This window comes from Vidua macroura, chromosome 1, assembly GCF_024509145.1.
Source record: "Vidua macroura isolate BioBank_ID:100142 chromosome 1, ASM2450914v1, whole genome shotgun sequence".
In the NCBI taxonomy this organism is placed as follows: domain Eukaryota; kingdom Metazoa; phylum Chordata; class Aves; order Passeriformes; family Viduidae; genus Vidua; species Vidua macroura.
In genome coordinates, this window is record NC_071571.1 from 57,360,689 (window position 1) to 57,429,022 (window position 68,334).

Genomic DNA, 68,334 nt, shown 5'->3' on the forward strand with positions numbered 1-68,334 from the left:
ACGAAGCCGCGAAGAAGCCAGCTTGTGTGCGAAGCTCGCAGACAGCTGAAGGACGGCGGCTGCCGCTCTCCTGCCTCTTGAATTCACTTTTGGCATGCCAATGGAAGGTGTTCCAGGACAATTTTCCTGGGTTTTGACATAGTCGTCATGCATCCCACCTTGGAAATTCTTGTTGCTCCCCAGAGGCTCCGAGATGCAGAGAACACGGTGGCAGCTGCTGAAAAGAAGGGCAACTGTGAGTTGGTCAAAAACCAAGAACCCAGGCAGCTGCCTGTGCTTGGCAAGGAGCAGCTGCTGGATTCTTGCAATTGCCTTCAGTGCGCACAGAAGCCCGCTGCTCTGCTGCTTGGTTTTTCGCCTTCAGTCAATTACACACTGCTGAAGCTGAGGCAGGCAGTTCAGCTTTGCTGCTTTTCAGCATCTCAGCTGCCCTTCTGCTCTTATACAGCTCTCCAGGTTTCTTGCCTTCGCCAGGCTGCAACGTGCCCGCTAGTAGCAAGAACTGGGCAGGAGTGGGCAGAGAGCACGGCCATCTGCCAGCAGGTTGCAGCTTGCCCAGGAAAATGCAGTGTCCTTGGAATGTGCAGCAAATCTTATTTCCTGGCAAGGTCGGGCTAAGTGAGCACTGCTGGTACACTTTCTCCTTGAGAACTGGAGCGGAAAAGCTTTTCGCTAAGATGTAGGCGAGCAGAGAGGCAGAATACGCAGGTCCGCAGCTGGCCGAAAGCAAGAGCCGCTTCCCGGCGTCTTTCGGCAAAAGCGGCGCTCCGGAGCTCACCGCTACCGCTCCACTGAGCTGTGCGCGAAGTAGCCGCTTCTTGGCCTCCGGCAGCCGGAGATCGCGGTAGCTTGCAAGAGGCGAAGAACGAAGCCGCGAAGAAGCCGGCTAGTGCGCGAAGCTCGCACACAGCTGCAGGACGGTGGCTGCCGCTCTCCTGCCTCTTGAATTCACCCTTGGCATGCCAATGGAAGGTGTTCCAGGACAACCTTCCTGAGTTTTTATTTTAGTTTTCATGCATCCCACCTTGGAAATTCTCGTTGCTCCCCAGAGGCTCCGAGATGCAGAGAACACGGTGGCAGCTGCTGAAAAGAAGGGCAACTGTGAGTTGGTCAAAAACCAAGAACCCAGGCAGCTGCCTGTGCTTGGCAAGGAGCAGCTGCTGGATTCTTGCAATTGCCTTCAGTGCGCACAGAAGCCCGCTGCTCTGCTGCTTGGTTTTTCGCCTTCAGTCAATTACACACTGCTGAAGCTGAGGCAGGCAGTTCAGCTTTGCTGCTTTTCAGCATCTCAGCTGCCCTTCTGCTCTGTGACAGCTCTCCAGGTTTCTTGCCTTCGCCAGGCTGCAACGTGCCCGCTAGTAGCAAGAACTGGGCAGGAGTGGGCAGAGAGCACGGCCATCTGCCAGCAGGTTGCAGCTTGCCCAGGAAAATGCAGTGTCCTTGGAATGTGCAGCAAATCTTATTTCCTGGCAAGGTCGGGCTAAGTGAGCACTGCTGGTACAGTTTCTCCTTGAGAACTGGAGCCGAAAAGCTTTTCGCTAAGATGTAGGCGAGCAGAGAGGCAGAATACGCAGCTCCGCAGCTGGTCGAAAGCAAGTGCCGCTTCCCGGCGTCTTTCGGCAGAAGCGGCGCTCCGGAGCTCACCGCTACCGCTCCACTGATCTGTGCGCGAAGTAGCCGCTTCTTGGCCTCCGGCAGCCGGAGATCGCGGTAGCTTGCAAGAGACGAAGAACGAAGCCGCGAAGAAGCCGGCTTGTGTGCGAAGCTCGCAGACAGCTGCAGGACGGTGGCTGCCGCTCTCCTGCCTCTTGAATTCACCCTTGGCATGCCAATGGAAGGTGTTCCAGGACAACTTTCCTGAGTTTTTATTTTAGTTTTCATGCATCCCACCTTGGAAATTCTCGTTGCTCCCCAGAGGCTCCGAGATGCAGAGAACACGGTGGCAGCTGCTGAAAAGAAGGGCAACTGTGAGTTGGTCAAAAACCAAGAACCCAGGCAGCTGCCTGTGCTTGGCAAGGAGCAGCTGCTGGATTCTTGCAATTGCCTTCAGTGCGCACAGAAGCCCGCTGCCCTGCTGCTTGGTTTTTCGCCTTCAGTCAATTACACACTGCTGAAGCTGAGGCAGGCAGTTCAGCTTTGCTGCTTTTCAGCATCTCAGCTGCCCTTCTGCTCTGTGACAGCTCTCCAGGTTTCTTGCCTTCGCCAGGCTGCAACGTGCCCGCTAGTAGCAAGAACTGGGCAGGAGTGGGCAGAGAGCACGGCCATCTGCCAGCAGGTTGCAGCTTGCCCAGGAAAATGCAGTGTCCTTGGAATGTGCAGCAAATCTTATTTCCTGGCAAGGTCGGGCTAAGTGAGCACTGCTGGTACACTTTCTCCTTGAGAACTGGAGCGGAAAAGCTTTTCGCTAAGATGTAGGCGAGCAGAGAGGCAGAATACGCAGCTCCGCAGCTGGCCGAAAGCAAGTGCCGCTTCCCGGCGTCTTTCGGCAAAAGCGGCGCTCCGGAGCTCACCGCTACCGCTCCACTGATCTGTGCGCGAAGTAGCCGCTTCTTGGCCTCCGGCAGCCGGAGATCGCGGTAGCTTGCAAGAGGCGAAGAACGAAGCCGCGAAGAAGCCGGCTTGTGTGCGAAGCTCGCACACAGCTGCAGGACGGTGGCTGCCGCTCTCCTGCCTCTTGAATTCACCCTTGGCATGCCAATGGAAGGTGTTCCAGGACAACTTTCCTGAGTTTTTATTTTAGTTTTCATGCATCCCACCTTGGAAATTCTCGTTGCTCCCCAGAGGCTCCGAGATGCAGAGAACACGGTGGCAGCTGCTGAAAAGAAGGGCAACTGTGAGTTGGTCAAGAAGCAAGAACCCAGGCAGCTGCCTGTGCTTGGCAAGGAGCAGCTGCTGGATTCTTGCAATTGCCTTCAGTGCGCACAGAAGCCCGCTGCTCTGCTGCTTGGTTTTTCGCCTTCAGTCAATTACACACTGCTGAAGCTGAGGCAGGCAGTTCAGCTTTGCTGCTTTTCAGCATCTCAGCTGCCCTTCTGCTCTGTGACAGCTCTCCAGGTTTCTTGCCTTCGCCAGGCTGCAACGTGCCCGCTAGTACCAAGAACTGGGCAGGAGTGGGCAGAGAGCAGGGCCATCTGCCAGCAGGTTGCAGCTTGCCCAGGAAAATGCAGTGTCCTTGGAATGTGCAGCAAACCTTATTTCCTGGCAAGGTCGGGCTAAGTGAGCACTGCTGGTACACTTTCTCCTTGAGAACTGGAGCGGAAAAGCTTTTCGCTAAGATGTAGGCGAGCAGAGAGGCAGAATACGCAGCTCCGCAGCTGGCCGAAAGCAAGTGCCGCTTCCCGGCGTCTTTCGGCAGAAGCGGCTCTCCGGAGCTCACCGCTGCCGCTCCAGTGATCTGTGCGCGAAGTAGCCACTTCTTGGCCTCCGGCAGCCGGAGATCGCGGTAGCTTGCAAGAGGCGAAGAACGAAGCCGCGAAGAAGCCGGCTTGTGTGCGAAGCTCGCAGACAGCTGAAGGACGGCGGCTGCTGCTCTCCTGCCTCTTGAATTCACTTTTGGCATGCCAATGGAAGGTGTTCCAGGACAACTTTCCTGGGTTTTGACAAGGTCGTCATGCATCCCACCTTGGAAATTCTTGTTGCTCCCCAGAGGCTCCGAGATGCAGAGAACACGGTGGCAGCTGCTGAAAAGAAGGGCAACTGTGAGTTGGTCAAAAACCAAGAACCCAGGCAGCTGCCTGTGCTTGGCAAGGAGCAGCTGCTGGATTCTTGCAATTGCCTTCAGTGCGCACAGAAGCCCGCTGCCCTGCTGCTTGGTTTTTCGCCTTCAGTCAATTACACACTGCTGAAGCTGAGGCAGGCAGTTCAGCTTTGCTGCTTTTCAGCATCTCAGCTGCCCTTCTGCTCTGTGACAGCTCTCCAGGTTTCTTGCCTTCGCCAGGCTGCAACGTGCCCGCTAGTAGCAAGAACTGGGCAGGAGTGGGCAGAGAGCAGGGCCATCTGCCAGCAGGTTGCAGCTTGCCCAGGAAAATGCAGTGTCCTTGGAATGTGCAGCAAATCTTATTTCCTGGCAAGGTCGGGCTAAGTGAGCACTGCTGGTACACTTTCTCCTTGAGAACTGGAGCGGAAAAGCTTTTCGCTAAGATGTAGGCGAGCAGAGAGGCAGAATACGGAGCTCCGCAGCTGGCCGAAAGCAAGTGCCGCTTCCCGGCGTCTTTCGGCAAAAGCGGCGCTCCGGAGCTCACCGCTACCGCTCCACTGATCTGTGCGCGAAGTAGCCGCTTCTTCGCCTCCGGCAGCCGGAGATCGCGGTAGCTTGCAAGAGGCGAAGAACGAAGCCGCGAAGAAGCCGGCTTGTGTGCGAAGCTCGCAGACAGCTGCAGGACGGTGGCTGCCGCTCTCCTGCCTCTTGAATTCACCCTTGGCATGCCAATGGAAGGTGTTCCAGGACAACCTTCCTGAGTTTTTATTTTAGTTTTCATGCATCCCACCTTGGAAATTCTCGTTGCTCCCCAGAGGCTCCGAGATGCAGAGAACACGGTGGCAGCTGCTGAAAAGAAGGGCAACTGTGAGTTGGTCAAAAACCAAGAACCCAGGCAGCTGCCTGTGCTTGGCAAGGAGCAGCTGCTGGATTCTTGCAATTGCCTTCAGTGCGCACAGAAGCCCGCTGCCCTGCTGCTTGGTTTTTCGCCTTCAGTCAATTACACACTGCTGAAGCTGAGGCAGGCAGTTCAGCTTTGCTGCTTTTCAGCATCTCAGCTGCCCTTCTGCTCTGTGACAGCTCTCCAGGTTTCTTGCCTTCGCCAGGCTGCAACGTGCCCGCTAGTAGCAAGAACTGGGCAGGAGTGGGCAGAGAGCACGGCCATCTGCCAGCAGGTTGCAGCTTGCCCAGGAAAATGCAGTGTCCTTGGAATGTGCAGCAAATCTTATTTCCTGGCAAGGTCGGGCTAAGTGAGCACTGCTGGTACACTTTCTCCTTGAGAACTGGAGCGGAAAAGCTTTTCGCTAAGATGTAGGCGAGCAGAGAGGCAGAATACGCAGCTCCGGAGCTGGCCGAAAGCAAGTGCCGCTTCCCGGCGTCTTTCGGCAAAAGCGGCGCTCCGGAGCTCACCGCTACCGCTCCACTGATCTGTGCGCGAAGTAGCCGCTTCTTGGCCTCCGGCAGCCGGAGATCGCGGTAGCTTGCAAGAGGCGAAGAACGAAGCCGCGAAGAAGCCGGCTAGTGCGCGAAGCTCGCACACAGCTGCAGGACGGTGGCTGCCGCTCTCCTGCCTCTTGAATTCACCCTTGGCATGCCAATGGAAGGTGTTCCAGGACAACCTTCCTGAGTTTTTATTTTAGTTTTCATGCATCCCACCTTGGAAATTCTCGTTGCTCCCCAGAGGCTCCGAGATGCAGAGAACACGGTGGCAGCTGCTGAAAAGAAGGGCAACTGTGAGTTGGTCAAGAAGCAAGAACCTAGGCAGTTGACTGTGCTTGGCGAGGAGCAGCTGCTGGATTCTTGCAATTGCCTTCAGTGCGCACAGAAGCCCGCTGCTCTGCTGCTTGGTTTTTCGCCTTCAGTCAATTACACACTGCTGAAGCTGAGGCAGGCTGTTCAGCTTTGCTGCTTTTCAGCATCTCAGCTGCCCTTCTGCTCTGTGACAGCTCTCCAGGTTTCTTGCCTTCGCCAGGCTGCAACGTGCCCGCTAGTAGCAAGAACTGGGCAGGAGTGGGCAGAGAGCACGGCCATCTGCCAGCAGGTTGCAGCTTGCCCAGGAAAATGCAGTGTCCTTGGAATGTGCAGCAAATCTTATTTCCTGGCAAGGTCGGGCTAAGTGAGCACTGCTGGTACACTTTCTCCTTGAGAACTGGAGCGGAAAAGCTTTTCGCTAAGATGTAGGCGAGCAGAGAGGCAGAATACGCAGCTCCGGAGCTGGCCGAAAGCAAGTGCCGCTTCCCGGCGTCTTTCGGCAGAAGCCCTGCTCCGGAGCGCACCGCTGCCGCTCCAGTGATCTGTGCGCGAAGTAGCCGCTTCTTGGCCTCCGGCAGCCGGAGATCGCGGTAGCTTGCAAGAGGCGAAGAACGAAGCCGCGAAGAAGCCAGCTTGTGTGCGAAGCTCGCAGACAGCTGAAGGACGGCGGCTGCTGGTCTCCTGCCTCTTGAATTCACCCTTGGCATGCCAATGGAAGGTGTTCCAGGACAACTTTCCTGGGTTTTGACATAGTCGTCATGCATCCCACCTTGGAAATTCTCGTTGCTCCCCAGAGGCTCCGAGATGCAGAGAACACGGTGGCAGCTGCTGAAAAGAAGGGCAACTGTGAGTTGGTCAAAAACCAAGAACCCAGGCAGCTGCCTGTGCTTGGCAAGGAGCAGCTGCTGGATTCTTGCAATTGCCTTCAGTGCGCACAGAAGCCCGCTGCCCTGCTGCTTGGTTTTTCGCCTTCAGTCAATTACACACTGCTGAAGCTGAGGCAGGCAGTTCAGCTTTGCTGCTTTTCAGCATCTCAGCTGCCCTTCTGCTCTGTGACAGCTCTCCAGGTTTCTTGCCTTCGCCAGGCTGCAACGTGCCCGCTAGTAGCAAGAACTGGGCAGGAGTGGGCAGAGAGCAGGGCCATCTGCCAGCAGGTTGCAGCTTGCCCAGGAAAATGCAGTGTCCTTGGAATGTGCAGCAAATCTTATTTCCTGGCAAGGTCGGGCTAAGTGAGCACTGCTGGTACACTTTCTCCTTGAGAACTGGAGCCGAAAAGCTTTTCGCTAAGATGTAGGCGAGCAGAGAGGCAGAATACGGAGCTCCGCAGCTGGCCGAAAGCAAGTGCCGCTTGCCGGCGTCTTTCGGCAAAAGCGGCGCTCCGGAGCTCACCGCTACCGCTCCACTGATCTGTGCGCGAAGTAGCCGCTTCTTCGCCTCCGGCAGCCGGAGATCGCGGTAGCTTGCAAGAGGCGAAGAACGAAGCCGCGAAGAAGCCGGCTTGTGTGCGAAGCTCGCAGACAGCTGCAGGACGGTGGCTGCCGCTCTCCTGCCTCTTGAATTCACCCTTGGCATGCCAATGGAAGGTGTTCCAGGACAACCTTCCTGAGTTTTTATTTTAGTTTTCATGCATCCCACCTTGGAAATTCTCGTTGCTCCCCAGAGGCTCCGAGATGCAGAGAACACGGTGGCAGCTGCTGAAAAGAAGGGCAACTGTGAGTTGGTCAAAAACCAAGAACCCAGGCAGCTGCCTGTGCTTGGCAAGGAGCAGCTGCTGGATTCTTGCAATTGCCTTCAGTGCGCACAGAAGCCCGCTGCCCTGCTGCTTGGTTTTTCGCCTTCAGTCAATTACACACTGCTGAAGCTGAGGCAGGCAGTTCAGCTTTGCTGCTTTTCAGCATCTCAGCTGCCCTTCTGCTCTGTGACAGCTCTCCAGGTTTCTTGCCTTCGCCAGGCTGCAACGTGCCCGCTAGTAGCAAGAACTGGGCAGGAGTGGGCAGAGAGCACGGCCATCTGCCAGCAGGTTGCAGCTTGCCCAGGAAAATGCAGTGTCCTTGGAATGTGCAGCAAATCTTATTTCCTGGCAAGGTCGGGCTAAGTGAGCACTGCTGGTACACTTTCTCCTTGAGAACTGGAGCGGAAAAGCTTTTCGCTAAGATGTAGGCGAGCAGAGAGGCAGAATACGGAGCTCCGCAGCTGGCCGAAAGCAAGTGCCGCTTCCCGGCGTCTTTCGGCAAAAGCGGCGCTCCGGAGCTCACCGCTACCGCTCCACTGAGCTGTGCGCGAAGTAGCCGCTTCTTCGCCTCCGGCAGCCGGAGATCGCGGTAGCTTGCAAGAGGCGAAGAACGAAGCCGCGAAGAAGCCGGCTTGTGTGCGAAGCTCGCAGACAGCTGCAGGACGGTGGCTGCCGCTCTCCTGCCTCTTGAATTCACCCTTGGCATGCCAATGGAAGGTGTTCCAGGACAACCTTCCTGAGTTTTTATTTTAGTTTTCATGCATCCCACCTTGGAAATTCTCGTTGCTCCCCAGAGGCTCCGAGATGCAGAGAACACGGTGGCAGCTGCTGAAAAGAAGGGCAACTGTGAGTTGGTCAAAAACCAAGAACCCAGGCAGCTGCCTGTGCTTGGCAAGGAGCAGCTGCTGGATTCTTGCAATTGCCTTCAGTGCGCACAGAAGCCCGCTGCTCTGCTGCTTGGTTTTTCGCCTTCAGTCAATTACACACTGCTGAAGCTGAGGCAGGCAGTTCAGCTTTGCTGCTTTTCAGCATCTCAGCTGCCCTTCTGCTCTGTGACAGCTCTCCAGGTTTCTTGCCTTCGCCAGGCTGCAACGTGCCCGCTAGTACCAAGAACTGGGCAGGAGTGGGCAGAGAGCACGGCCATCTGCCAGCAGGTTGCAGCTTGCCCAGGAAAATGCAGTGTCCTTGGAATGTGCAGCAAATCTTATTTCCTGGCAAGGTCGGGCTAAGTGAGCACTGCTGGTACACTTTCTCCTTGAGAACTGGAGCGGAAAAGCTTTTCGCTAAGATGTAGGCGAGCAGAGAGGCAGAATACGGAGCTCCGCAGCTGGCCGAAAGCAAGTGCCGCTTGCCGGCGTCTTTCGGCAAAAGCGGCGCTCCGGAGCTCACCGCTACCGCTCCACTGATCTGTGCGCGAAGTAGCCGCTTCTTGGCCTCCGGCAGCCGGAGATCGCGGTAGCTTGCAAGAGGCGAAGAACGAAGCCGCGAAGAAGCCGGATAGTGCGCGAAGCTCGCACACAGCTGCAGGACGGTGGCTGCCGCTCTCCTGCCTCTTGAATTCACCCTTGGCATGCCAATGGAAGGTGTTCCAGGACAACCTTCCTGAGTTTTTATTTTAGTTTTCATGCATCCCACCTTGGAAATTCTCGTTGCTCCCCAGAGGCTCCGAGATGCAGAGAACACGGTGGCAGCTGCTGAAAAGAAGGGCAACTGTGAGTTGGTCAAGAAGCAAGAACCTAGGCAGTTGACTGTGCTTGGCGAGGAGCAGCTGCTGGATTCTTGCAATTGCCTTCAGTGCGCACAGAAGCCCGCTGCTCTGCTGCTTGGTTTTTCGCCTTCAGTCAATTACACACTGCTGAAGCTGAGGCAGGCTGTTCAGCTTTGCTGCTTTTCAGCATCTCAGCTGCCCTTCTGCTCTGTGACAGCTCTCGAGGTTTCTTGCCTTCGCCAGGCTGCAACGTGCCCGCTAGTACCAAGAACTGGGCAGGAGTGGGCAGAGAGCACGGCCATCTGCCAGCAGGTTGCAGCTTGCCCAGGAAAATGCAGTGTCCTTGGAATGTGCAGCAAATCTTATTTCCTGGCAAGGTCGGGCTAAGTGAGCACTGCTGGTACACTTTCTCCTTGAGAACTGGAGCCGAAAAGCTTTTCGCTAAGATGTAGGCGAGCAGAGAGGCAGAATACGCAGCTCCGGATCTGGCCGAAAGCAAGTGCCGCTTCCCGGCGTCTTTCGGCAGAAGCCCTGCTCCGGAGCGCACCGCTGCCGCTCCAGTGATCTGTGCGCGAAGTAGCCGCTTCTTGGCCTCCGGCAGCCGGAGATCGCGGTAGCTTGCAAGAGGCGAAGAACGAAGCCGCGAAGAAGCCAGCTTGTGTGCGAAGCTCGCAGAGAGCTGAAGGACGGCGGCTGCTGGTCTCCTGCCTCTTGAATTCACCCTTGGCATGCCAATGGAAGGTGTTCCAGGACAACTTTCCTGGGTTTTGACATAGTCGTCATGCATCCCACCTTGGAAATTCTCGTTGCTCCCCAGAGGCTCCGAGATGCAGAGAACACGGTGGCAGCTGCTGAAAAGAAGGGCAACTGTGAGTTGGTCAAAAACCAAGAACCCAGGCAGCTGCCTGTGCTTGGCAAGGAGCAGCTGCTGGATTCTTGCAATTGCCTTCAGTGCGCACAGAAGCCCGCTGCCCTGCTGCTTGGTTTTTCGCCTTCAGTCAATTACACACTGCTGAAGCTGAGGCAGGCAGTTCAGCTTTGCTGCTTTTCAGCATCTCAGCTGCCCTTCTGCTCTGTGACAGCTCTCCAGGTTTCTTGCCTTCACCAGGCTGCAACGTGCCCGCTAGTAGCAAGAACTGGGCAGGAGTGGGCAGAGAGCAGGGCCATCTGCCAGCAGGTTGCAGCTTGCCCAGGAAAATGCAGTGTCCTTGGAATGTGCAGCAAATCTTATTTCCTGGCAAGGTCGGGCTAAGTGAGCACTGCTGGTACACTTTCTCCTTGAGAACTGGAGCGGAAAAGCTTTTCGCTAAGATGTAGGCGAGCAGAGAGGCAGAATACGCAGCTCCGCAGCTGGCCGAAAGCAAGTGCCGCTTCCCGGCGTCTTTCGGCAAAAGCGGCGCTCCGGAGCTCACCGCTACCGCTCCACTGAGCTGTGCGCGAAGTAGCCGCTTCTTCGCCTCCGGCAGCCGGAGATCGCGGTAGCTTGCAAGAGGCGAAGAACGAAGCCGCGAAGAAGCCGGCTTGTGTGCGAAGCTCGCAGACAGCTGCAGGACGGTGGCTGCCGCTCTCCTGCCTCTTGAATTCACCCTTGGCATGCCAATGGAAGGTGTTCCAGGACAACCTTCCTGAGTTTTTATTTTAGTTTTCATGCATCCCACCTTGGAAATTCTCGTTGCTCCCCAGAGGCTCCGAGATGCAGAGAACACGGTGGCAGCTGCTGAAAAGAAGGGCAACTGTGAGTTGGTCAAAAACCAAGAACCCAGGCAGCTGCCTGTGCTTGGCAAGGAGCAGCTGCTGGATTCTTGCAATTGCCTTCAGTGCGCACAGAAGCCCGCTGCTCTGCTGCTTGGTTTTTCGCCTTCAGTCAATTACACACTGCTGAAGCTGAGGCAGGCTGTTCAGCTTTGCTGCTTTTCAGCATCTCAGCTGCCCTTCTGCTCTGTGACAGCTCTCCAGGTTTCTTGCCTTCGCCAGGCTGCAACGTGCCCGCTAGTACCAAGAACTGGGCAGGAGTGGGCAGAGAGCACGGCCATCTGCCAGCAGGTTGCAGCTTGCCCAGGAAAATGCAGTGTCCTTGGAATGTGCAGCAAATCTTATTTCCTGGCAAGGTCGGGCTAAGTGAGCACTGCTGGTACACTTTCTCCTTGAGAACTGGAGCGGAAAAGCTTTTCGCTAAGATGTAGGCGAGCAGAGAGGCAGAATACGGAGCTCCGCAGCTGGCCGAAAGCAAGTGCCGCTTGCCGGCGTCTTTCGGCAAAAGCGGCGCTCCGGAGCTCACCGCTACCGCTCCACTGATCTGTGCGCGAAGTAGCCGCTTCTTGGCCTCCGGCAGCCGGAGATCGCGGTAGCTTGCAAGAGGCGAAGAACGAAGCCGCGAAGAAGCCGGATAGTGCGCGAAGCTCGCACACAGCTGCAGGACGGTGGCTGCCGCTCTCCTGCCTCTTGAATTCACCCTTGGCATGCCAATGGAAGGTGTTCCAGGACAACCTTCCTGAGTTTTTATTTTAGTTTTCATGCATCCCACCTTGGAAATTCTCGTTGCTCCCCAGAGGCTCCGAGATGCAGAGAACACGGTGGCAGCTGCTGAAAAGAAGGGCAACTGTGAGTTGGTCAAGAAGCAAGAACCTAGGCAGTTGACTGTGCTTGGCGAGGAGCAGCTGCTGGATTCTTGCAATTGCCTTCAGTGCGCACAGAAGCCCGCTGCTCTGCTGCTTGGTTTTTCGCCTTCAGTCAATTACACACTGCTGAAGCTGAGGCAGGCAGTTCAGCTTTGCTGCTTTTCAGCATCTCAGCTGCCCTTCTGCTCTGTGACAGCTCTCCAGGTTTCTTGCCTTCGCCAGGCTGCAACGTGCCCGCTAGTACCAAGAACTGGGCAGGAGTGGGCAGAGAGCACGGCCATCTGCCAGCAGGTTGCAGCTTGCCCAGGAAAATGCAGTGTCCTTGGAATGTGCAGCAAATCTTATTTCCTGGCAAGGTCGGGCTAAGTGAGCACTGCTGGTACACTTTCTCCTTGAGAACTGGAGCCGAAAAGCTTTTCGCTAAGATGTAGGCGAGCAGAGAGGCAGAATACGCAGCTCCGGAGCTGGCCGAAAGCAAGTGCCGCTTCCCGGCGTCTTTCGGCAGAAGCCCTGCTCCGGAGCGCACCGCTGCCGCTCCAGTGATCTGTGCGCGAAGTAGCCGCTTCTTGGCCTCCGGCAGCCGGAGATCGCGGTAGCTTGCAAGAGGCGAAGAACGAAGCCGCGAAGAAGCCAGCTTGTGTGCGAAGCTCGCAGACAGCTGAAGGACGGCGGCTGCTGGTCTCCTGCCTCTTGAATTCACCCTTGGCATGCCAATGGAAGGTGTTCCAGGACAACTTTCCTGGGTTTTGACATAGTCGTCCTGCATCCCACCTTGGAAATTCTCGTTGCTCCCCAGAGGCTCCGAGATGCAGAGAACACGGTGGCAGCTGCTGAAAAGAAGGGCAACTGTGAGTTGGTCAAAAACCAAGAACCCAGGCAGCTGCCTGTGCTTGGCAAGGAGCAGCTGCTGGATTCTTGCAATTGCCTTCAGTGCGCACAGAAGCCCGCTGCCCTGCTGCTTGGTTTTTCGCCTTCAGTCAATTACACACTGCTGAAGCTGAGGCAGGCAGTTCAGCTTTGCTGCTTTTCAGCATCTCAGCTGCCCTTCTGCTCTGTGACAGCTCTCCAGGTTTCTTGCCTTCACCAGGCTGCAACGTGCCCGCTAGTAGCAAGAACTGGGCAGGAGTGGGCAGAGAGCACGGCCATCTGCCAGCAGGTTGCAGCTTGCCCAGGAAAATGCAGTGTCCTTGGAATGTGCAGCAAATCTTATTTCCTGGCAAGGTCGGGCTAAGTGAGCACTGCTGGTACACTTTCTCCTTGAGAACTGGAGCGGAAAAGCTTTTCGCTAAGATGTAGGCGAGCAGAGAGGCAGAATACGCAGCTCCGGAGCTGGCCGAAAGCAAGTGCCGCTTCCCGGCGTCTTTCGGCAAAAGCGGAGCTCCGGAGCTCACCGCTACCGCTCCACTGATCTGTGCGCGAAGTAGCCGCTTCTTGGCCTCCGGCAGCCGGAGATCTCGGTAGCTTGCAAGAGGCGAAGAACGAAGCCGCGAAGAAGCCGGCTAGTGTGCGAAGCTCGCAGACAGCTGCAGGACGGTGGCTGCCGCTCTCCTGCCTCTTGAATTCACCCTTGGCATGCCAATGGAAGGTGTTCCAGGACAACCTTCCTGAGTTTTTATTTTAGTTTTCATGCATCCCACCTTGGAAATTCTTGTTGCTCCCCAGAGGCTCCGAGATGCAGAGAACACGGTGGCAGCTGCTGAAAAGAAGGGCAACTGTGAGTTGGTCAAAAACCAAGAACCCAGGCAGCTGCCTGTGCTTGGCAAGGAGCAGCTGCTGGATTCTTGCAATTGCCTTCAGTGCGCACAGAAGCCCGCTGCCCTGCTGCTTGGTTTTTCGCCTTCAGTCAATTACACACTGCTGAAGCTGAGGCAGGCAGTTCAGCTTTGCTGCTTTTCAGCATCTCAGCTGCCCTTCTGCTCTGTGACAGCTCTCCAGGTTTCTTGCCTTCGCCAGGCTGCAACGTGCCCGCTAGTACCAAGAACTGGGCAGGAGTGGGCAGAGAGCACGGCCATCTGCCAGCAGGTTGCAGCTTGCCCAGGAAAATGCAGTGTCCTTGGAATGTGCAGCAAATCTTATTTCCTGGCAAGGTCGGGCTAAGTGAGCACTGCTGGTACACTTTCTCCTTGAGAACTGAGCCGAAAAGCTTTTCGCTAAGATGTAGGCGAGCAGAGAGGCAGAATACGCAGCTCCGCAGCTAGTCGAAAGCAAGTGCCGCTTCCCGGCGTCTTTCGGCAGAAGCGGCGCTCCGGAGCTCACCGCTACCGCTCCACTGATCTGTGCGCGAAGTAGCGGCTTCTTGGCCTCCGGCAGCCGGAGATCGCGGTAGCTTGCAAGAGACGAAGAACGAAGCCGCGAAGAAGCCGGCTTGTGTGCGAAGCTCGCAGACAGCTGCAGGACGGTGGCTGCCGCTCTCCTGCCTCTTGAATTCACCCTTGGCATGCCAATGGAAGGTGTTCCAGGACAACTTTCCTGAGTTTTTATTTTAGTTTTCATGCATCCCACCTTGGAAATTCTCGTTGCTCCCCAGAGGCTCCGAGATGCAGAGAACACGGTGGCAGCTGCTGAAAAGAAGGGCAACTGTGAGTTGGTCAAAAACCAAGAACCCAGGCAGCTGCCTGTGCTTGGCAAGGAGCAGCTGCTGGATTCTTGCAATTGCCTTCAGTGCGCACAGAAGCCCGCTGCCCTGCTGCTTGGTTTTTCGCCTTCAGTCAATTACACACTGCTGAAGCTGAGGCAGGCAGTTCAGCTTTGCTGCTTTTCAGCATCTCAGCTGCCCTTCTGCTCTGTGACAGCTCTCCAGGTTTCTTGCCTTCGCCAGGCTGCAACGTGCCCGCTAGTAGCAAGAACTGGGCAGGAGTGGGCAGAGAGCACGGCCATCTGCCAGCAGGTTGCAGCTTGCCCAGGAAAATGCAGTGTCCTTGGAATGTGCAGCAAATCTTATTTCCTGGCAAGGTCGGGCTAAGTGAGCACTGCTGGTACACTTTCTCCTTGAGAACTGGAGCGGAAAAGCTTTTCGCTAAGATGTAGGCGAGCAGAGAGGCAGAATACGCAGCTCCGCAGCTGGCCGAAAGCAAGTGCCGCTTCCCGGCGTCTTTCGGCAAAAGCGGCGCTCCGGAGCTCACCGCTACCGCTCCACTGATCTGTGCGCGAAGTAGCCGCTTCTTGGCCTCCGGCAGCCGGAGATCGCGGTAGCTTGCAAGAGGCGAAGAACGAAGCCGCGAAGAAGCCGGCTTGTGTGCGAAGCTCGCACACAGCTGCAGGACGGTGGCTGCCGCTCTCCTGCCTCTTGAATTCACCCTTGGCATGCCAATGGAAGGTGTTCCAGGACAACTTTCCTGAGTTTTTATTTTAGTTTTCATGCATCCCACCTTGGAAATTCTCGTTGCTCCCCAGAGGCTCCGAGATGCAGAGAACACGGTGGCAGCTGCTGAAAAGAAGGGCAACTGTGAGTTGGTCAAAAACCAAGAACCCAGGCAGCTGCCTGTGCTTGGCAAGGAGCAGCTGCTGGATTCTTGCAATTGCCTTCAGTGCGCACAGAAGCCCGCTGCTCTGCTGCTTGGTTTTTCGCCTTCAGTCAATTACACACTGCTGAAGCTGAGGCAGGCAGTTCAGCTTTGCTGCTTTTCAGCATCTCAGCTGCCCTTCTGCTCTGTGACAGCTCTCCAGGTTTCTTGCCTTCGCCAGGCTGCAACGTGCCCGCTAGTACCAAGAACTGGGCAGGAGTGGGCAGAGAGCAGGGCCATCTGCCAGCAGGTTGCAGCTTGCCCAGGAAAATGCAGTGTCCTTGGAATGTGCAGCAAACCTTATTTCCTGGCAAGGTCGGGCTAAGTGAGCACTGCTGGTACACTTTCTCCTTGAGAACTGGAGCGGAAAAGCTTTTCGCTAAGATGTAGGCGAGCAGAGAGGCAGAATACGGAGCTCCGCAGCTGGCCGAAAGCAAGTGCCGCTTGCCGGCGTCTTTCGGCAGAAGCGGCTCTCCGGAGCTCACCGCTGCCGCTCCAGTGATCTGTGCGCGAAGTAGCCGCTTCTTGGCCTCCGGCAGCCGGAGATCGCGGTAGCTTGCAAGAGGCGAAGAACGAAGCCGCGAAGAAGCCAGCTTGTGTGCGAAGCTCGCAGACAGCTGAAGGACGGCGGCTGCTGCTCTCCTGCCTCTTGAATTCACTTTTGGCATGCCAATGGAAGGTGTTCCAGGACAACTTTCCTGGGTTTTGACAAGGTCGTCATGCATCCCACCTTGGAAATTCTTGTTGCTCCCCAGAGGCTCCGAGATGCAGAGAACACGGTGGCAGCTGCTGAAAAGAAGGGCAACTGTGAGTTGGTCAAAAACCAAGAACCCAGGCAGCTGCCTGTGCTTGGCAAGGAGCAGCTGCTGGATTCTTGCAATTGCCTTCAGTGCGCACAGAAGCCCGCTGCCCTGCTGCTTGGTTTTTCGCCTTCAGTCAATTACACACTGCTGAAGCTGAGGCAGGCAGTTCAGCTTTGCTGCTTTTCAGCATCTCAGCTGCCCTTCTGCTCTGTGACAGCTCTCCAGGTTTCTTGCCTTCGCCAGGCTGCAACGTGCCCGCTAGTAGCAAGAACTGGGCAGGAGTGGGCAGAGAGCACGGCCATCTGCCAGCAGGTTGCAGCTTGCCCAGGAAAATGCAGTGTCCTTGGAATGTGCAGCAAATCTTATTTCCTGGCAAGGTCGGGCTAAGTGAGCACTGCTGGTACACTTTCTCCTTGAGAACTGGAGCCGAAAAGCTTTTCGCTAAGATGTAGGCGAGCAGAGAGGCAGAATACGGAGCTCCGCAGCTGGCCGAAAGCAAGTGCCGCTTGCCGGCGTCTTTCGGCAAAAGCGGCGCTCCGGAGCTCACCGCTACCGCTCCACTGATCTGTGCGCGAAGTAGCCGCTTCTTCGCCTCCGGCAGCCGGAGATCGCGGTAGCTTGCAAGAGGCGAAGAACGAAGCCGCGAAGAAGCCGGCTTGTGTGCGAAGCTCGCAGACAGCTGCAGGACGGTGGCTGCCGCTCTCCTGCCTCTTGAATTCACCCTTGGCATGCCAATGGAAGGTGTTCCAGGACAACCTTCCTGAGTTTTTTTTTTAGTTTTCATGCATCCCACCTTGGAAATTCTCGTTGCTCCCCAGAGGCTCCGAGATGCAGAGAACACGGTGGCAGCTGCTGAAAAGAAGGGCAACTGTGAGTTGGTCAAAAACCAAGAACCCAGGCAGCTGCCTGTGCTTGGCAAGGAGCAGCTGCTGGATTCTTGCAATTGCCTTCAGTGCGCACAGAAGCCCGCTGCTCTGCTGCTTGGTTTTTCGCCTTCAGTCAATTACACACTGCTGAAGCTGAGGCAGGCAGTTCAGCTTTGCTGCTTTTCAGCATCTCAGCTGCCCTTCTGCTCTGTGACAGCTCTCCAGGTTTCTTGCCTTCGCCAGGCTGCAACGTGCCCGCTAGTAGCAAGAACTGGGCAGGAGTGGGCAGAGAGCACGGCCATCTGCCAGCAGGTTGCAGCTTGCCCAGGAAAATGCAGTGTCCTTGGAATGTGCAGCAAATCTTATTTCCTGGCAAGGTCGGGCTAAGTGAGCACTGCTGGTACACTTTCTCCTTGAGAACTGGAGCGGAAAAGCTTTTCGCTAAGATGTAGGCGAGCAGAGAGGCAGAATACGGAGCTCCGCAGCTGGCCGAAAGCAAGTGCCGCTTCCCGGCGTCTTTCGGCAAAAGCGGCGCTCCGGAGCTCACCGCTACCGCTCCACTGATCTGTGCGCGAAGTAGCCGCTTCTTCGCCTCCGGCAGCCGGAGATCGCGGTAGCTTGCAAGAGGCGAAGAACGAAGCCGCGAAGAAGCCGGCTTGTGTGCGAAGCTCGCAGACAGCTGCAGGACGGTGGCTGCCGCTCTCCTGCCTCTTGAATTCACCCTTGGCATGCCAATGGAAGGTGTTCCAGGACAACCTTCCTGAGTTTTTATTTTAGTTTTCATGCATCCCACCTTGGAAATTCTCGTTGCTCCCCAGAGGCTCCGAGATGCAGAGAACACGGTGGCAGCTGCTGAAAAGAAGGGCAACTGTGAGTTGGTCAAAAACCAAGAACCCAGGCAGCTGCCTGTGCTTGGCAAGGAGCAGCTGCTGGATTCTTGCAATTGCCTTCAGTGCGCACAGAAGCCCGCTGCTCTGCTGCTTGGTTTTTCGCCTTCAGTCAATTACACACTGCTGAAGCTGAGGCAGGCAGTTCAGCTTTGCTGCTTTTCAGCATCTCAGCTGCCCTTCTGCTCTGTGACAGCTCTCCAGGTTTCTTGCCTTCGCCAGGCTGCAACGTGCCCGCTAGTAGCAAGAACTGGGCAGGAGTGGGCAGAGAGCACGGCCATCTGCCAGCAGGTTGCAGCTTGCCCAGGAAAATGCAGTGTCCTTGGAATGTGCAGCAAATCTTATTTCCTGGCAAGGTCGGGCTAAGTGAGCACTGCTGGTACACTTTCTCCTTGAGAACTGGAGCGGAAAAGCTTTTCGCTAAGATGTAGGCGAGCAGAGAGGCAGAATACGCAGCTCCGCAGCTGGCCGAAAGCAAGTGCCGCTTCCCGGCGTCTTTCGGCAAAAGCGGCGCTCCGGAGCTCACCGCTACCGCTCCACTGATCTGTGCGCGAAGTAGCCGCTTCTTGGCCTCCGGCAGCCGGAGATCGCGGTAGCTTGCAAGAGGCGAAGAACGAAGCCGCGAAGAAGCCGGATAGTGCGCGAAGCTCGCACACAGCTGCAGGACGGTGGCTGCCGCTCTCCTGCCTCTTGAATTCACCCTTGGCATGCCAATGGAAGGTGTTCCAGGACAACCTTCCTGAGTTTTTATTTTAGTTTTCATGCATCCCACCTTGGAAATTCTCGTTGCTCCCCAGAGGCTCCGAGATGCAGAGAACACGGTGGCAGCTGCTGAAAAGAAGGGCAACTGTGAGTTGGTCAAAAACCAAGAACCTAGGCAGCTGCCTGTGCTTGGCAAGGAGCAGCTGCTGGATTCTTGCAATTGCCTTCAGTGCGCACAGAAGCCCGCTGCTCTGCTGCTTGGTTTTTCGCCTTCAGTCAATTACACACTGCTGAAGCTGAGGCAGGCTGTTCAGCTTTGCTGCTTTTCAGCATCTCAGCTGCCCTTCTGCTCTGTGACAGCTCTCCAGGTTTCTTGCCTTCGCCAGGCTGCAACGTGCCCGCTAGTAGCAAGAACTGGGCAGGAGTGGGCAGAGAGCACGGCCATCTGCCAGCAGGTTGCAGCTTGCCCAGGAAAATGCAGTGTCCTTGGAATGTGCAGCAAATCTTATTTCCTGGCAAGGTCGGGCTAAGTGAGCACTGCTGGTACACTTTCTCCTTGAGAACTGGAGCCGAAAAGCTTTTCGCTAAGATGTAGGCGAGCAGAGAGGCAGAATACGCAGCTCCGGAGCTGGCCGAAAGCAAGTGCCGCTTCCCGGCGTCTTTCGGCAGAAGCCCTGCTCCGGAGCGCACCGCTGCTGCTCCAGTGATCTGTGCGCGAAGTAGCCGCTTCTTGGCCTCCGGCAGCCGGAGATCGCGGTAGCTTGCAAGAGGCGAAGAACGAAGCCGCGAAGAAGCCAGCTTGTGTGCGAAGCTCGCAGACAGCTGAAGGACGGCGGCTGCTGCTCTCCTGCCTCTTGAATTCACCCTTGGCATGCCAATGGAAGGTGTTCCAGGACAACTTTCCTGGGTTTTGACATAGTCGTCATGCATCCCACCTTGGAAATTCTCGTTGCTCCCCAGAGGCTCCGAGATGCAGAGAACACGGTGGCAGCTGCTGAAAAGAAGGGCAACTGTGAGTTGGTCAAAAACCAAGAACCCAGGCAGCTGCCTGTGCTTGGCAAGGAGCAGCTGCTGGATTCTTGCAATTGCCTTCAGTGCGCACAGAAGCCCGCTGCTCTGCTGCTTGGTTTTTCGCCTTCAGTCAATTACACACTGCTGAAGCTGAGGCAGGCAGTTCAGCTTTGCTGCTTTTCAGCATCTCAGCTGCCCTTCTGCTCTGTGACAGCTCTCCAGGTTTCTTGCCTTCGCCAGGCTGCAACGTGCCCGCTAGTAGCAAGAACTGGGCAGGAGTGGGCAGAGAGCACGGCCATCTGCCAGCAGGTTGCAGCTTGCCCAGGAAAATGCAGTGTCCTTGGAATGTGCAGCAAATCTTATTTCCTGGCAAGGTCGGGCTAAGTGAGCACTGCTGGTACACTTTCTCCTTGAGAACTGGAGCGGAAAAGCTTTTCGCTAAGATGTAGGCGAGCAGAGAGGCAGAATACGCAGCTCCGCAGCTGGCCGAAAGCAAGTGCCGCTTGCCGGCGTCTTTCGGCAAAAGCGGCGCTCCGGAGCTCACCGCTACCGCTCCACTGATCTGTGCGCGAAGTAGCCGCTTCTTGGCCTCCGGCAGCCGGAGATCGCGGTAGCTTGCAAGAGGCGAAGAACGAAGCCGCGAAGAAGCCGGATAGTGCGCGAAGCTCGCACACAGCTGCAGGACGGTGGCTGCCGCTCTCCTGCCTCTTGAATTCACCCTTGGCATGCCAATGGAAGGTGTTCCAGGACAACCTTCCTGAGTTTTTATTTTAGTTTTCATGCATCCCACCTTGGAAATTCTCGTTGCTCCCCAGAGGCTCCGAGATGCAGAGAACACGGTGGCAGCTGCTGAAAAGAAGGGCAACTGTGAGTTGGTCAAGAAGCAAGAACCTAGGCAGCTGCCTGTGCTTGGCAAGGAGCAGCTGCTGGATTCTTGCAATTGCCTTCAGTGCGCACAGAAGCCCGCTGCTCTGCTGCTTGGTTTTTCGCCTTCAGTCAATTACACACTGCTGAAGCTGAGGCAGGCTGTTCAGCTTTGCTGCTTTTCAGCATCTCAGCTGCCCTTCTGCTCTGTGACAGCTCTCCAGGTTTCTTGCCTTCGCCAGGCTGCAACGTGCCCGCTAGTACCAAGAACTGGGCAGGAGTGGGCAGAGAGCACGGCCATCTGCCAGCAGGTTGCAGCTTGCCCAGGAAAATGCAGTGTCCTTGGAATGTGCAGCAAATCTTATTTCCTGGCAAGGTCGGGCTAAGTGAGCACTGCTGGTACACTTTCTCCTTGAGAACTGGAGCCGAAAAGCTTTTCGCTAAGATGTAGGCGAGCAGAGAGGCAGAATACGCAGCTCCGGAGCTGGCCGAAAGCAAGTGCCGCTTCCCGGCGTCTTTCGGCAGAAGCCCTGCTCCGGAGCGCACCGCTGCCGCTCCAGTGATCTGTGCGCGAAGTAGCCGCTTCTTGGCCTCCGGCAGCCGGAGATCGCGGTAGCTTGCAAGAGGCGAAGAACGAAGCCGCGAAGAAGCCAGCTTGTGTGCGAAGCTCGCAGACAGCTGAAGGACGGCGGCTGCTGCTCTCCTGCCTCTTGAATTCACCCTTGGCATGCCAATGGAAGGTGTTCCAGGACAACTTTCCTGAGTTTTTATTTTAGTTTTCATGCATCCCACCTTGGAAATTCTCGTTGCTCCCCAGAGGCTCCGAGATGCAGAGAACACGGTGGCAGCTGCTGAAAAGAAGGGCAACTGTGAGTTGGTCAAAAACCAAGAACCCAGGCAGCTGCCTGTGCTTGGCAAGGAGCAGCTGCTGGATTCTTGCAATTGCCTTCAGTGCGCACAGAAGCCCGTTGCCCTGCTGCTTGGTTTTTCGCCTTCAGTCAATTACACACTGCTGAAGCTGAGGCAGGCAGTTCAGCTTTGCTGCTTTTCAGCATCTCAGCTGCCCTTCTGCTCTGTGACAGCTCTCCAGGTTTCTTGCCTTCGCCAGGCTGCAACGTGCCCGCTAGTAGCAAGAACTGGGCAGGAGTGGGCAGAGAGCACGGCCATCTGCCAGCAGGTTGCAGCTTGCCCAGGAAAATGCAGTGTCCTTGGAATGTGCAGCAAATCTTATTTCCTGGCAAGGTCGGGCTAAGTGAGCACTGCTGGTACACTTTCTCCTTGAGAACTGGAGCGGAAAAGCTTTTCGCTAAGATGTAGGCGAGCAGAGAGGCAGAATACGCAGCTCCGGAGCTGGCCGAAAGCAAGTGCCGCTTCCCGGCGTCTTTCGGCAAAAGCGGAGCTCCGGAGCTCACCGCTACCGCTCCACTGATCTGTGCGCGAAGTAGCCGCTTCTTGGCCTCCGGCAGCCGGAGATCTCGGTAGCTTGCAAGAGGCGAAGAACGAAGCCGCGAAGAAGCCGGCTAGTGTGCGAAGCTCGCACACAGCTGCAGGACGGTGGCTGCCGCTCTCCTGCCTCTTGAATTCACCCTTGGCATGCCAATGGAAGGTGTTCCAGGACAACCTTCCTGAGTTTTTATTTTAGATTTCATGCATCCCACCTTGGAAATTCTTGTTGCTCCCCAGAGGCTCCGAGATGCAGAGAACACGGTGGCAGCTGCTGAAAAGAAGGGCAACTGTGAGTTGGTCAAAAACCAAGAACCCAGGCAGCTGCCTGTGCTTGGCAAGGAGCAGCTGCTGGATTCTTGCAATTGCCTTCAGTGCGCACAGAAGCCCGCTGCCCTGCTGCTTGGTTTTTCGCCTTCAGTCAATTACACACTGCTGAAGCTGAGGCAGGCAGTTCAGCTTTGCTGCTTTTCAGCATCTCAGCTGCCCTTCTGCTCTGTGACAGCTCTCCAGGTTTCTTGCCTTCGCCAGGCTGCAACGTGCCCGCTAGTAGCAAGAACTGGGCAGGAGTGGGCAGAGAGCAGGGCCATCTGCCAGCAGGTTGCAGCTTGCCCAGGAAAATGCAGTGTCCTTGGAATGTGCAGCAAATCTTATTTCCTGGCAAGGTCGGGCTAAGTGAGCACTGCTGGTACACTTTCTCCTTGAGAACTGGAGCCGAAAAGCTTTTCGCTAAGATGTAGGCGAGCAGAGAGGCAGAATACGCAGCTCCGCAGCTGGCCGAAAGCAAGTGCCGCTTCCCGGCGTCTTTCGGCAGAAGCGGCGCTCCGGAGCTCACCGCTACCGCTCCACTGATCTGTGCGCGAAGTAGCGGCTTCTTGGCCTCCGGCAGCCGGAGATCGCGGTAGCTTGCAAGAGACGAAGAACGAAGCCGCGAAGAAGCCGGCTTGTGTGCGAAGCTCGCAGACAGCTGCAGGACGGTGGCTGCCGCTCTCCTGCCTCTTGAATTCACCCTTGGCATGCCAATGGAAGGTGTTCCAGGACAACTTTCCTGAGTTTTTATTTTAGTTTTCATGCATCCCACCTTGGAAATTCTCGTTGCTCCCCAGAGGCTCCGAGATGCAGAGAACACGGTGGCAGCTGCTGAAAAGAAGGGCAACTGTGAGTTGGTCAAAAACCAAGAACCCAGGCAGCTGCCTGTGCTTGGCAAGGAGCAGCTGCTGGATTCTTGCAATTGCCTTCAGTGCGCACAGAAGCCCGCTGCCCTGCTGCTTGGTTTTTCGCCTTCAGTCAATTACACACTGCTGAAGCTGAGGCAGGCAGTTCAGCTTTGCTGCTTTTCAGCATCTCAGCTGCCCTTCTGCTCTGTGACAGCTCTCCAGGTTTCTTGCCTTCGCCAGGCTGCAACGTGCCCGCTAGTAGCAAGAACTGGGCAGGAGTGGGCAGAGAGCACGGCCATCTGCCAGCAGGTTGCAGCTTGCCCAGGAAAATGCAGTGTCCTTGGAATGTGCAGCAAATCTTATTTCCTGGCAAGGTCGGGCTAAGTGAGCACTGCTGGTACACTTTCTCCTTGAGAACTGGAGCGGAAAAGCTTTTCGCTAAGATGTAGGCGAGCAGAGAGGCAGAATACGCAGCTCCGCAGCTGGCCGAAAGCAAGTGCCGCTTCCCGGCGTCTTTCGGCAAAAGCGGCGCTCCGGAGCTCACCGCTACCGCTCCACTGATCTGTGCGCGAAGTAGCCGCTTCTTGGCCTCCGGCAGCCGGAGATCGCGGTAGCTTGCAAGAGGCGAAGAACGAAGCCGCGAAGAAGCCGGATAGTGCGCGAAGCTCGCACACAGCTGCAGGACGGTGGCTGCCGCTCTCCTGCCTCTTGAATTCACTTTTGGCATGCCAATGGAAGGTGTTCCAGGACAACTTTCCTGGGTTTTGACAAGGTCGTCATGCATCCCACCTTGGAAATTCTTGTTGCTCCCCAGAGGCTCCGAGATGCAGAGAACACGGTGGCAGCTGCTGAAAAGAAGGGCAACTGTGAGTTGGTCAAAAACCAAGAACCCAGGCAGCTGCCTGTGCTTGGCAAGGAGCAGCTGCTGGATTCTTGCAATTGCCTTCAGTGCGCACAGAAGCCCGCTGCCCTGCTGCTTGGTTTTTCGCCTTCAGTCAATTACACACTGCTGAAGCTGAGGCAGGCAGTTCAGCTTTGCTGCTTTTCAGCATCTCAGCTGCCCTTCTGCTCTGTGACAGCTCTCCAGGTTTCTTGCCTTCGCCAGGCTGCAACGTGCCCGCTAGTAGCAAGAACTGGGCAGGAGTGGGCAGAGAGCACGGCCATCTGCCAGCAGGTTGCAGCTTGCCCAGGAAAATGCAGTGTCCTTGGAATGTGCAGCAAATCTTATTTCCTGGCAAGGTCGGGCTAAGTGAGCACTGCTGGTACACTTTCTCCTTGAGAACTGGAGCGGAAAAGCTTTTCGCTAAGATGTAGGCGAGCAGAGAGGCAGAATACGCAGCTCCGCAGCTGGCCGAAAGCAAGTGCCGCTTCCCGGCGTCTTTCGGCAAAAGCGGCGCTCCGGAGCTCACCGCTACCGCTCCACTGATCTGTGCGCGAAGTAGCCGCTTCTTCGCCTCCGGCAGCCGGAGATCGCGGTAGCTTGCAAGAGGCGAAGAACGAAGCCGCGAAGAAGCCGGCTTGTGTGCGAAGCTCGCAGACAGCTGCAGGACGGTGGCTGCCGCTCTCCTGCCTCTTGAATTCACCCTTGGCATGCCAATGGAAGGTGTTCCAGGACAACCTTCCTGAGTTTTTATTTTAGTTTTCATGCATCCCACCTTGGAAATTCTCGTTGCTCCCCAGAGGCTCCGAGATGCAGAGAACACGGTGGCAGCTGCTGAAAAGAAGGGCAACTGTGAGTTGGTCAAAAACCAAGAACCCAGGCAGCTGCCTGTGCTTGGCAAGGAGCAGCTGCTGGATTCTTGCAATTGCCTTCAGTGCGCACAGAAGCCCGCTGCTCTGCTGCTTGGTTTTTCGCCTTCAGTCAATTACACACTGCTGAAGCTGAGGCAGGCAGTTCAGCTTTGCTGCTTTTCAGCATCTCAGCTGCCCTTCTGCTCTGTGACAGCTCTCCAGGTTTCTTGCCTTCGCCAGGCTGCAACGTGCCCGCTAGTAGCAAGAACTGGGCAGGAGTGGGCAGAGAGCACGGCCATCTGCCAGCAGGTTGCAGCTTGCCCAGGAAAATGCAGTGTCCTTGGAATGTGCAGCAAATCTTATTTCCTGGCAAGGTCGGGCTAAGTGAGCACTGCTGGTACACTTTCTCCTTGAGAACTGGAGCGGAAAAGCTTTTCGCTAAGATGTAGGCGAGCAGAGAGGCAGAATACGCAGCTCCGCAGCTGGCCGAAAGCAAGTGCCGCTTCCCGGCGTCTTTCGGCAAAAGCGGCGCTCCGGAGCTCACCGCTACCGCTCCACTGAGCTGTGCGCGAAGTAGCCGCTTCTTGGCCTCCGGCAGCCGGAGATCGCGGTAGCTTGCAAGAGGCGAAGAACGAAGCCGCGAAGAAGCCGGATAGTGCGCGAAGCTCGCACACAGCTGCAGGACGGTGGCTGCCGCTCTCCTGCCTCTTGAATTCACCCTTGGCATGCCAATGGAAGGTGTTCCAGGACAACCTTCCTGAGTTTTTATTTTAGTTTTCATGCATCCCACCTTGGAAATTCTCGTTGCTCCCCAGAGGCTCCGAGATGCAGAGAACACGGTGGCAGCTGCTGAAAAGAAGGGCAACTGTGAGTTGGTCAAGAAGCAAGAACCTAGGCAGCTGCCTGTGCTTGGCAAGGAGCAGCTGCTGGATTCTTGCAATTGCCTTCAGTGCGCACAGAAGCCCGCTGCTCTGCTGCTTGGTTTTTCGCCTTCAGTCAATTACACACTGCTGAAGCTGAGGCAGGCTGTTCAGCTTTGCTGCTTTTCAGCATCTCAGCTGCCCTTCTGCTCTGTGACAGCTCTCCAGGTTTCTTGCCTTCGCCAGGCTGCAACGTGCCCGCTAGTACCAAGAACTGGGCAGGAGTGGGCAGAGAGCACGGCCATCTGCCAGCAGGTTGCAGCTTGCCCAGGAAAATGCAGTGTCCTTGGAATGTGCAGCAAATCTTATTTCCTGGCAAGGTCGGGCTAAGTGAGCACTGCTGGTACACTTTCTCCTTGAGAACTGGAGCCGAAAAGCTTTTCGCTAAGATGTAGGCGAGCAGAGAGGCAGAATACGCAGCTCCGCAGCTGGCCGAAAGCAAGTGCCGCTTCCCGGCGTCTTTCGGCAGAAGCCCTGCTCCGGAGCGCACCGCTGCCGCTCCAGTGATCTGTGCGCGAAGTAGCCGCTTCTTGGCCTCCGGCAGCCGGAGATCGCAGTAGCTTGCAAGAGGCGAAGAACGAAGCCGCGAAGAAGCCAGCTTGTGTGCGAAGCTCGCAGACAGCTGAAGGACGGCGGCTGCTGCTCTCCTGCCTCTTGAATTCACCCTTGGCATGCCAATGGAAGGTGTTCCAGGACAACTTTCCTGGGTTTTGACATAGTCGTCATGCATCCCACCTTGGAAATTCTCGTTGCTCCCCAGAGGCTCCGAGATGCAGAGAACACGGTGGCAGCTGCTGAAAAGAAGGGCAACTGTGAGTTGGTCAGAAACCAAGAACCCAGGCAGCTGCCTGTGCTTGGCAAGGAGCAGCTGCTGGATTCTTGCAATTGCCTTCAGTGCGCACAGAAGCCCGCTGCCCTGCTGCTTGGTTTTTCGCCTTCAGTCAATTACACACTGCTGAAGCTGAGGCAGGCAGTTCAGCTTTGCTGCTTTTCAGCATCTCAGCTGCCCTTCTGCTCTGTGACAGCTCTCCAGGTTTCTTGCCTTCGCCAGGCTGCAACGTGCCCGCTAGTAGCAAGAACTGGGCAGGAGTGGGCAGAGAGCACGGCCATCTGCCAGCAGGTTGCAGCTTGCCCAGGAAAATGCAGTGTCCTTGGAATGTGCAGCAAATCTTATTTCCTGGCAAGGTCGGGCTAAGTGAGCACTGCTGGTACACTTTCTCCTTGAGAACTGGAGCGGAAAAGCTTTTCGCTAAGATGTAGGCGAGCAGAGAGGCAGAATACGCAGCTCCGGAGCTGGCCGAAAGCAAGTGCCGCTTCCCGGCGTCTTTCGGCAAAAGCGGAGCTCCGGAGCTCACCGCTACCGCTCCACTGATCTGTGCGCGAAGTAGCCGCTTCTTGGCCTCCGGCAGCCGGAGATCTCGGTAGCTTGCAAGAGGCGAAGAACGAAGCCGCGAAGAAGCCGGCTAGTGTGCGAAGCTCGCAGACAGCTGCAGGACGGTGGCTGCCGCTCTCCTGCCTCTTGAATTCACCCTTGGCATGCCAATGGAAGGTGTTCCAGGACAACCTTCCTGAGTTTTTATTTTAGTTTTCATGCATCCCACCTTGGAAATTCTTGTTGCTCCCCAGAGGCTCCGAGATGCAGAGAACACGGTGGCAGCTGCTGAAAAGAAGGGCAACTGTGAGTTGGTCAAAAACCAAGAACCCAGGCAGCTGCCTGTGCTTGGCAAGGAGCAGCTGCTGGATTCTTGCAATTGCCTTCAGTGCGCACAGAAGCCCGCTGCCCTGCTGCTTGGTTTTTCGCCTTCAGTCAATTACACACTGCTGAAGCTGAGGCAGGCAGTTCAGCTTTGCTGCTTTTCAGCATCTCAGCTGCCCTTCTGCTCTGTGACAGCTCTCCAGGTTTCTTGCCTTCGCCAGGCTGCAACGTGCCCGCTAGTAGCAAGAACTGGGCAGGAGTGGGCAGAGAGCAGGGCCATCTGCCAGCAGGTTGCAGCTTGCCCAGGAAAATGCAGTGTCCTTGGAATGTGCAGCAAATCTTATTTCCTGGCAAGGTCGGGCTAAGTGAGCACTGCTGGTACACTTTCTCCTTGAGAACTGGAGCCGAAAAGCTTTTCGCTAAGATGTAGGCGAGCAGAGAGGCAGAATACGCAGCTCCGCAGCTGGCCGAAAGCAAGTGCCGCTTCCCGGCGTCTTTCGGCAGAAGCGGCGCTCCGGAGCTCACCGCTACCGCTCCACTGATCTGTGCGCGAAGTAGCCGCTTCTTGGCCTCCGGCAGCCGGAGATCGCGGTAGCTTGCAAGAGACGAAGAACGAAGCCGCGAAGAAGCCGGCTTGTGTGCGAAGCTCGCAGACAGCTGCAGGACGGTGGCTGCCGCTCTCCTGCCTCTTGAATTCACCCTTGGCATGCCAATGGAAGGTGTTCCAGGACAACTTTCCTGAGTTTTTATTTTAGTTTTCATGCATCCCACCTTGGAAATTCTCGTTGCTCCCCAGAGGCTCCGAGATGCAGAGAACACGGTGGCAGCTGCTGAAAAGAAGGGCAACTGTGAGTTGGTCAAAAACCAAGAACCCAGGCAGCTGCCTGTGCTTGGCAAGGAGCAGCTGCTGGATTCTTGCAATTGCCTTCAGTGCGCACAGAAGCCCGCTGCCCTGCTGCTTGGTTTTTCGCCTTCAGTCAATTACACACTGCTGAAGCTGAGGCAGGCAGTTCAGCTTTGCTGCTTTTCAGCATCTCAGCTGCCCTTCTGCTCTGTGACAGCTCTCCAGGTTTCTTGCCTTCGCCAGGCTGCAACGTGCCCGCTAGTAGCAAGAACTGGGCAGGAGTGGGCAGAGAGCACGGCCATCTGCCAGCAGGTTGCAGCTTGCCCAGGAAAATGCAGTGTCCTTGGAATGTGCAGCAAATCTTATTTCCTGGCAAGGTCGGGCTAAGTGAGCACTGCTGGTACACTTTCTCCTTGAGAACTGGAGCCGAAAAGCTTTTCGCTAAGATGTAGGCGAGCAGAGAGGCAGAATACGCAGCTCCGCAGCTGGCCGAAAGCAAGTGCCGCTTCCCGGCGTCTTTCGGCAAAAGCGGCGCTCCGGAGCTCACCGCTACCGCTCCACTGATCTGTGCGCGAAGTAGCCGCTTCTTGGCCTCCGGCAGCCGGAGATCGCGGTAGCTTGCAAGAGGCGAAGAACGAAGCCGCGAAGAAGCCGGCTTGTGTGCGAAGCTCGCACACAGCTGCAGGACGGTGGCTGCCGCTCTCCTGCCTCTTGAATTCACCCTTGGCATGCCAATGGAAGGTGTTCCAGGACAACTTTCCTGAGTTTTTATTTTAGTTTTCATGCATCCCACCTTGGAAATTCTCGTTGCTCCCCAGAGGCTCCGAGATGCAGAGAACACGGTGGCAGCTGCTGAAAAGAAGGGCAACTGTGAGTTGGTCAAAAACCAAGAACCCAGGCAGCTGCCTGTGCTTGGCAAGGAGCAGCTGCTGGATTCTTGCAATTGCCTTCAGTGCGCACAGAAGCCCGCTGCTCTGCTGCTTGGTTTTTCGCCTTCAGTCAATTACACACTGCTGAAGCTGAGGCAGGCAGTTCAGCTTTGCTGCTTTTCAGCATCTCAGCTGCCCTTCTGCTCTGTGACAGCTCTCCAGGTTTCTTGCCTTCGCCAGGCTGCAACGTGCCCGCTAGTACCAAGAACTGGGCAGGAGTGGGCAGAGAGCAGGGCCATCTGCCAGCAGGTTGCAGCTTGCCCAGGAAAATGCAGTGTCCTTGGAATGTGCAGCAAACCTTATTTCCTGGCAAGGTCGGGCTAAGTGAGCACTGCTGGTACACTTTCTCCTTGAGAACTGGAGCGGAAAAGCTTTTCGCTAAGATGTAGGCGAGCAGAGAGGCAGAATACGGAGCTCCGCAGCTGGCCGAAAGCAAGTGCCGCTTCCCGGCGTCTTTCGGCAGAAGCGGCTCTCCGGAGCTCACCGCTGCCGCTCCAGTGATCTGTGCGCGAAGTAGCCGCTTCTTGGCCTCCGGCAGCCGGAGATCGCGGTAGCTTGCAAGAGGCGAAGAACGAAGCCGCGAAGAAGCCAGCTTGTGTGCGAAGCTCGCAGACAGCTGAAGGACGGCGGCTGCTGCTCTCCTGCCTCTTGAATTCACCCTTGGCATGCCAATGGAAGGTGTTCCAGGACAACTTTCCTGGGTTTTGACATAGTCGTCATGCATCCCACCTTGGAAATTCTCGTTGCTCCCCAGAGGCTCCGAGATGCAGAGAACACGGTGGCAGCTGCTGAAAAGAAGGGCAACTGTGAGTTGGTCAAAAACCAAGAACCCAGGCAGCTGCCTGTGCTTGGCAAGGAGCAGCTGCTGGATTCTTGCAATTGCCTTCAGTGCGCACAGAAGCCCGCTGCCCTGCTGCTTGGTTTTTCGCCTTCAGTCAATTACACACTGCTGAAGCTGAGGCAGGCAGTTCAGCTTTGCTGCTTTTCAGCATCTCAGCTGCCCTTCTGCTCTGTGACAGCTCTCCAGGTTTCTTGCCTTCGCCAGGCTGCAACGTGCCCGCTAGTACCAAGAACTGGGCAGGAGTGGGCAGAGAGCACGGCCATCTGCCAGCAGGTTGCAGCTTGCCCAGGAAAATGCAGTGTCCTTGGAATGTGCAGCAAATCTTATTTCCTGGCAAGGTCGGGCTAAGTGAGCACTGCTGGTACACTTTCTCCTTGAGAACTGGAGCGGAAAAGCTTTTCGCTAAGATGTAGGCGAGCAGAGAGGCAGAATACGCAGCTCCGCAGCTGGCCGAAAGCAAGTGCCGCTTCCCGGCGTCTTTCGGCAAAAGCGGCGCTCCGGAGCTCACCGCTACCGCTCCACTGATCTGTGCGCGAAGTAGCCGCTTCTTGGCCTCCGGCAGCCGGAGATCGCGGTAGCTTGCAAGAGGCGAAGAACGAAGCCGCGAAGAAGCCGGATAGTGCGCGAAGCTCGCACACAGCTGCAGGACGGTGGCTGCCGCTCTCCTGCCTCTTGAATTCACTTTTGGCATGCCAATGGAAGGTGTTCCAGGACAACTTTCCTGGGTTTTGACAAGGTCGTCATGCATCCCACCTTGGAAATTCTTGTTGCTCCCCAGAGGCTCCGAGATGCAGAGAACACGGTGGCAGCTGCTGAAAAGAAGGGCAACTGTGAGTTGGTCAAAAACCAAGAACCCAGGCAGCTGCCTGTGCTTGGCAAGGAGCAGCTGCTGGATTCTTGCAATTGCCTTCAGTGCGCACAGAAGCCCGCTGCCCTGCTGCTTGGTTTTTCGCCTTCAGTCAATTACACACTGCTGAAGCTGAGGCAGGCAGTTCAGCTTTGCTGCTTTTCAGCATCTCAGCTGCCCTTCTGCTCTGTGACAGCTCTCCAGGTTTCTTGCCTTCGCCAGGCTGCAACGTGCCCGCTAGTAGCAAGAACTGGGCAGGAGTGGGCAGAGAGCACGGCCATCTGCCAGCAGGTTGCAGCTTGCCCAGGAAAATGCAGTGTCCTTGGAATGTGCAGCAAATCTTATTTCCTGGCAAGGTCGGGCTAAGTGAGCACTGCTGGTACACTTTCTCCTTGAGAACTGGAGCGGAAAAGCTTTTCGCTAAGATGTAGGCGAGCAGAGAGGCAGAATACGCAGCTCCGCAGCTGGCCGAAAGCAAGTGCCGCTTCCCGGCGTCTTTCGGCAAAAGCGGCGCTCCGGAGCTCACCGCTACCGCTCCACTGATCTGTGCGCGAAGTAGCCGCTTCTTCGCCTCCGGCAGCCGGAGATCGCGGTAGCTTGCAAGAGGCGAAGAACGAAGCCGCGAAGAAGCCGGCTTGTGTGCGAAGCTCGCACACAGCTGCAGGACGGTGGCTGCCGCTCTCCTGCCTCTTGAATTCACCCTTGGCATGCCAATGGAAGGTGTTCCAGGACAACCTTCCTGAGTTTTTATTTTAGTTTTCATGCATCCCACCTTGGAAATTCTCGTTGCTCCCCAGAGGCTCCGAGATGCAGAGAACACGGTGGCAGCTGCTGAAAAGAAGGGCAACTGTGAGTTGGTCAAAAACCAAGAACCCAGGCAGCTGCCTGTGCTTGGCAAGGAGCAGCTGCTGGATTCTTGCAATTGCCTTCAGTGCGCACAGAAGCCCGCTGCTCTGCTGCTTGGTTTTTCGCCTTCAGTCAATTACACACTGCTGAAGCTGAGGCAGGCAGTTCAGCTTTGCTGCTTTTCAGCATCTCAGCTGCCCTTCTGCTCTGTGACAGCTCTCCAGGTTTCTTGCCTTCGCCAGGCTGCAACGTGCCCGCTAGTAGCAAGAACTGGGCAGGAGTGGGCAGAGAGCACGGCCATCTGCCAGCAGGTTGCAGCTTGCCCAGGAAAATGCAGTGTCCTTGGAATGTGCAGCAAATCTTATTTCCTGGCAAGGTCGGGCTAAGTGAGCACTGCTGGTACACTTTCTCCTTGAGAACTGGAGCGGAAAAGCTTTTCGCTAAGATGTAGGCGAGCAGAGAGGCAGAATACGCAGCTCCGCAGCTGGCCGAAAGCAAGTGCCGCTTCCCGGCGTCTTTCGGCAAAAGCGGCGCTCCGGAGCTCACCGCTACCGCTCCACTGAGCTGTGCGCGAAGTAGCCGCTTCTTGGCCTCCGGCAGCCGGAGATCGCGGTAGCTTGCAAGAGGCGAAGAACGAAGCCGCGAAGAAGCCGGATAGTGCGCGAAGCTCGCACACAGCTGCAGGACGGTGGCTGCCGCTCTCCTGCCTCTTGAATTCACCCTTGGCATGCCAATGGAAGGTGTTCCAGGACAACCTTCCTGAGTTTTTATTTTAGTTTTCATGCATCCCACCTTGGAAATTCTCGTTGCTCCCCAGAGGCTCCGAGATGCAGAGAACACGGTGGCAGCTGCTGAAAAGAAGGGCAACTGTGAGTTGGTCAAGAAGCAAGAACCTAGGCAGCTGCCTGTGCTTGGCAAGGAGCAGCTGCTGGATTCTTGCAATTGCCTTCAGTGCGCACAGAAGCCCGCTGCTCTGCTGCTTGGTTTTTCGCCTTCAGTCAATTACACACTGCTGAAGCTGAGGCAGGCTGTTCAGCTTTGCTGCTTTTCAGCATCTCAGCTGCCCTTCTGCTCTGTGACAGCTCTCCAGGTTTCTTGCCTTCGCCAGGCTGCAACGTGCCCGCTAGTACCAAGAACTGGGCAGGAGTGGGCAGAGAGCACGGCCATCTGCCAGCAGGTTGCAGCTTGCCCAGGAAAATGCAGTGTCCTTGGAATGTGCAGCAAATCTTATTTCCTGGCAAGGTCGGGCTAAGTGAGCACTGCTGGTACACTTTCTCCTTGAGAACTGGAGCCGAAAAGCTTTTCGCTAAGATGTAGGCGAGCAGAGAGGCAGAATACGCAGCTCCGCAGCTGGCCGAAAGCAAGTGCCGCTTCCCGGTGTCTTTCGGCAGAAGCCCTGCTCCGGAGCGCACCGCTGCCGCTCCAGTGATCTGTGCGCGAAGTAGCCGCTTCTTGGCCTCCGGCAGCCGGAGATCGCAGTAGCTTGCAAGAGGCGAAGAACGAAGCCGCGAAGAAGCCAGCTTGTGTGCGAAGCTCGCAGACAGCTGAAGGACGGCGGCTGCTGCTCTCCTGCCTCTTGAATTCACCCTTGGCATGCCAATGGAAGGTGTTCCAGGACAACTTTCCTGGGTTTTGACATAGTCGTCATGCATCCCACCTTGGAAATTCTCGTTGCTCCCCAGAGGCTCCGAGATGCAGAGAACACGGTGGCAGCTGCTGAAAAGAAGGGCAACTGTGAGTTGGTCAGAAACCAAGAACCCAGGCAGCTGCCTGTGCTTGGCAAGGAGCAGCTGCTGGATTCTTGCAATTGCCTTCAGTGCGCACAGAAGCCCGCTGCCCTGCTGCTTGGTTTTTCGCCTTCAGTCAATTACACACTGCTGAAGCTGAGGCAGGCAGTTCAGCTTTGCTGCTTTTCAGCATCTCAGCTGCCCTTCTGCTCTGTGACAGCTCTCCAGGTTTCTTGCCTTCGCCAGGCTGCAACGTGCCCGCTAGTAGCAAGAACTGGGCAGGAGTGGGCAGAGAGCACGGCCATCTGCCAGCAGGTTGCAGCTTGCCCAGGAAAATGCAGTGTCCTTGGAATGTGCAGCAAATCTTATTTCCTGGCAAGGTCGGGCTAAGTGAGCACTGCTGGTACACTTTCTCCTTGAGAACTGGAGCGGAAAAGCTTTTCGCTAAGATGTAGGCGAGCAGAGAGGCAGAATACGCAGCTCCGCAGCTGGCCGAAAGCAAGTGCCGCTTCCCGGCGTCTTTCGGCAAAAGCGGAGCTCCGGAGCTCACCGCTACCGCTCCACTGATCTGTGCGCGAAGTAGCCGCTTCTTGGCCTCCGGCAGCCGGAGATCTCGGTAGCTTGCAAGAGGCGAAGAACGAAGCCGCGAAGAAGCCGGCTAGTGTGCGAAGCTCGCAGACAGCTGCAGGACGGTGGCTGCCGCTCTCCTGCCTCTTGAATTCACCCTTGGCATGCCAATGGAAGGTGTTCCAGGACAACCTTCCTGAGTTTTTATTTTAGTTTTCATGCATCCCACCTTGGAAATTCTTGTTGCTCCCCAGAGGCTCCGAGATGCAGAGAACACGGTGGCAGCTGCTGAAAAGAAGGGCAACTGTGAGTTGGTCAAAAACCAAGAACCCAGGCAGCTGCCTGTGCTTGGCAAGGAGCAGCTGCTGGATTCTTGCAATTGCCTTCAGTGCGCACAGAAGCCCGCTGCCCTGCTGCTTGGTTTTTCGCCTTCAGTCAATTACACACTGCTGAAGCTGAGGCAGGCAGTTCAGCTTTGCTGCTTTTCAGCATCTCAGCTGCCCTTCTGCTCTGTGACAGCTCTCCAGGTTTCTTGCCTTCGCCAGGCTGCAACGTGCCCGCTAGTAGCAAGAACTGGGCAGGAGTGGGCAGAGAGCAGGGCCATCTGCCAGCAGGTTGCAGCTTGCCCAGGAAAATGCAGTGTCCTTGGAATGTGCAGCAAATCTTATTTCCTGGCAAGGTCGGGCTAAGTGAGCACTGCTGGTACAGTTTCTCCTTGAGAACTGGAGCCGAAAAGCTTTTCGCTAAGATGTAGGCGAGCAGAGAGGCAGAATACGCAGCTCCGCAGCTGGCCGAAAGCAAGTGCCGCTTCCCGGCGTCTTTCGGCAGAAGCGGCGCTCCGGAGCTCACCGCTACCGCTCCACTGATCTGTGCGCGAAGTAGCCGCTTCTTGGCCTCCGGCAGCCGGAGATCGCGGTAGCTTGCAAGAGACGAAGAACGAAGCCGCGAAGAAGCCGGCTTGTGTGCGAAGCTCGCAGACAGCTGCAGGACGGTGGCTGCCGCTCTCCTGCCTCTTGAATTCACCCTTGGCATGCCAATGGAAGGTGTTCCAGGACAACTTTCCTGAGTTTTTATTTTAGTTTTCATGCATCCCACCTTGGAAATTCTCGTTGCTCCCCAGAGGCTCCGAGATGCAGAGAACACGGTGGCAGCTGCTGAAAAGAAGGGCAACTGTGAGTTGGTCAAAAACCAAGAACCCAGGCAGCTGCCTGTGCTTGGCAAGGAGCAGCTGCTGGATTCTTGCAATTGCCTTCAGTGCGCACAGAAGCCCGCTGCCCTGCTGCTTGGTTTTTCGCCTTCAGTCAATTACACACTGCTGAAGCTGAGGCAGGCAGTTCAGCTTTGCTGCTTTTCAGCATCTCAGCTGCCCTTCTGCTCTGTGACAGCTCTCCAGGTTTCTTGCCTTCGCCAGGCTGCAACGTGCCCGCTAGTAGCAAGAACTGGGCAGGAGTGGGCAGAGAGCACGGCCATCTGCCAGCAGGTTGCAGCTTGCCCAGGAAAATGCAGTGTCCTTGGAATGTGCAGCAAATCTTATTTCCTGGCAAGGTCGGGCTAAGTGAGCACTGCTGGTACACTTTCTCCTTGAGAACTGGAGCCGAAAAGCTTTTCGCTAAGATGTAGGCGAGCAGAGAGGCAGAATACGCAGCTCCGCAGCTGGCCGAAAGCAAGTGCCGCTTCCCGGCGTCTTTCGGCAAAAGCGGCGCTCCGGAGCTCACCGCTACCGCTCCACTGATCTGTGCGCGAAGTAGCCGCTTCTTGGCCTCCGGCAGCCGGAGATCGCGGTAGCTTGCAAGAGGCGAAGAACGAAGCCGCGAAGAAGCCGGCTTGTGTGCGAAGCTCGCACACAGCTGCAGGACGGTGGCTGCCGCTCTCCTGCCTCTTGAATTCACCCTTGGCATGCCAATGGAAGGTGTTCCAGGACAACTTTCCTGAGTTTTTATTTTAGTTTTCATGCATCCCACCTTGGAAATTCTCGTTGCTCCCCAGAGGCTCCGAGATGCAGAGAACACGGTGGCAGCTGCTGAAAAGAAGGGCAACTGTGAGTTGGTCAAAAACCAAGAACCCAGGCAGCTGCCTGTGCTTGGCAAGGAGCAGCTGCTGGATTCTTGCAATTGCCTTCAGTGCGCACAGAAGCCCGCTGCTCTGCTGCTTGGTTTTTCGCCTTCAGTCAATTACACACTGCTGAAGCTGAGGCAGGCAGTTCAGCTTTGCTGCTTTTCAGCATCTCAGCTGCCCTTCTGCTCTGTGACAGCTCTCCAGGTTTCTTGCCTTCGCCAGGCTGCAACGTGCCCGCTAGTACCAAGAACTGGGCAGGAGTGGGCAGAGAGCAGGGCCATCTGCCAGCAGGTTGCAGCTTGCCCAGGAAAATGCAGTGTCCTTGGAATGTGCAGCAAACCTTATTTCCTGGCAAGGTCGGGCTAAGTGAGCACTGCTGGTACACTTTCTCCTTGAGAACTGGAGCGGAAAAGCTTTTCGCTAAGATGTAGGCGAGCAGAGAGGCAGAATACGGAGCTCCGCAGCTGGCCGAAAGCAAGTGCCGCTTCCCGGCGTCTTTCGGCAGAAGCGGCTCTCCGGAGCTCACCGCTGCCGCTCCAGTGATCTGTGCGCGAAGTAGCCGCTTCTTGGCCTCCGGCAGCCGGAGATCGCGGTAGCTTGCAAGAGGCGAAGAACGAAGCCGCGAAGAAGCCAGCTTGTGTGCGAAGCTCGCAGACAGCTGAAGGACGGCGGCTGCTGCTCTCCTGCCTCTTGAATTCACCCTTGGCATGCCAATGGAAGGTGTTCCAGGACAACTTTCCTGGGTTTTGACATAGTCGTCATGCATCCCACCTTGGAAATTCTCGTTGCTCCCCAGAGGCTCCGAGATGCAGAGAACACGGTGGCAGCTGCTGAAAAGAAGGGCAACTGTGAGTTGGTCAAAAACCAAGAACCCAGGCAGCTGCCTGTGCTTGGCAAGGAGCAGCTGCTGGATTCTTGCAATTGCCTTCAGTGCGCACAGAAGCCCGCTGCCCTGCTGCTTGGTTTTTCGCCTTCAGTCAATTACACACTGCTGAAGCTGAGGCAGGCAGTTCAGCTTTGCTGCTTTTCAGCATCTCAGCTGCCCTTCTGCTCTGTGACAGCTCTCCAGGTTTCTTGCCTTCGCCAGGCTGCAACGTGCCCGCTAGTACCAAGAACTGGGCAGGAGTGGGCAGAGAGCACGGCCATCTGCCAGCAGGTTGCAGCTTGCCCAGGAAAATGCAGTGTCCTTGGAATGTGCAGCAAATCTTATTTCCTGGCAAGGTCGGGCTAAGTGAGCACTGCTGGTACACTTTCTCCTTGAGAACTGGAGCCGAAAAGCTTTTCGCTAAGATGTAGGCGAGCAGAGAGGCAGAATACGCAGCTCCGCAGCTGGTCGAAAGCAAGTGCCGCTTCCCGGCGTCTTTCGGCAGAAGCGGCGCTCCGGAGCTCACCGCTACCGCTCCACTGATCTGTGCGCGAAGTAGCGGCTTCTTGGCCTCCGGCAGCCGGAGATCGCGGTAGCTTGCAAGAGACGAAGAACGAAGCCGCGAAGAAGCCGGCTTGTGTGCGAAGCTCGCAGACAGCTGCAGGACGGTGGCTGCCGCTCTCCTGCCTCTTGAATTCACCCTTGGCATGCCAATGGAAGGTGTTCCAGGACAACTTTCCTGAGTTTTTATTTTAGTTTTCATGCATCCCACCTTGGAAATTCTCGTTGCTCCCCAGAGGCTCCGAGATGCAGAGAACACGGTGGCAGCTGCTGAAAAGAAGGGCAACTGTGAGTTGGTCAAAAACCAAGAACCCAGGCAGCTGCCTGTGCTTGGCAAGGAGCAGCTGCTGGATTCTTGCAATTGCCTTCAGTGCGCACAGAAGCCCGCTGCCCTGCTGCTTGGTTTTTCGCCTTCAGTCAATTACACACTGCTGAAGCTGAGGCAGGCAGTTCAGCTTTGCTGCTTTTCAGCATCTCAGCTGCCCTTCTGCTCTGTGACAGCTCTCCAGGTTTCTTGCCTTCGCCAGGCTGCAACGTGCCCGCTAGTAGCAAGAACTGGGCAGGAGTGGGCAGAGAGCACGGCCATCTGCCAGCAGGTTGCAGCTTGCCCAGGAAAATGCAGTGTCCTTGGAATGTGCAGCAAATCTTATTTCCTGGCAAGGTCGGGCTAAGTGAGCACTGCTGGTACACTTTCTCCTTGAGAACTGGAGCGGAAAAGCTTTTCGCTAAGATGTAGGCGAGCAGAGAGGCAGAATACGCAGCTCCGCAGCTGGCCGAAAGCAAGTGCCGCTTGCCGGCGTCTTTCGGCAAAAGCGGCGCTCCGGAGCTCACCGCTACCGCTCCACTGATCTGTGCGCGAAGTAGCCGCTTCTTGGCCTCCGGCAGCCGGAGATCGCGGTAGCTTGCAAGAGGCGAAGAACGAAGCCGCGAAGAAGCCGGCTTGTGTGCGAAGCTCGCACACAGCTGCAGGACGGTGGCTGCCGCTCTCCTGCCTCTTGAATTCACCCTTGGCATGCCAATGGAAGGTGTTCCAGGACAACTTTCCTGAGTTTTTATTTTAGTTTTCATGCATCCCACCTTGGAAATTCTCGTTGCTCCCCAGAGGCTCCGAGATGCAGAGAACACGGTGGCAGCTGCTGAAAAGAAGGGCAACTGTGAGTTGGTCAAAAACCAAGAACCCAGGCAGCTGCCTGTGCTTGGCAAGGAGCAGCTGCTGGATTCTTGCAATTGCCTTCAGTGCGCACAGAAGCCCGCTGCTCTGCTGCTTGGTTTTTCGCCTTCAGTCAATTACACACTGCTGAAGCTGAGGCAGGCAGTTCAGCTTTGCTGCTTTTCAGCATCTCAGCTGCCCTTCTGCTCTGTGACAGCTCTCCAGGTTTCTTGCCTTCGCCAGGCTGCAACGTGCCCGCTAGTACCAAGAACTGGGCAGGAGTGGGCAGAGAGCAGGGCCATCTGCCAGCAGGTTGCAGCTTGCCCAGGAAAATGCAGTGTCCTTGGAATGTGCAGCAAACCTTATTTCCTGGCAAGGTCGGGCTAAGTGAGCACTGCTGGTACACTTTCTCCTTGAGAACTGGAGCGGAAAAGCTTTTCGCTAAGATGTAGGCGAGCAGAGAGGCAGAATACGGAGCTCCGCAGCTGGCCGAAAGCAAGTGCCGCTTGCCGGCGTCTTTCGGCAGAAGCGGCTCTCCGGAGCTCACCGCTGCCGCTCCAGTGATCTGTGCGCGAAGTAGCCACTTCTTGGCCTCCGGCAGCCGGAGATCGCGGTAGCTTGCAAGAGGCGAAGAACGAAGCCGCGAAGAAGCCAGCTTGTGTGCGAAGCTCGCAGACAGCTGAAGGACGGCGGCTGCTGCTCTCCTGCCTCTTGAATTCACCCTTGGCATGCCAATGGAAGGTGTTCCAGGACAACTTTCCTGGGTTTTGACAAGGTCGTCATGCATCCCACCTTGGAAATTCTTGTTGCTCCCCAGAGGCTCCGAGATGCAGAGAACACGGTGGCAGCTGCTGAAAAGAAGGGCAACTGTGAGTTGGTCAAAAACCAAGAACCCAGGCAGCTGCCTGTGCTTGGCAAGGAGCAGCTGCTGGATTCTTGCAATTGCCTTCAGTGCGCACAGAAGCCCGCTGCCCTGCTGCTTGGTTTTTCGCCTTCAGTCAATTACACACTGCTGAAGCTGAGGCAGGCAGTTCAGCTTTGCTGCTTTTCAGCATCTCAGCTGCCCTTCTGCTCTGTGACAGCTCTCCAGGTTTCTTGCCTTCGCCAGGCTGCAACGTGCCCGCTAGTACCAAGAACTGGGCAGGAGTGGGCAGAGAGCACGGCCATCTGCCAGCAGGTTGCAGCTTGCCCAGGAAAATGCAGTGTCCTTGGAATGTGCAGCAAATCTTATTTCCTGGCAAGGTCGGGCTAAGTGAGCACTGCTGGTACACTTTCTCCTTGAGAACTGGAGCGGAAAAGCTTTTCGCTAAGATGTAGGCGAGCAGAGAGGCAGAATACGGAGCTCCGCAGCTGGCCGAAAGCAAGTGCCGCTTGCCGGCGTCTTTCGGCAAAAGCGGCGCTCCGGAGCTCACCGCTACCGCTCCACTGATCTGTGCGCGAAGTAGCCGCTTCTTCGCCTCCGGCAGCCGGAGATCGCGGTAGCTTGCAAGAGGCGAAGAACGAAGCCGCGAAGAAGCCGGCTTGTGTGCGAAGCTCGCACACAGCTGCAGGACGGTGGCTGCCGCTCTCCTGCCTCTTGAATTCACCCTTGGCATGCCAATGGAAGGTGTTCCAGGACAACCTTCCTGAGTTTTTATTTTAGTTTTCATGCATCCCACCTTGGAAATTCTCGTTGCTCCCCAGAGGCTCCGAGATGCAGAGAACACGGTGGCAGCTGCTGAAAAGAAGGGCAACTGTGAGTTGGTCAAAAACCAAGAACCCAGGCAGCTGCCTGTGCTTGGCAAGGAGCAGCTGCTGGATTCTTGCAATTGCCTTCAGTGCGCACAGAAGCCCGCTGCTCTGCTGCTTGGTTTTTCGCCTTCAGTCAATTACACACTGCTGAAGCTGAGGCAGGCAGTTCAGCTTTGCTGCTTTTCAGCATCTCAGCTGCCCTTCTGCTCTGTGACAGCTCTCCAGGTTTCTTGCCTTCGCCAGGCTGCAACGTGCCCGCTAGTACCAAGAACTGGGCAGGAGTGGGCAGAGAGCACGGCCATCTGCCAGCAGGTTGCAGCTTGCCCAGGAAAATGCAGTGTCCTTGGAATGTGCAGCAAATCTTATTTCCTGGCAAGGTCGGGCTAAGTGAGCACTGCTGGTACACTTTCTCCTTGAGAACTGGAGCGGAAAAGCTTTTCGCTAAGATGTAGGCGAGCAGAGAGGCAGAATACGCAGCTCCGCAGCTGGCCGAAAGCAAGTGCCGCTTCCCGGCGTCTTTCGGCAAAAGCGGCGCTCCGGAGCTCACCGCTACCGCTCCACTGATCTGTGCGCGAAGTAGCCGCTTCTTCGCCTCCGGCAGCCGGAGATCGCGGTAGCTTGCAAGAGGCGAAGAACGAAGCCGCGAAGAAGCCGGCTTGTGTGCGAAGCTCGCAGACAGCTGCAGGACGGTGGCTGCCGCTCTCCTGCCTCTTGAATTCACCCTTGGCATGCCAATGGAAGGTGTTCCAGGACAACCTTCCTGAGTTTTTATTTTAGTTTTCATGCATCCCACCTTGGAAATTCTCGTTGCTCCCCAGAGGCTCCGAGATGCAGAGAACACGGTGGCAGCTGCTGAAAAGAAGGGCAACTGTGAGTTGGTCAAAAACCAAGAACCCAGGCAGCTGCCTGTGCTTGGCAAGGAGCAGCTGCTGGATTCTTGCAATTGCCTTCAGTGCGCACAGAAGCCCGCTGCTCTGCTGCTTGGTTTTTCGCCTTCAGTCAATTACACACTGCTGAAGCTGAGGCAGGCAGTTCAGCTTTGCTGCTTTTCAGCATCTCAGCTGCCCTTCTGCTCTGTGACAGCTCTCCAGGTTTCTTGCCTTCGCCAGGCTGCAACGTGCCCGCTAGTAGCAAGAACTGGGCAGGAGTGGGCAGAGAGCACGGCCATCTGCCAGCAGGTTGCAGCTTGCCCAGGAAAATGCAGTGTCCTTGGAATGTGCAGCAAATCTTATTTCCTGGCAAGGTCGGGCTAAGTGAGCACTGCTGGTACACTTTCTCCTTGAGAACTGGAGCGGAAAAGCTTTACGCTAAGATGTAGGCGAGCAGAGAGGCAGAATACGCAGCTCCGCAGCTGGCCGAAAGCAAGTGCCGCTTCCCGGCGTCTTTCGGCAAAAGCGGCGCTCCGGAGCTCACCGCTACCGCTCCACTGATCTGTGCGCGAAGTAGCCGCTTCTTGGCCTCCGGCAGCCGGAGATCGCGGTAGCTTGCAAGAGGCGAAGAACGAAGCCGCGAAGAAGCCAGCTTGTGTGCGAAGCTCGCAGACAGCTGAAGGACGGCGGCTGCCGCTCTCCTGCCTCTTGAATTCACCCTTGGCATGCCAATGGAAAGTGTTCCAGGACAACCTTCCTGAGTTTTTATTTTAGTTTTCATGCATCCCACCTTGGAAATTCTCGTTGCTCCCCAGAGGCTCCGAGATGCAGAGAACACGGTGGCAGCTGCTGAAAAGAAGGGCAACTGTGAGTTGGTCAAAAACCAAGAACCCAGGCAGCTGCCTGTGCTTGGCAAGGAGCAGCTGCTGGATTCTTGCAATTGCCTTCAGTGCGCACAGAAGCCCGCTGCTCTGCTGCTTGGTTTTTCGCCTTCAGTCAATTACACACTGCTGAAGCTGAGGCAGGCAGTTCAGCTTTGCTGCTTTTCAGCATCTCAGCTGCCCTTCTGCTCTGTGACAGCTCTCCAGGTTTCTTGCCTTCGCCAGGCTGCAACGTGCCCGCTAGTACCAAGAACTGGGCAGGAGTGGGCAGAGAGCAGGGCCATCTGCCAGCAGGTTGCAGCTTGCCCAGGAAAATGCAGTGTCCTTGGAATGTGCAGCAAACCTTATTTCCTGGCAAGGTCGGGCTAAGTGAGCACTGCTGGTACACTTTCTCCTTGAGAACTGGAGCGGAAAAGCTTTTCGCTAAGATGTAGGCGAGCAGAGAGGCAGAATACGCAGCTCCGCAGCTGGCCGAAAGCAAGTGCCGCTTCCCGGCGTCTTTCGGCAGAAGCGGCTCTCCGGAGCTCACCGCTGCCGCTCCAGTGATCTGTGCGCGAAGTAGCCACTACTTGGCCTCCGGCAGCCGGAGATCGCGGTAGCTTGCAAGAGGCGAAGAACGAAGCCGCGAAGAAGCCAGCTTGTGTGCGAAGCTCGCAGACAGCTGAAGGACGGCGGCTGCTGCTCTCCTGCCTCTTGAATTCACTTTTGGCATGCCAATGGAAGGTGTTCCAGGACAACTTTCCTGGGTTTTGACAAGGTCGTCATGCATCCCACCTTGGAAATTCTTGTTGCTCCCCAGAGGCTCCGAGATGCAGAGAACACGGTGGCAGCTGCTGAAAAGAAGGGCAACTGTGAGTTGGTCAAAAACCAAGAACCCAGGCAGCTGCCTGTGCTTGGCAAGGAGCAGCTGCTGGATTCTTGCAATTGCCTTCAGTGCGCACAGAAGCCCGCTGCCCTGCTGCTTGGTTTTTCGCCTTCAGTCAATTACACACTGCTGAAGCTGAGGCAGGCAGTTCAGCTTTGCTGCTTTTCAGCATCTCAGCTGCCCTTCTGCTCTGTGACAGCTCTCCAGGTTTCTTGCCTTCGCCAGGCTGCAACGTGCCCGCTAGTACCAAGAACTGGGCAGGAGTGGGCAGAGAGCACGGCCATCTGCCAGCAGGTTGCAGCTTGCCCAGGAAAATGCAGTGTCCTTGGAATGTGCAGCAAATCTTATTTCCTGGCAAGGTCGGGCTAAGTGAGCACTGCTGGTACACTTTCTCCTTGAGAACTGGAGCGGAAAAGCTTTTCGCTAAGATGTAGGCGAGCAGAGAGGCAGAATACGCAGCTCCGCAGCTGGCCGAAAGCAAGTGCCGCTTCCCGGCGTCTTTCGGCAAAAGCGGCGCTCCGGAGCTCACCGCTACCGCTCCACTGATCTGTGCGCGAAGTAGCCGCTTCTTGGCCTCCGGCAGCCGGAGATCGCGGTAGCTTGCAAGAGGCGAAGAACGAAGCCGCGAAGAAGCCGGCTTGTGTGCGAAGCTCGCAGACAGCTGCAGGACGGTGGCTGCCGCTCTCCTGCCTCTTGAATTCACCCTTGGCATGCCAATGGAAGGTGTTCCAGGACAACCTTCCTGAGTTTTTATTTTAGTTTTCATGCATCCCACCTTGGAAATTCTCGTTGCTCCCCAGAGGCTCCGAGATGCAGAGAACACGGTGGCAGCTGCTGAAAAGAAGGGCAACTGTGAGTTGGTCAAAAACCAAGAACCCAGGCAGCTGCCTGTGCTTGGCAAGGAGCAGCTGCTGGATTCTTGCAATTGCCTTCAGTGCGCACAGAAGCCCGCTGCTCTGCTGCTTGGTTTTTCGCCTTCAGTCAATTACACACTGCTGAAGCTGAGGCAGGCAGTTCAGCTTTGCTGCTTTTCAGCATCTCAGCTGCCCTTCTGCTCTGTGACAGCTCTCCAGGTTTCTTGCCTTCGCCAGGCTGCAACGTGCCCGCTAGTAGCAAGAACTGGGCAGGAGTGGGCAGAGAGCACGGCCATCTGCCAGCAGGTTGCAGCTTGCCCAGGAAAATGCAGTGTCCTTGGAATGTGCAGCAAATCTTATTTCCTGGCAAGGTCGGGCTAAGTGAGCACTGCTGGTACACTTTCTCCTTGAGAACTGGAGCGGAAAAGCTTTTCGCTAAGATGTAGGCGAGCAGAGAGGCAGAATACGGAGCTCCGCAGCTGGCCGAAAGCAAGTGCCGCTTGCCGGCGTCTTTCGGCAAAAGCGGCGCTCCGGAGCTCACCGCTACCGCTCCACTGATCTGTGCGCGAAGTAGCCGCTTCTTCGCCTCCGGCAGCCGGAGATCACGGTAGCTTGCAAGAGGCAAAGAACGAAGCCGCGAAGAAGCCGGCTTGTGTGCGAAGCTCGCAGACAGCTGCAGGACGGTGGCTGCCGCTCTCCTGCCTCTTGAATTCACCCTTGGCATGCCAATGGAAGGTGTTCCAGGACAACCTTCCTGAGTTTTTATTTTAGTTTTCATGCATCCCACCTTGGAAATTCTCGTTGCTCCCCAGAGGCTCCGAGATGCAGAGAACACGGTGGCAGCTGCTGAAAAGAAGGGCAACTGTGAGTTGGTCAAAAACCAAGAACCCAGGCAGCTGCCTGTGCTTGGCAAGGAGCAGCTGCTGGATTCTTGCAATTGCCTTCAGTGCGCACAGAAGCCCGCTGCTCTGCTGCTTGGTTTTTCGCCTTCAGTCAATTACACACTGCTGAAGCTGAGGCAGGCAGTTCAGCTTTGCTGCTTTTCAGCATCTCAGCTGCCCTTCTGCTCTGTGACAGCTCTCCAGGTTTCTTGCCTTCGCCAGGCTGCAACGTGCCCGCTAGTAGCAAGAACTGGGCAGGAGTGGGCAGAGAGCACGGCCATCTGCCAGCAGGTTGCAGCTTGCCCAGGAAAATGCAGTGTCCTTGGAATGTGCAGCAAATCTTATTTCCTGGCAAGGTCGGGCTAAGTGAGCACTGCTGGTACACTTTCTCCTTGAGAACTGGAGCGGAAAAGCTTTTCGCTAAGATGTAGGCGAGCAGAGAGGCAGAATACGCAGCTCCGCAGCTGGCCGAAAGCAAGTGCCGCTTCCCGGCGTCTTTCGGCAAAAGCGGCGCTCCGGAGCTCACCGCTACCGCTCCACTGATCTGTGCGCGAAGTAGCCGCTTCTTGGCCTCCGGCAGCCAGAGATCGCGGTAGCTTGCAAGAGGCGAAGAACGAAGCCGCGAAGAAGCCGGATAGTGCGCGAAGCTCGCACACAGCTGCAGGACGGTGGCTGCCGCTCTCCTGCCTCTTAAATTCACCCTTGGCATGCCAATGGAAGGTGTTCCAGGACAACCTTCCTGAGTTTTTATTTTAGTTTTCATGCATCCCACCTTGGAAATTCTCGTTGCTCCCCAGAGGCTCCGAGATGCAGAGAACACGGTGGCAGCTGCTGAAAAGAAGGGCAACTGTGATTTGGTCAAAAACCAAGAACCTAGGCAGCTGCCTGTGCTTGGCAAGGAGCAGCTGCTGGATTCTTGCAATTGCCTTCAGTGCGCACAGAAGCCCGCTGCTCTGCTGCTTGGTTTTTCGCCTTCAGTCAATTACACACTGCTGAAGCTGAGGCAGGCAGTTCAGCTTTGCTGCTTTTCAGCATCTCAGCTGCCCTTCTGCTCTGTGACAGCTCTCCAGGTTTCTTGCCTTCGCCAGGCTGCAACGTGCCCGCTAGTAGCAAGAACTGGGCAGGAGTGGGCAGAGAGCAGGGCCATCTGCCAGCAGGTTGCAGCTTGCCCAGGAAAATGCAGTGTCCTTGGAATGTGCAGCAAATCTTATTTCCTGGCAAGGTCGGGCTAAGTGAGCACTGCTGGTACACTTTCTCCTTGAGAACTGGAGCGGAAAAGCTTTTCGCTAAGATGTAGGCGAGCAGAGAGGCAGAATACGCAGCTCCGGAGCTGGCCGAAAGCAAGTGCCGCTTCCCGGCGTCTTTCGGCAGAAGCCCTGCTCCGGAGCGCACCGCTGCTGCTCCAGTGATCTGTGCGCGAAGTAGCCGCTTCTTGGCCTCCGGCAGCCGGAGATCGCGGTAGCTTGCAAGAGGCGAAGAACGAAGCCGCGAAGAAGCCAGCTTGTGTGCGAAGCTCGCAGACAGCTGAAGGACGGCGGCTGCTGCTCTCCTGCCTCTTGAATTCACCCTTGGCATGCCAATGGAAGGTGTTCCAGGACAACTTTCCTGGGTTTTGACATAGTCGTCATGCATCCCACCTTGGAAATTCTCGTTGCTCCCCAGAGGCTCCGAGATGCAGAGAACACGGTGGCAGCTGCTGAAAAGAAGGGCAACTGTGAGTTGGTCAAAAACCAAGAACCCAGGCAGCTGCCTGTGCTTGGCAAGGAGCAGCTGCTGGATTCTTGCAATTGCCTTCAGTGCGCACAGAAGCCCGCTGCTCTGCTGCTTGGTTTTTCGCCTTCAGTCAATTACACACTGCTGAAGCTGAGGCAGGCAGTTCAGCTTTGCTGCTTTTCAGCATCTCAGCTGCCCTTCTGCTCTGTGACAGCTCTCCAGGTTTCTTGCCTTCGCCAGGCTGCAACGTGCCCGCTAGTAGCAAGAACTGGGCAGGAGTGGGCAGAGAGCACGGCCATCTGCCAGCAGGTTGCAGCTTGCCCAGGAAAATGCAGTGTCCTTGGAATGTGCAGCAAATCTTATTTCCTGGCAAGGTCGGGCTAAGTGAGCACTGCTGGTACACTTTCTCCTTGAGAACTGGAGCGGAAAAGCTTTTCGCTAAGATGTAGGCGAGCAGAGAGGCAGAATACGCAGCTCCGCAGCTGGCCGAAAGCAAGTGCCGCTTCCCGGCGTCTTTCGGCAAAAGCGGCGCTCCGGAGCTCACCGCTACCGCTCCACTGATCTGTGCGCGAAGTAGCCGCTTCTTGGCCTCCGGCAGCCGGAGATCGCGGTAGCTTGCAAGAGGCGAAGAACGAAGCCGCGAAGAAGCCGGATAGTGCGCGAAGCTCGCACACAGCTGCAGGACGGTGGCTGCCGCTCTCCTGCCTCTTGAATTCACCCTTGGCATGCCAATGGAAGGTGTTCCAGGACAACCTTCCTGAGTTTTTATTTTAGTTTTCATGCATCCCACCTTGGAAATTCTCGTTGCTCCCCAGAGGCTCCGAGATGCAGAGAACACGGTGGCAGCTGCTGAAAAGAAGGGCAACTGTGAGTTGGTCAAAAACCAAGAACCCAGGCAGCTGCCTGTGCTTGGCAAGGAGCAGCTGCTGGATTCTTGCAATTGCCTTCAGTGCGCACAGAAGCCCGCTGCCCTGCTGCTTGGTTTTTCGCCTTCAGTCAATTACACACTGCTGAAGCTGAGGCAGGCAGTTCAGCTTTGCTGCTTTTCAGCATCTCAGCTGCCCTTCTGCTCTGTGACAGCTCTCCAGGTTTCTTGCCTTCGCCAGGCTGCAACGTGCCCGCTAGTACCAAGAACTGGGCAGGAGTGGGCAGAGAGCACGGCCATCTGCCAGCAGGTTGCAGCTTGCCCAGGAAAATGCAGTGTCCTTGGAATGTGCAGCAAATCTTATTTCCTGGCAAGGTCGGGCTAAGTGAGCACTGCTGGTACACTTTCTCCTTGAGAACTGGAGCCGAAAAGCTTTTCGCTAAGATGTAGGCGAGCAGAGAGGCAGAATACGCAGCTCCGGAGCTGGCCGAAAGCAAGTGCCGCTTGCCGGCGTCTTTCGGCAAAAGCGGAGCTCCGGAGCTCACCGCTACCGCTCCACTGATCTGTGCGCGAAGTAGCCGCTTCTTCGCCTCCGGCAGCCGGAGATCGCGGTAGCTTGCAAGAGGCGAAGAACGAAGCCGCGAAGAAGCCGGCTAGTGTGCGAAGCTCGCACACAGCTGCAGGACGGTGGCTGCCGCTCTCCTGCCTCTTGAATTCACCCTTGGCATGCCAATGGAAGGTGTTCCAGGACAACCTTCCTGAGTTTTTATTTTAGTTTTCATGCATCCCACCTTGGAAATTCTTGTTGCTCCCCAGAGGCTCCGAGATGCAGAGAACACGGTGGCAGCTGCTGAAAAGAAGGGCAACTGTGAGTTGGTCAAGAAGCAAGAACCCAGGCAGCTGCCTGTGCTTGGCAAGGAGCAGCTGCTGGATTCTTGCAATTGCCTTCAGTGCGCACAGAAGCCCGCTGCTCTGCTGCTTGGTTTTTCGCCTTCAGTCAATTACACACTGCTGAAGCTGAGGCAGGCAGTTCAGCTTTGCTGCTTTTCAGCATCTCAGCTGCCCTTCTGCTCTGTGACAGCTCTCCAGGTTTCTTGCCTTCGCCAGGCTGCAACGTGCCCGCTAGTACCAAGAACTGGGCAGGAGTGGGCAGAGAGCACGGCCATCTGCCAGCAGGTTGCAGCTTGCCCAGGAAAATGCAGTGTCCTTGGAATGTGCAGCAAATCTTATTTCCTGGCAAGGTCGGGCTAAGTGAGCACTGCTGGTACACTTTCTCCTTGAGAACTGGAGCGGAAAAGCTTTTCGCTAAGATGTAGGCGAGCAGAGAGGCAGAATACGGAGCTCCGCAGCTGGCCGAAAGCAAGTGCCGCTTGCCGGCGTCTTTCGGCAAAAGCGGCGCTCCGGAGCTCACCGCTACCGCTCCACTGATCTGTGCGCGAAGTAGCCGCTTCTTCGCCTCCGGCAGCCGGAGATCGCGGTAGCTTGCAAGAGGCGAAGAACGAAGCCGCGAAGAAGCCGGCTTGTGTGCGAAGCTCGCAGACAGCTGCAGGACGGTGGCTGCCGCTCTCCTGCCTCTTGAATTCACCCTTGGCATGCCAATGGAAGGTGTTCCAGGACAACCTTCCTGAGTTTTTATTTTAGTTTTCATGCATCCCACCTTGGAAATTCTCGTTGCTCCCCAGAGGCTCCGAGATGCAGAGAACACGGTGGCAGCTGCTGAAAAGAAGGGCAACTGTGAGTTGGTCAAAAACCAAGAACCCAGGCAGCTGCCTGTGCTTGGCAAGGAGCAGCTGCTGGATTCTTGCAATTGCCTTCAGTGCGCACAGAAGCCCGCTGCTCTGCTGCTTGGTTTTTCGCCTTCAGTCAATTACACACTGCTGAAGCTGAGGCAGGCAGTTCAGCTTTGCTGCTTTTCAGCATCTCAGCTGCCCTTCTGCTCTGTGACAGCTCTCCAGGTTTCTTGCCTTCGCCAGGCTGCAACGTGCCCGCTAGTAGCAAGAACTGGGCAGGAGTGGGCAGAGAGCACGGCCATCTGCCAGCAGGTTGCAGCTTGCCCAGGAAAATGCAGTGTCCTTGGAATGTGCAGCAAATCTTATTTCCTGGCAAGGTCGGGCTAAGTGAGCACTGCTGGTACACTTTCTCCTTGAGAACTGGAGCGGAAAAGCTTTTCGCTAAGATGTAGGCGAGCAGAGAGGCAGAATACGCAGCTCCGCAGCTGGCCGAAAGCAAGTGCCGCTTCCCGGCGTCTTTCGGCAAAAGCGGCGCTCCGGAGCTCACCGCTACCGCTCCACTGATCTGTGCGCGAAGTAGCCGCTTCTTGGCCTCCGGCAGCCGGAGATCGCGGTAGCTTGCAAGAGGCGAAGAACGAAGCCGCGAAGAAGCCGGATAGTGCGCGAAGCTCGCACACAGCTGCAGGACGGTGGCTGCCGCTCTCCTGCCTCTTGAATTCACCCTTGGCATGCCAATGGAAGGTGTTCCAGGACAACCTTCCTGAGTTTTTATTTTAGTTTTCATGCATCCCACCTTGGAAATTCTCGTTGCTCCCCAGAGGCTCCGAGATGCAGAGAACACGGTGGCAGCTGCTGAAAAGAAGGGCAACTGTGAGTTGGTCAAGAAGCAAGAACCTAGGCAGCTGCCTGTGCTTGGCAAGGAGCAGCTGCTGGATTCTTGCAATTGCCTTCAGTGCGCACAGAAGCCCGCTGCTCTGCTGCTTGGTTTTTCGCCTTCAGTCAATTACACACTGCTGAAGCTGAGGCAGGCTGTTCAGCTTTGCTGCTTTTCAGCATCTCAGCTGCCCTTCTGCTCTGTGACAGCTCTCCAGGTTTCTTGCCTTCGCCAGGCTGCAACGTGCCCGCTAGTAGCAAGAACTGGGCAGGAGTGGGCAGAGAGCACGGCCATCTGCCAGCAGGTTGCAGCTTGCCCAGGAAAATGCAGTGTCCTTGGAATGTGCAGCAAATCTTATTTCCTGGCAAGGTCGGGCTAAGTGAGCACTGCTGGTACACTTTCTCCTTGAGAACTGGAGCGGAAAAGCTTTTCGCTAAGATGTAGGCGAGCAGAGAGGCAGAATACGGAGCTCCGCAGCTGGCCGAAAGCAAGTGCCGCTTCCCGGCGTCTTTCGGCAGAAGCCCTGCTCCGGAGCGCACCGCTGCCGCGCCAGTGATCTGTGCGCGAAGTAGCCGCTTCTTGGCCTCCGGCAGCCGGAGATCGCGGTAGCTTGCAAGAGGCGAAGAACGAAGCCGTGAAGAAGCCAGCTTGTGTGCGAAGCTCGCAGACAGCTGAAGGACGGCGGCTGCTGCTCTCCTGCCTCTTGAATTCACCCTTGGCATGCCAATGGAAGGTGTTCCAGGACAACTTTCCTGGGTTTTGACATAGTCGTCATGCATCCCACCTTGGAAATTCTCGTTGCTCCCCAGAGGCTCCGAGATGCAGAGAACACGGTGGCAGCTGCTGAAAAGAAGGGCAACTGTGAGTTGGTCAAAAACCAAGAACCCAGGCAGCTGCCTGTGCTTGGCAAGGAGCAGCTGCTGGATTCTTGCAATTGCCTTCAGTGCGCACAGAAGCCCGCTGCCCTGCTGCTTGGTTTTTCGCCTTCAGTCAATTACACACTGCTGAAGCTGAGGCAGGCAGTTCAGCTTTGCTGCTTTTCAGCATCTCAGCTGCCCTTCTGCTCTGTGACAGCTCTCCAGGTTTCTTGCCTTCGCCAGGCTGCAACGTGCCCGCTAGTAGCAAGAACTGGGCAGGAGTGGGCAGAGAGCACGGCCATCTGCCAGCAGGTTGCAGCTTGCCCAGGAAAATGCAGTGTCCTTGGAATGTGCAGCAAATCTTATTTCCTGGCAAGGTCGGGCTAAGTGAGCACTGCTGGTACACTTTCTCCTTGAGAACTGGAGCGGAAAAGCTTTTCGCTAAGATGTAGGCGAGCAGAGAGGCAGAATACGGAGCTCCGCAGCTGGCCGAAAGCAAGTGCCGCTTGCCGGCGTCTTTCGGCAGAAGCGGCTCTCCGGAGCTCACCGCTGCCGCTCCAGTGATCTGTGCGCGAAGTAGCCACTTCTTGGCCTCCGGCAGCCGGAGATCGCGGTAGCTTGCAAGAGGCGAAGAACGAAGCCGCGAAGAAGCCAGCTTGTGTGCGAAGCTCGCAGACAGCTGAAGGACGGCGGCTGCTGCTCTCCTGCCTCTTGAATTCACTTTTGGCATGCCAATGGAAGGTGTTCCAGGACAACTTTCCTGGGTTTTGACAAGGTCGTCATGCATCCCACCTTGGAAATTCTTGTTGCTCCCCAGAGGCTCCGAGATGCAGAGAACACGGTGGCAGCTGCTGAAAAGAAGGGCAACTGTGAGTTGGTCAAAAACCAAGAACCCAGGCAGCTGCCTGTGCTTGGCAAGGAGCAGCTGCTGGATTCTTGCAATTGCCTTCAGTGCGCACAGAAGCCCGCTGCCCTGCTGCTTGGTTTTTCGCCTTCAGTCAATTACACACTGCTGAAGCTGAGGCAGGCAGTTCAGCTTTGCTGCTTTTCAGCATCTCAGCTGCCCTTCTGCTCTGTGACAGCTCTCCAGGTTTCTTGCCTTCGCCAGGCTGCAACGTGCCCGCTAGTAGCAAGAACTGGGCAGGAGTGGGCAGAGAGCACGGCCATCTGCCAGCAGGTTGCAGCTTGCCCAGGAAAATGCAGTGTCCTTGGAATGTGCAGCAAATCTTATTTCCTGGCAAGGTCGGGCTAAGTGAGCACTGCTGGTACACTTTCTCCTTGAGAACTGGAGCGGAAAAGCTTTTCGCTAAGATGTAGGCGAGCAGAGAGGCAGAATACGGAGCTCCGCAGCTGGCCGAAAGCAAGTGCCGCTTGCCGGCGTCTTTCGGCAAAAGCGGCGCTCCGGAGCTCACCGCTACCGCTCCACTGATCTGTGCGCGAAGTAGCCGCTTCTTCGCCTCCGGCAGCCGGAGATCGCGGTAGCTTGCAAGAGGCGAAGAACGAAGCCGCGAAGAAGCCGGCTTGTGTGCGAAGCTCGCAGACAGCTGCAGGACGGTGGCTGCCGCTCTCCTGCCTCTTGAATTCACCCTTGGCATGCCAATGGAAGGTGTTCCAGGACAACCTTCCTGAGTTTTTATTTTAGTTTTCATGCATCCCACCTTGGAAATTCTCGTTGCTCCCCAGAGGCTCCGAGATGCAGAGAACACGGTGGCAGCTGCTGAAAAGAAGGGCAACTGTGAGTTGGTCAAAAACCAAGAACCCAGGCAGCTGCCTGTGCTTGGCAAGGAGCAGCTGCTGGATTCTTGCAATTGCCTTCAGTGCGCACAGAAGCCCGCTGCTCTGCTGCTTGGTTTTTCGCCTTCAGTCAATTACACACTGCTGAAGCTGAGGCAGGCAGTTCAGCTTTGCTGCTTTTCAGCATCTCAGCTGCCCTTCTGCTCTGTGACAGCTCTCCAGGTTTCTTGCCTTCGCCAGGCTGCAACGTGCCCGCTAGTAGCAAGAACTGGGCAGGAGTGGGCAGAGAGCAGGGCCATCTGCCAGCAGGTTGCAGCTTGCCCAGGAAAATGCAGTGTCCTTGGAATGTGCAGCAAATCTTATTTCCTGGCAAGGTCGGGCTAAGTGAGCACTGCTGGTACACTTTCTCCTTGAGAACTGGAGCGGAAAAGCTTTTCGCTAAGATGTAGGCGAGCAGAGAGGCAGAATACGGAGCTCCGCAGCTGGCCGAAAGCAAGTGCCGCTTGCCGGCGTCTTTCGGCAAAAGCGGCGCTCCGGAGCTCACCGCTACCGCTCCACTGATCTGTGCGCGAAGTAGCCGCTTCTTGGCCTCCGGCAGCCGGAGATCGCGGTAGCTTGCAAGAGGCGAAGAACGAAGCCGCGAAGAAGCCGGCTTGTGTGCGAAGCTCGCAGACAGCTGCAGGACGGTGGCTGCCGCTCTCCTGCCTCTTGAATTCACCCTTGGCATGCCAATGGAAGGTGTTCCAGGACAACCTTCCTGAGTTTTTATTTTAGTTTTCATGCATCCCACCTTGGAAATTCTTGTTGCTCCCCAGAGGCTCCGAGATGCAGAGAACACGGTGGCAGCTGCTGAAAAGAAGGGCAACTGTGAGTTGGTCAAAAACCAAGAACCCAGGCAGCTGCCTGTGCTTGGCAAGGAGCAGCTGCTGGATTCTTGCAATTGCCTTCAGTGCGCACAGAAGCCCGCTGCTCTGCTGCTTGGTTTTTCGCCTTCAGTCAATTACACACTGCTGAAGCTGAGGCAGGCAGTTCAGCTTTGCTGCTTTTCAGCATCTCAGCTGCCCTTCTGCTCTGTGACAGCTCTCCAGGTTTCTTGCCTTCGCCAGGCTGCAACGTGCCCGCTAGTAGCAAGAACTGGGCAGGAGTGGGCAGAGAGCAGGGCCATCTGCCAGCAGGTTGCAGCTTGCCCAGGAAAATGCAGTGTCCTTGGAATGTGCAGCAAATCTTATTTCCTGGCAAGGTCGGGCTAAGTGAGCACTGCTGGTACACTTTCTCCTTGAGAACTGGAGCGGAAAAGCTTTTCGCTAAGATGTAGGCGAGCAGAGAGGCAGAATACGGAGCTCCGCAGCTGGCCGAAAGCAAGTGCCGCTTGCCGGCGTCTTTCGGCAAAAGCGGCGCTCCGGAGCTCACCGCTACCGCTCCACTGATCTGTGCGCGAAGTAGCCGCTTCTTGGCCTCCGGCAGCCGGAGATCGCGGTAGCTTGCAAGAGGCGAAGAACGAAGCCGCGAAGAAGCCGGCTTGTGTGCGAAGCTCGCAGACAGCTGCAGGACGGTGGCTGCCGCTCTCCTGCCTCTTGAATTCACCCTTGGCATGCCAATGGAAGGTGTTCCAGGACAACCTTCCTGAGTTTTTATTTTAGTTTTCATGCATCCCACCTTGGAAATTCTCGTTGCTCCCCAGAGGCTCCGAGATGCAGAGAACACGGTGGCAGCTGCTGAAAAGAAGGGCAACTGTGAGTTGGTCAAAAACCAAGAACCCAGGCAGCTGCCTGTGCTTGGCAAGGAGCAGCTGCTGGATTCTTGCAATTGCCTTCAGTGCGCACAGAAGCCCGCTGCTCTGCTGCTTGGTTTTTCGCCTTCAGTCAATTACACACTGCTGAAGCTGAGGCAGGCAGTTCAGCTTTGCTGCTTTTCAGCATCTCAGCTGCCCTTCTGCTCTGTGACAGCTCTCCAGGTTTCTTGCCTTCGCCAGGCTGCAACGTGCCCGCTAGTAGCAAGAACTGGGCAGGAGTGGGCAGAGAGCAGGGCCATCTGCCAGCAGGTTGCAGCTTGCCCAGGAAAATGCAGTGTCCTTGGAATGTGCAGCAAATCTTATTTCCTGGCAAGGTCGGGCTAAGTGAGCACTGCTGGTACACTTTCTCCTTGAGAACTGGAGCGGAAAAGCTTTACGCTAAGATGTAGGCGAGCAGAGAGGCAGAATACGCAGCTCCGCAGCTGGCCGAAAGCAAGTGCCGCTTCCCGGCGTCTTTCGGCAAAAGCGGCGCTCCGGAGCTCACCGCTACCGCTCCACTGATCTGTGCGCGAAGTAGCCGCTTCTTGGCCTCCGGCAGCCGGAGATCGCGGTAGCTTGCAAGAGGCGAAGAACGAAGCCGCGAAGAAGCCGGATAGTGCGCGAAGCTCGCACACAGCTGCAGGACGGTGGCTGCCGCTCTCCTGCCTCTTGAATTCACCCTTGGCATGCCAATGGAAGGTGTTCCAGGACAACCTTCCTGAGTTTTTATTTTAGTTTTCATGCATCCCACCTTGGAAATTCTCGTTGCTCCCCAGAGGCTCCGAGATGCAGAGAACACGGTGGCAGCTGCTGAAAAGAAGGGCAACTGTGAGTTGGTCAAAAACCAAGAACCTAGGCAGCTGCCTGTGCTTGGCAAGGAGCAGCTGCTGGATTCTTGCAATTGCCTTCAGTGCGCACAGAAGCCCGCTGCTCTGCTGCTTGGTTTTTCGCCTTCAGTCAATTACACACTGCTGAAGCTGAGGCAGGCTGTTCAGCTTTGCTGCTTTTCAGCATCTCAGCTGCCCTTCTGCTCTGTGACAGCTCTCCAGGTTTCTTGCCTTCGCCAGGCTGCAACGTGCCCGCTAGTACCAAGAACTGGGCAGGAGTGGGCAGAGAGCACGGCCATCTGCCAGCAGGTTGCAGCTTGCCCAGGAAAATGCAGTGTCCTTGGAATGTGCAGCAAATCTTATTTCCTGGCAAGGTCGGGCTAAGTGAGCACTGCTGGTACACTTTCTCCTTGAGAACTGGAGCCGAAAAGCTTTTCGCTAAGATGTAGGCGAGCAGAGAGGCAGAATACGCAGCTCCGGAGCTGGCCGAAAGCAAGTGCCGCTTCCCGGCGTCTTTCGGCAGAAGCCCTGCTCCGGAGCGCACCGCTGCTGCTCCAGTGATCTGTGCGCGAAGTAGCCGCTTCTTGGCCTCCGGCAGCCGGAGATCGCGGTAGCTTGCAAGAGGCGAAGAACGAAGCCGCGAAGAAGCCAGCTTGTGTGCGAAGCTCGCAGACAGCTGAAGGACGGCGGCTGCTGCTCTCCTGCCTCTTGAATTCACCCTTGGCATGCCAATGGAAGGTGTTCCAGGACAACTTTCCTGGGTTTTGACATAGTCGTCATGCATCCCACCTTGGAAATTCTCGTTGCTCCCCAGAGGCTCCGAGATGCAGAGAACACGGTGGCAGCTGCTGAAAAGAAGGGCAACTGTGAGTTGGTCAAAAACCAAGAACCCAGGCAGCTGCCTGTGCTTGGCAAGGAGCAGCTGCTGGATTCTTGCAATTGCCTTCAGTGCGCACAGAAGCCCGCTGCTCTGCTGCTTGGTTTTTCGCCTTCAGTCAATTACACACTGCTGAAGCTGAGGCAGGCAGTTCAGCTTTGCTGCTTTTCAGCATCTCAGCTGCCCTTCTGCTCTGTGACAGCTCTCCAGGTTTCTTGCCTTCGCCAGGCTGCAACGTGCCCGCTAGTAGCAAGAACTGGGCAGGAGTGGGCAGAGAGCACGGCCATCTGCCAGCAGGTTGCAGCTTGCCCAGGAAAATGCAGTGTCCTTGGAATGTGCAGCAAATCTTATTTCCTGGCAAGGTCGGGCTAAGTGAGCACTGCTGGTACACTTTCTCCTTGAGAACTGGAGCGGAAAAGCTTTTCGCTAAGATGTAGGCGAGCAGAGAGGCAGAATACGCAGCTCCGCAGCTGGCCGAAAGCAAGTGCCGCTTCCCGGCGTCTTTCGGCAAAAGCGGCGCTCCGGAGCTCACCGCTACCGCTCCACTGATCTGTGCGCGAAGTAGCCGCTTCTTGGCCTCCGGCAGCCGGAGATCGCGGTAGCTTGCAAGAGGCGAAGAACGAAGCCGCGAAGAAGCCGGATAGTGCGCGAAGCTCGCACACAGCTGCAGGACGGTGGCTGCCGCTCTCCTGCCTCTTGAATTCACCCTTGGCATGCCAATGGAAGGTGTTCCAGGACAACCTTCCTGAGTTTTTATTTTAGTTTTCATGCATCCCACCTTGGAAATTCTCGTTGCTCCCCAGAGGCTCCGAGATGCAGAGAACACGGTGGCAGCTGCTGAAAAGAAGGGCAACTGTGAGTTGGTCAAAAACCAAGAACCCAGGCAGCTGCCTGTGCTTGGCAAGGAGCAGCTGCTGGATTCTTGCAATTGCCTTCAGTGCGCACAGAAGCCCGCTGCTCTGCTGCTTGGTTTTTCGCCTTCAGTCAATTACACACTGCTGAAGCTGAGGCAGGCAGTTCAGCTTTGCTGCTTTTCAGCATCTCAGCTGCCCTTCTGCTCTGTGACAGCTCTCCAGGTTTCTTGCCTTCGCCAGGCTGCAACGTGCCCGCTAGTAGCAAGAACTGGGCAGGAGTGGGCAGAGAGCACGGCCATCTGCCAGCAGGTTGCAGCTTGCCCAGGAAAATGCAGTGTCCTTGGAATGTGCAGCAAATCTTATTTCCTGGCAAGGTCGGGCTAAGTGAGCACTGCTGGTACACTTTCTCCTTGAGAACTGGAGCGGAAAAGCTTTTCGCTAAGATGTAGGCGAGCAGAGAGGCAGAATACGCAGCTCCGCAGCTGGCCGAAAGCAAGTGCCGCTTCCCGGCGTCTTTCGGCAAAAGCGGCGCTCCGGAGCTCACCGCTACCGCTCCACTGATCTGTGCGCGAAGTAGCCGCTTCTTGGCCTCCGGCAGCCGGAGATCGCGGTAGCTTGCAAGAGGCGAAGAACGAAGCCGCGAAGAAGCCGGATAGTGCGCGAAGCTCGCACACAGCTGCAGGACGGTGGCTGCCGCTCTCCTGCCTCTTGAATTCACCCTTGGCATGCCAATGGAAGGTGTTCCAGGACAACCTTCCTGAGTTTTTATTTTAGTTTTCATGCATCCCACCTTGGAAATTCTCGTTGCTCCCCAGAGGCTCCGAGATGCAGAGAACACGGTGGCAGCTGCTGAAAAGAAGGGCAACTGTGAGTTGGTCAAAAACCAAGAACCCAGGCAGCTGCCTGTGCTTGGCAAGGAGCAGCTGCTGGATTCTTGCAATTGCCTTCAGTGCGCACAGAAGCCCGCTGCTCTGCTGCTTGGTTTTTCGCCTTCAGTCAATTACACACTGCTGAAGCTGAGGCAGGCAGTTCAGCTTTGCTGCTTTTCAGCATCTCAGCTGCCCTTCTGCTCTGTGACAGCTCTCCAGGTTTCTTGCCTTCGCCAGGCTGCAACGTGCCCGCTAGTAGCAAGAACTGGGCAGGAGTGGGCAGAGAGCACGGCCATCTGCCAGCAGGTTGCAGCTTGCCCAGGAAAATGCAGTGTCCTTGGAATGTGCAGCAAATCTTATTTCCTGGCAAGGTCGGGCTAAGTGAGCACTGCTGGTACACTTTCTCCTTGAGAACTGGAGCCGAAAAGCTTTTCGCTAAGATGTAGGCGAGCAGAGAGGCAGAATACGCAGCTCCGGAGCTGGCCGAAAGCAAGTGCCGCTTCCCGGCGTCTTTCGGCAGAAGCCCTGCTCCGGAGCGCACCGCTGCTGCTCCAGTGATCTGTGCGCGAAGTAGCCGCTTCTTGGCCTCCGGCAGCCGGAGATCGCGGTAGCTTGCAAGAGGCGAAGAACGAAGCCGCGAAGAAGCCAGCTTGTGTGCGAAGCTCGCAGACAGCTGAAGGACGGCGGCTGCTGCTCTCCTGCCTCTTGAATTCACCCTTGGCATGCCAATGGAAGGTGTTCCAGGACAACTTTCCTGGGTTTTGACATAGTCGTCATGCATCCCACCTTGGAAATTCTCGTTGCTCCCCAGAGGCTCCGAGATGCAGAGAACACGGTGGCAGCTGCTGAAAAGAAGGGCAACTGTGAGTTGGTCAAAAACCAAGAACCCAGGCAGCTGCCTGTGCTTGGCAAGGAGCAGCTGCTGGATTCTTGCAATTGCCTTCAGTGCGCACAGAAGCCCGCTGCCCTGCTGCTTGGTTTTTCGCCTTCAGTCAATTACACACTGCTGAAGCTGAGGCAGGCAGTTCAGCTTTGCTGCTTTTCAGCATCTCAGCTGCCCTTCTGCTCTGTGACAGCTCTCCAGGTTTCTTGCCTTCGCCAGGCTGCAACGTGCCCGCTAGTACCAAGAACTGGGCAGGAGTGGGCAGAGAGCACGGCCATCTGCCAGCAGGTTGCAGCTTGCCCAGGAAAATGCAGTGTCCTTGGAATGTGCAGCAAATCTTATTTCCTGGCAAGGTCGGGCTAAGTGAGCACTGCTGGTACACTTTCTCCTTGAGAACTGGAGCCGAAAAGCTTTTCGCTAAGATGTAGGCGAGCAGAGAGGCAGAATACGCAGCTCCGGAGCTGGCCGAAAGCAAGTGCCGCTTGCCGGCGTCTTTCGGCAAAAGCGGAGCTCCGGAGCTCACCGCTACCGCTCCACTGATCTGTGCGCGAAGTAGCCGCTTCTTCGCCTCCGGCAGCCGGAGATCGCGGTAGCTTGCAAGAGGCGAAGAACGAAGCCGCGAAGAAGCCGGCTAGTGTGCGAAGCTCGCACACAGCTGCAGGACGGTGGCTGCCGCTCTCCTGCCTCTTGAATTCACCCTTGGCATGCCAATGGAAGGTGTTCCAGGACAACCTTCCTGAGTTTTTATTTTAGTTTTCATGCATCCCACCTTGGAAATTCTTGTTGCTCCCCAGAGGCTCCGAGATGCAGAGAACACGGTGGCAGCTGCTGAAAAGAAGGGCAACTGTGAGTTGGTCAAGAAGCAAGAACCCAGGCAGCTGCCTGTGCTTGGCAAGGAGCAGCTGCTGGATTCTTGCAATTGCCTTCAGTGCGCACAGAAGCCCGCTGCTCTGCTGCTTGGTTTTTCGCCTTCAGTCAATTACACACTGCTGAAGCTGAGGCAGGCAGTTCAGCTTTGCTGCTTTTCAGCATCTCAGCTGCCCTTCTGCTCTGTGACAGCTCTCCAGGTTTCTTGCCTTCGCCAGGCTGCAACATGCCCGCTAGTACCAAGAACTGGGCAGGAGTGGGCAGAGAGCACGGCCATCTGCCAGCAGGTTGCAGCTTGCCCAGGAAAATGCAGTGTCCTTGGAATGTGCAGCAAATCTTATTTCCTGGCAAGGTCGGGCTAAGTGAGCACTGCTGGTACACTTTCTCCTTGAGAACTGGAGCGGAAAAGCTTTTCGCTAAGATGTAGGCGAGCAGAGAGGCAGAATACGGAGCTCCGCAGCTGGCCGAAAGCAAGTGCCGCTTGCCGGCGTCTTTCGGCAAAAGCGGCGCTCCGGAGCTCACCGCTACCGCTCCACTGATCTGTGCGCGAAGTAGCCGCTTCTTCGCCTCCGGCAGCCGGAGATCGCGGTAGCTTGCAAGAGGCGAAGAACGAAGCCGCGAAGAAGCCGGCTTGTGTGCGAAGCTCGCAGACAGCTGCAGGACGGTGGCTGCCGCTCTCCTGCCTCTTGAATTCACCCTTGGCATGCCAATGGAAGGTGTTCCAGGACAACCTTCCTGAGTTTTTATTTTAGTTTTCATGCATCCCACCTTGGAAATTCTCGTTGCTCCCCAGAGGCTCCGAGATGCAGAGAACACGGTGGCAGCTGCTGAAAAGAAGGGCAACTGTGAGTTGGTCAAAAACCAAGAACCCAGGCAGCTGCCTGTGCTTGGCAAGGAGCAGCTGCTGGATTCTTGCAATTGCCTTCAGTGCGCACAGAAGCCCGCTGCTCTGCTGCTTGGTTTTTCGCCTTCAGTCAATTACACACTGCTGAAGCTGAGGCAGGCAGTTCAGCTTTGCTGCTTTTCAGCATCTCAGCTGCCCTTCTGCTCTGTGACAGCTCTCCAGGTTTCTTGCCTTCGCCAGGCTGCAACGTGCCCGCTAGTACCAAGAACTGGGCAGGAGTGGGCAGAGAGCACGGCCATCTGCCAGCAGGTTGCAGCTTGCCCAGGAAAATGCAGTGTCCTTGGAATGTGCAGCAAATCTTATTTCCTGGCAAGGTCGGGCTAAGTGAGCACTGCTGGTACACTTTCTCCTTGAGAACTGGAGCGGAAAAGCTTTTCGCTAAGATGTAGGCGAGCAGAGAGGCAGAATACGCAGCTCCGCAGCTGGCCGAAAGCAAGTGCCGCTTCCCGGCGTCTTTCGGCAAAAGCGGCGCTCCGGAGCTCACCGCTACCGCTCCACTGATCTGTGCGCGAAGTAGCCGCTTCTTGGCCTCCGGCAGCCGGAGATCGCGGTAGCTTGCAAGAGGCGAAGAACGAAGCCGCGAAGAAGCCGGATAGTGCGCGAAGCTCGCACACAGCTGCAGGACGGTGGCTGCCGCTCTCCTGCCTCTTGAATTCACCCTTGGCATGCCAATGGAAGGTGTTCCAGGACAACCTTCCTGAGTTTTTATTTTAGTTTTCATGCATCCCACCTTGGAAATTCTCGTTGCTCCCCAGAGGCTCCGAGATGCAGAGAACACGGTGGCAGCTGCTGAAAAGAAGGGCAACTGTGAGTTGGTCAAGAAGCAAGAACCTAGGCAGCTGCCTGTGCTTGGCAAGGAGCAGCTGCTGGATTCTTGCAATTGCCTTCAGTGCGCACAGAAGCCCGCTGCTCTGCTGCTTGGTTTTTCGCCTTCAGTCAATTACACACTGCTGAAGCTGAGGCAGGCTGTTCAGCTTTGCTGCTTTTCAGCATCTCAGCTGCCCTTCTGCTCTGTGACAGCTCTCCAGGTTTCTTGCCTTCGCCAGGCTGCAACGTGCCCGCTAGTAGCAAGAACTGGGCAGGAGTGGGCAGAGAGCACGGCCATCTGCCAGCAGGTTGCAGCTTGCCCAGGAAAATGCAGTGTCCTTGGAATGTGCAGCAAATCTTATTTCCTGGCAAGGTCGGGCTAAGTGAGCACTGCTGGTACACTTTCTCCTTGAGAACTGGAGCGGAAAAGCTTTTCGCTAAGATGTAGGCGAGCAGAGAGGCAGAATACGGAGCTCCGCAGCTGGCCGAAAGCAAGTGCCGCTTCCCGGCGTCTTTCGGCAGAAGCCCTGCTCCGGAGCGCACCGCTGCCGCGCCAGTGATCTGTGCGCGAAGTAGCCGCTTCTTGGCCTCCGGCAGCCGGAGATCGCGGTAGCTTGCAAGAGGCGAAGAACGAAGCCGTGAAGAAGCCAGCTTGTGTGCGAAGCTCGCAGACAGCTGAAGGACGGCGGCTGCTGCTCTCCTGCCTCTTGAATTCACCCTTGGCATGCCAATGGAAGGTGTTCCAGGACAACTTTCCTGGGTTTTGACATAGTCGTCATGCATCCCACCTTGGAAATTCTCGTTGCTCCCCAGAGGCTCCGAGATGCAGAGAACACGGTGGCAGCTGCTGAAAAGAAGGGCAACTGTGAGTTGGTCAAAAACCAAGAACCCAGGCAGCTGCCTGTGCTTGGCAAGGAGCAGCTGCTGGATTCTTGCAATTGCCTTCAGTGCGCACAGAAGCCCGCTGCCCTGCTGCTTGGTTTTTCGCCTTCAGTCAATTACACACTGCTGAAGCTGAGGCAGGCAGTTCAGCTTTGCTGCTTTTCAGCATCTCAGCTGCCCTTCTGCTCTGTGACAGCTCTCCAGGTTTCTTGCCTTCGCCAGGCTGCAACGTGCCCGCTAGTAGCAAGAACTGGGCAGGAGTGGGCAGAGAGCACGGCCATCTGCCAGCAGGTTGCAGCTTGCCCAGGAAAATGCAGTGTCCTTGGAATGTGCAGCAAATCTTATTTCCTGGCAAGGTCGGGCTAAGTGAGCAGTGCTGGTACACTTTCTCCTTGAGAACTGGAGCGGAAAAGCTTTTCGCTAAGATGTAGGCGAGCAGAGAGGCAGAATACGCAGCTCCGGAGCTGGCCGAAAGCAAGTGCCGCTTCCCGGCGTCTTTCGGCAAAAGCGGAGCTCCGGAGCTCACCGCTACCGCTCCACTGATCTGTGCGCGAAGTAGCCGCTTCTTCGCCTCCGGCAGCCGGAGATCGCGGTAGCTTGCAAGAGGCAAAGAACGAAGGCGCGAAGAAGCCGGCTAGTGTGCGAAGCTCGCACACAGCTGCAGGACGGTGGCTGCCGCTCTCCTGCCTCTTGAATTCACCCTTGGCATGCCAATGGAAGGTGTTCCAGGACAACCTTCCTGAGTTTTTATTTTAGTTTTCATGCATCCCACCTTGGAAATTCTTGTTGCTCCCCAGAGGCTCCGAGATGCAGAGAACACGGTGGCAGCTGCTGAAAAGAAGGGCAACTGTGAGTTGGTCAAAAACCAAGAACCCAGGCAGCTGCCTGTGCTTGGCAAGGAGCAGCTGCTGGATTCTTGCAATTGCCTTCAGTGCGCACAGAAGCCCGCTGCTCTGCTGCTTGGTTTTTCGCCTTCAGTCAATTACACACTGCTGAAGCTGAGGCAGGCTGTTCAGCTTTGCTGCTTTTCAGCATCTCAGCTGCCCTTCTGCTCTGTGACAGCTCTCCAGGTTTCTTGCCTTCGCCAGGCTGCAACGTGCCCGCTAGTACCAAGAACTGGGCAGGAGTGGGCAGAGAGCAGGGCCATCTGCCAGCAGGTTGCAGCTTGCCCAGGAAAATGCAGTGTCCTTGGAATGTGCAGCAAATCTTATTTCCTGGCAAGGTCGGGCTAAGTGAGCACTGCTGGTACACTTTCTCCTTGAGAACTGGAGCGGAAAGGCTTTTCGCTAAGATGTAGGCGAGCAGAGAGGCAGAATACGCAGCTCCGCAGCTGGCCGAAAGCAAGTGCCGCTTCCCGGCGTCTTTCGGCAAAAGCGGCGCTCCGGAGCTCACCGCTACCGCTCCACTGATCTGTGCGCGAAGTAGCCGCTTCTTGGCCTCCGGCAGCCGGAGATCGCGGTAGCTTGCAAGAGGCGAAGAACGAAGCCGCGAAGAAGCCGGCTTGTGTGTGACACTCGCACACAGCTGCAGGACGGTGGCTGCCGCTCTCCTGCCTCTTGAATTCACCCTTGGCATGCCAATGGAAGGTGTTCCAGGACAACCTTCCTGAGTTTTTATTTTAGTTTTCATGCATCCCACCTTGGAAATTCTCGTTGCTCCCCAGAGGCTCCGAGATGCAGAGAACACGGTGGCAGCTGCTGAAAAGAAGGGCAACTGTGAGTTGGTCAAAAACCAAGAACCCAGGCAGCTGCCTGTGCTTGGCAAGGAGCAGCTGCTGGATTCTTGCAATTGCCTTCAGTGCGCACAGAAGCCCGCTGCTCTGCTGCTTGGTTTTTCGCCTTCAGTCAATTACACACTGCTGAAGCTGAGGCAGGCAGTTCAGCTTTGCTGCTTTTCAGCATCTCAGCTGCCCTTCTGCTCTGTGACAGCTCTCCAGGTTTCTTGCCTTCGCCAGGCTGCAACGTGCCCGCTAGTACCAAGAACTGGGCAGGAGTGGGCAGAGAGCACGGCCATCTGCCAGCAGGTTGCAGCTTGCCCAGGAAAATGCAGTGTCCTTGGAATGTGCAGCAAATCTTATTTCCTGGCAAGGTCGGGCTAAGTGAGCACTGCTGGTACACTTTCTCCTTGAGAACTGGAGCGGAAAAGCTTTTCGCTAAGATGTAGGCGAGCAGAGAGGCAGAATACGGAGCTCTGCAGCTGGCCGAAAGCAAGTGCCGCTTGCCGGCGTCTTTCGGCAAAAGCGGCGCTCCGGAGCTCACCGCTACCGCTCCACTGATCTGTGCGCGAAGTAGCCGCTTCTTCGCCTCCGGCAGCCGGAGATCGCGGTAGCTTGCAAGAGGCGAAGAACGAAGCCGCGAAGAAGCCGGCTTGTGTGCGAAGCTCGCAGACAGCTGCAGGACGGTGGCTGCCGCTCTCCTGCCTCTTGAATTCACCCTTGGCATGCCAATGGAAGGTGTTCCAGGACAACCTTCCTGAGTTTTTATTTTAGTTTTCATGCATCCCACCTTGGAAATTCTCGTTGCTCCCCAGAGGCTCCGAGATGCAGAGAACACGGTGGCAGCTGCTGAAAAGAAGGGCAACTGTGAGTTGGTCAAAAACCAAGAACCCAGGCAGCTGCCTGTGCTTGGCAAGGAGCAGCTGCTGGATTCTTGCAATTGCCTTCAGTGCGCACAGAAGCCCGCTGCTCTGCTGCTTGGTTTTTCGCCTTCAGTCAATTACACACTGCTGAAGCTGAGGCAGGCAGTTCAGCTTTGCTGCTTTTCAGCATCTCAGCTGCCCTTCTGCTCTGTGACAGCTCTCCAGGTTTCTTGCCTTCGCCAGGCTGCAACGTGCCCGCTAGTAGCAAGAACTGGGCAGGAGTGGGCAGAGAGCACGGCCATCTGCCAGCAGGTTGCAGCTTCCCCAGGAAAATGCAGTGTCCTTGGAATGTGCAGCAAATCTTATTTCCTGGCAAGGTCGGGCTAAGTGAGCACTGCTGGTACACTTTCTCCTTGAGAACTGGAGCGGAAAAGCTTTTCGCTAAGATGTAGGCGAGCAGAGAGGCAGAATACGCAGCTCCGCAGGTGGCCGAAAGCAAGTGCCGCTTCCCGGCGTCTTTCGGCAAAAGCGGCGCTCCGGAGCTCACCGCTGCTGCTCCAGTGATCTGTGCGCGAAGTAGCCGCTTCTTGGCCTCCGGCAGCCGGAGATCGCGGTAGCTTGCAAGAGGCGAAGAACGAAGCCGCGAAGAAGCCAGCTTGTGTGCGAAGCTCGCAGACAGCTGAAGGACGGCGGCTGCTGCTCTCCTGCCTCTTGAATTCACCCTTGGCATGCCAATGGAAGGTGTTCCAGGACAACTTTCCTGGGTTTTGACATAGTCGTCATGCATCCCACCTTGGAAATTCTCGTTGCTCCCCAGAGGCTCCGAGATGCAGAGAACACGGTGGCAGCTGCTGAAAAGAAGGGCAACTGTGAGTTGGTCAAAAACCAAGAACCCAGGCAGCTGCCTGTGCTTGGCAAGGAGCAGCTGCTGGATTCTTGCAATTGCCTTCAGTGCGCACAGAAGCCCGCTGCCCTGCTGCTTGGTTTTTCGCCTTCAGTCAATTACACACTGCTGAAGCTGAGGCAGGCAGTTCAGCTTTGCTGCTTTTCAGCATCTCAGCTGCCCTTCTGCTCTGTGACAGCTCTCCAGGTTTCTTGCCTTCGCCAGGCTGCAACGTGCCCGCTAGTACCAAGAACTGGGCAGGAGTGGGCAGAGAGCACGGCCATCTGCCAGCAGGTTGCAGCTTGCCCAGGAAAATGCAGTGTCCTTGGAATGTGCAGCAAATCTTATTTCCTGGCAAGGTCGGGCTAAGTGAGCACTGCTGGTACACTTTCTCCTTGAGAACTGGAGCCGAAAAGCTTTTCGCTAAGATGTAGGCGAGCAGAGAGGCAGAATACGCAGCTCCGGAGCTGGCCGAAAGCAAGTGCCGCTTGCCGGCGTCTTTCGGCAAAAGCGGAGCTCCGGAGCTCACCGCTACCGCTCCACTGATCTGTGCGCGAAGTAGCCGCTTCTTCGCCTCCGGCAGCCGGAGATCGCGGTAGCTTGCAAGAGGCGAAGAACGAAGCCGCGAAGAAGCCGGCTAGTGTGCGAAGCTCGCACACAGCTGCAGGACGGTGGCTGCCGCTCTCCTGCCTCTTGAATTCACCCTTGGCATGCCAATGGAAGGTGTTCCAGGACAACCTTCCTGAGTTTTTATTTTAGTTTTCATGCATCCCACCTTGGAAATTCTTGTTGCTCCCCAGAGGCTCCGAGATGCAGAGAACACGGTGGCAGCTGCTGAAAAGAAGGGCAACTGTGAGTTGGTCAAGAAGCAAGAACCCAGGCAGCTGCCTGTGCTTGGCAAGGAGCAGCTGCTGGATTCTTGCAATTGCCTTCAGTGCGCACAGAAGCCCGCTGCTCTGCTGCTTGGTTTTTCGCCTTCAGTCAATTACACACTGCTGAAGCTGAGGCAGGCAGTTCAGCTTTGCTGCTTTTCAGCATCTCAGCTGCCCTTCTGCTCTGTGACAGCTCTCCAGGTTTCTTGCCTTCGCCAGGCTGCAACATGCCCGCTAGTACCAAGAACTGGGCAGGAGTGGGCAGAGAGCACGGCCATCTGCCAGCAGGTTGCAGCTTGCCCAGGAAAATGCAGTGTCCTTGGAATGTGCAGCAAATCTTATTTCCTGGCAAGGTCGGGCTAAGTGAGCACTGCTGGTACACTTTCTCCTTGAGAACTGGAGCGGAAAAGCTTTTCGCTAAGATGTAGGCGAGCAGAGAGGCAGAATACGGAGCTCCGCAGCTGGCCGAAAGCAAGTGCCGCTTGCCGGCGTCTTTCGGCAAAAGCGGCGCTCCGGAGCTCACCGCTACCGCTCCACTGATCTGTGCGCGAAGTAGCCGCTTCTTCGCCTCCGGCAGCCGGAGATCGCGGTAGCTTGCAAGAGGCGAAGAACGAAGCCGCGAAGAAGCCGGCTTGTGTGCGAAGCTCGCAGACAGCTGCAGGACGGTGGCTGCCGCTCTCCTGCCTCTTGAATTCACCCTTGGCATGCCAATGGAAGGTGTTCCAGGACAACCTTCCTGAGTTTTTATTTTAGTTTTCATGCATCCCACCTTGGAAATTCTCGTTGCTCCCCAGAGGCTCCGAGATGCAGAGAACACGGTGGCAGCTGCTGAAAAGAAGGGCAACTGTGAGTTGGTCAAAAACCAAGAACCCAGGCAGCTGCCTGTGCTTGGCAAGGAGCAGCTGCTGGATTCTTGCAATTGCCTTCAGTGCGCACAGAAGCCCGCTGCTCTGCTGCTTGGTTTTTCGCCTTCAGTCAATTACACACTGCTGAAGCTGAGGCAGGCAGTTCAGCTTTGCTGCTTTTCAGCATCTCAGCTGCCCTTCTGCTCTGTGACAGCTCTCCAGGTTTCTTGCCTTCGCCAGGCTGCAACGTGCCCGCTAGTACCAAGAACTGGGCAGGAGTGGGCAGAGAGCACGGCCATCTGCCAGCAGGTTGCAGCTTGCCCAGGAAAATGCAGTGTCCTTGGAATGTGCAGCAAATCTTATTTCCTGGCAAGGTCGGGCTAAGTGAGCACTGCTGGTACACTTTCTCCTTGAGAACTGGAGCGGAAAAGCTTTTCGCTAAGATGTAGGCGAGCAGAGAGGCAGAATACGCAGCTCCGCAGCTGGCCGAAAGCAAGTGCCGCTTCCCGGCGTCTTTCGGCAAAAGCGGCGCTCCGGAGCTCACCGCTACCGCTCCACTGATCTGTGCGCGAAGTAGCCGCTTCTTGGCCTCCGGCAGCCGGAGATCGCGGTAGCTTGCAAGAGGCGAAGAACGAAGCCGCGAAGAAGCCGGATAGTGCGCGAAGCTCGCACACAGCTGCAGGACGGTGGCTGCCGCTCTCCTGCCTCTTGAATTCACCCTTGGCATGCCAATGGAAGGTGTTCCAGGACAACCTTCCTGAGTTTTTATTTTAGTTTTCATGCATCCCACCTTGGAAATTCTCGTTGCTCCCCAGAGGCTCCGAGATGCAGAGAACACGGTGGCAGCTGCTGAAAAGAAGGGCAACTGTGAGTTGGTCAAGAAGCAAGAACCTAGGCAGCTGCCTGTGCTTGGCAAGGAGCAGCTGCTGGATTCTTGCAATTGCCTTCAGTGCGCACAGAAGCCCGCTGCTCTGCTGCTTGGTTTTTCGCCTTCAGTCAATTACACACTGCTGAAGCTGAGGCAGGCTGTTCAGCTTTGCTGCTTTTCAGCATCTCAGCTGCCCTTCTGCTCTGTGACAGCTCTCCAGGTTTCTTGCCTTCGCCAGGCTGCAACGTGCCCGCTAGTAGCAAGAACTGGGCAGGAGTGGGCAGAGAGCACGGCCATCTGCCAGCAGGTTGCAGCTTGCCCAGGAAAATGCAGTGTCCTTGGAATGTGCAGCAAATCTTATTTCCTGGCAAGGTCGGGCTAAGTGAGCACTGCTGGTACACTTTCTCCTTGAGAACTGGAGCGGAAAAGCTTTTCGCTAAGATGTAGGCGAGCAGAGAGGCAGAATACGGAGCTCCGCAGCTGGCCGAAAGCAAGTGCCGCTTCCCGGCGTCTTTCGGCAGAAGCCCTGCTCCGGAGCGCACCGCTGCCGCGCCAGTGATCTGTGCGCGAAG